At 35.1% G+C, this 72,089-nt stretch overlaps 1 pseudogene; it reads right to left on the reverse strand.

Moving 5' to 3' along the window:
- Window positions 1-11,266: 11,266 nt before the first annotated feature.
- LOC121491757 lies at window positions 11,267-59,442 on the reverse strand (annotated as a pseudogene).
- Window positions 59,443-72,089: the final 12,647 nt, after the last annotated feature.

Below are 72,089 nucleotides of genomic sequence, written 5' to 3' on the forward strand. Positions count from 1 at the left end.
TTTTCCAATGAGACACACACCACCACCACTACCACCACAATCACACAGCTACTGAGACTCTAGAAGAAGAAAACAAGAAAGCAAATGCCGTCAGAATTCCTGTTCTATTTTTCTAACTCACAATTAACTGGACATGAGGCCTATGTAATTTATTTGCCTTGTTTTGCTGCTTGACATTATGCTAGGTTCCTTTTCTATTAATTTATTGTTGCTACTGTTCCCTTTGGGACCTGTAGGATATACTCCAAAATGAAATATTTTTTTTATCCCTATTAAAGTATTTTAATGAATTCAAATCCTAAAAGTGCTTGATGATGACCAGCAGCACTATCCTACACAATGAAAAAGAGTTCTTAGAGGACATAATGCTGTAACAAAGAAAGAGCAGAAATGATACCGTAGGTCACATGTTCTAAGATGACCGTAACATGGGGAAATATGACAAATACTAAATTAATGCTCATTACACAATTATTTTATCTCCTGCCTTTACATACAGGCACAAATAAACCTATCTTTTTAAAATAAATGTTCTTTTATTTTGTCTTAAGGGAAGATGCTGCACTTTCAGCATCTCTCTCCAGAGTCTGTTTTTAATTAACACCAAATATTACGTTTGCTAAATTTATATCATGAGCACAAACTTGTATTCCATTTACTCTAATGTAGGACTTCCCAAAAAAGTAAAGGTTTTACAAAGGGTTTATATTGCTCTCTAGTGCTACTTCAAATAAAATATAGATCTTAATAACTATCAGGATTTTGTCCAAGTGAGGACAAGATTTAGAGTTCACCACTCCCAGTGGAAAATACAGACAATCAGAAAAGAGCAACTTCTAGTTTCCCCAAGGAGGGTTTTTTTTTTTCTCTCCTAAGACACTTTTTATCTGTCAGCACTCCTTTATTCACTTTTCCAGTTGGCTCATTTGGGGAGAAACCCAGGCATCCTGAATTCGGCTCAACATTGTTCTCCTTTTCAGTCTAATTTCCTGCAGGAGCCATCATCCCCATCTGGTCTTGCCAAAATCATGTTAGGAAGTTATTTGATCTCTTAACCTAAACCTAAACTCCCCAATATCACCCAGATTAGGAAGATGGGATTCTGAATTCTCTTTCATTTTCTGTATTTTTCAGTAATTAGGAAATTTTAACAGCTTCACTGGAGACCATGAAAACTGTCCAGATATAGCAAGATTGATGTTGCACTGGAGGCAAGATGTTGCAACAGAGGGAAGAGCAGAACAGGTTGTAGACTCAAGCCAGTAGGGGACCACATGACCATTTACACTGAGATAGTCAGACAAGAATTCAATCACATCACATATTGTAGAGCTTTTGCACAGAATTTTTTTTTTATTTCTTGAAGAACTGATTAGTCAAACTTAGGATTGAGTGTAAGAAATGAGACCAAGGAGCAAAAGAAAAACAAGATACAGACTAATGGACAGAGGGAACTTGGTCACAAGAAACTTACAGCACTAATTACTGGCATAAAGGAATAGTGTAATATGTTGGAGTGATTCAGCAGAAAGTTTGACAACACCATTAGCACACTGGGCCATTTCAGTGGTGATTATCAGTACATCCACCAACACTAGTATTTATTAGATAGTTGGTATATGTCAAGCAGTAGGTTAAGAGCATTAAGGCATTAATCCTTCATCTCCCATAACCACCCCAAGATATAGTTACTTAATTCTTAGTACTGACCAAAGGTTTCTTAAATTATCTTCAAGTCAGAGCAGAGCTAGCCTAGAATCCAGAATGGTGTTGAATTGTAGGAGGTAAGTGGTCACAATTTTAAAGGTTAAAGAATTACAATGGCAACTTATTAGAGTTAGAGGCCTTGCGCACTATGTAGAGGCCTTTGCAAATCATAGCACCATACATCCTAAAGTGAGGAGAGACCCTGTGTGATCTTCTGACTTACTCTCTGATCTCCAAACATTATCTCCATTGTGCAGAGAAAGAATCTGAAGCACAGAGAGGTTAAGTGGCTCGTTGAAGATCATACAGTTACAGTGATAGAAAACTGTAAAATCACTCCTTATTAAGTCTTGGAAACCCATTGATAATCTTTTGAGTAACAGCTGTTTGAAAAGCCAAATTAATCTTTCCTAGAATGCCCACTATCCATGGGCTGTCCCTTTCCCCCACCAGAGTTCAGACACTTGGGGCTTGCTGCTTAAAATAACTACCTCCTACCTTCTAATCTACACCCACCCTCTTCAGCCTTGTGATTGCTGGGTTCCATTTGCAGTCCAGGTTACCCTGTGAGGTGCTGACTCCTGCAGCTTTCCTCTGGAAGCCTCTCTGTGAGCCGAAATCTCCATCCACACAATTTTACTGCTCATAAAGACAAGCAGCAAGGAGAGCACAAAAGAAGCCAATTTATCCATTTTTCTGTATCTGGAATACATGTGGAGTCAAAATTGGTGGTTTGCCTCAGCTCTCCCTGCTAGGATAATTTGGGGTGATATTGCAACTAAACGTTTTATTTAAACCATGTCAGTCACACTGTGCATTTTAAAGACCACATTACAGAGTGCATTACCTTTCTAACATATCTGAGTGTATGAGTAAATTTCAAAGCAGAATAGCTTCCATGAATAGGAAATTATCTCACCCTTAATTTCATATTGCTATTCAAAGGCAGAGAGAGAGCCTTGTTTGTCTTACCTTATTTCTACTTCGATATAATTTTCACTATGGCGAAGTTGTTCAAATGCTTTGATTTGTTTCAAAGATTGTTTGTCTTATCTCTCTTGTACTTATGTATAAGAATACTAATACACTTCTCTCAATCCCTAAAATATATAACCATGGGCTCTTTCTAATTCTCTCCTTTTCTCTCAAAATTAAATATGTTATCAAGTTCTAGATGTCTCCCTCTTTAGAAAGGTCTAGATTTTCTCCTGCATGTAGGAGAGTATGTGTGTGTATAGGAGTATGTGTGTGTATAGGAGTATGTGTGTGTGTTTTCCATTTCAGCAAAACTACAAGCCCAAGTTCAAGTCTTTCTCCTTATCTGAATTATTATAACTGGTTTATTGGCTCTTCTTGCTATAACTCTGTCTTCCTCTGTTCCAATTGCCCAAAGCAAAAATACCAGAATTATCAAGCACTGAATACATATATAGTAATGGTTGATATTTTTATCCTTGTAATTCACTATTTGTAAGAATGTATTTTCTGTAATTCATTGCATCAAATTGAAATCCATTAACCTCATAATTAATAATGGAGGCTTCTCAAACTGTCAAAGACCACATGGTGTTGCCTAAATGGCCAAAGATTTTTTAATGGCTGAGGAGTCTATTTTTTTTCTTGTACCTTCCCTTCTTTTTTTTCTTCTTTCTTTCTCTTTCTTTCTTTCCTTCTTTCTTTCTTTCTTTTCTTTATTTCTTTTTTTCTTTCATTCTTTCTTTCTTTTCTTTTCCTTTCTTCTTTCTTTCTTTTTTTCTTTTCTTTTCTTTTCTTTTCTTTTCTTTTTTCTTTTCTTTTCTTTTCTTTTCTTTTCTTTTCTTTTCTTTTCTTTTCTTTTCTTTTCTTTTCTTTTCTTTTCTTTTCTTTTCTTTTCTTTTCTTTTCTTTTCTTTTCTTTTCTTTTCTTTTCCTCTTGTGCTCCTGGTTAACTGTACCCTTTAGCCTTCAGATACCCCAGTCTCTCCTGATTTAGAAAATCTCCTCACCATGGCCAGTATTACCACTCTATCTATAATATCCAGTTCCTGTCTTCTCCTGACACACAAGTAGTTGTACTTTTCCACCTCTTAAAGTTAAATGGGACCATGTGACCAATCCTGGACATAAATGTGCACCAAATTTTGGATGAAAGCATTTAGCAGCAGGTGCTACATCCTACAGCTTTCTTGTTCCCATTGCATGATAAACAGGGGAACCCATAAGATGAATCTTTCATCAGTGTGAAACAGTGAGTTCTTAGCAAGTACATATTAGGCAGATAGCATAAGTTAGGAATAAAGCTTTGTTGTTTTAAGTCACTAAACTTTGATCATTGTTTTAACTTGCAACATATTTATCTTCTGAATTATATGGGTTTTACTCAGTGTTTTAAAAATGTGTCACAAAACTCAAAACTAGAAAGTGTTTCTTTCTTACTTACTAATCCTTCCTTTTTCCTTTATATTTATGTTATTCTTCATAATTCTGTATCCTCATTTATTCAGTTAATCCTTCAATAAATGGTTACTGTGTGCCTACTTCACCTGCTTATTATGTTCCTCAAAAAGAAAGGCATGTTAGCAGGAAAATGTGTGGTCAATATTCAAAACATTCTATTAACTGTAGGAAATAAACTTCAGGTAAGTTCAAAAATTTGTGTTTGTTCCAACTTTATATCTACCTTATGTGCATCTTTTTTTTTTTTAATTAACTTTTATTGGTGTTTAATTTACCAACATACAGAAAAACACCCAGTGCTCATCCCGTCAAGTGTCCACCTCAGTGCCCGTCACCCATTCCCCTCCAACACCCGCCCTCCTCCCCTTCCACCACCCCCAGTTCGTTTCCCCGAGTTAGGAGTCTTTATGTTCTGTCTCCCTTCCTGATATTTCCCAACATTTCTTTTCCCTTCCTTTATATTCCCTTTCACTATTATTCATATTCCCCAAATGAATGGAACATACACTGTTTGTCCTTCTCCGATTGACTTATTTCACTCAGCATAATACCCTCCAGTTCCATCCACGTTGAAGCAAATGGTGGCTATTTGTCGTTTCTAATTGCTGAGTAATATTCCATTGTATACATAGACCACATCTTCTTTATCCATTCATCTTTCGATGGACACCGAGGCTCCTTCCACAGTTTGGCTATTGTGGCCATTGCTGATAGAAACATCGGGGTGCAGGTGTCCCGACGTTTCATTGCATCTGAATCTTTGGGGTAAATCCCCAACAGTGCAATTGCTGGGTCGTAGGGCAGGTCTATTTTTAACTCTTTGAGGAACCTCCACACAGTTTTCCAGAGTGGCTGCACCAGTTCACATTCCCACCAACAGTGTAAGAGGGTTCCCTTTTCTCCGCATCCTCTCCAACATTTGTTGTTTCCTGCCTTGTTAATTTTCCCCATTCTCACTGGTGTGAGGTGGTATCTCATTGTGGTTTTGATTTGTATTTCCCTGATGGCAAGTGATGCAGAGCATTTTCTCATGTGCATGTTGGCCATGTCCATGTCTTCCTCTGTGAGATTTCTCTTCATGTCTTTTGCCCATTTCATGATAGGATTGTTTGTTTCTTTGGTGTTGAGTTTAATAAGTTCTTTATAGATTTTGGAAACTAGCCCTTTATCTGATATGTCATTTGCAAATATCTTCTCCCATTCTGTAGGTTGTCTTTTAGTTTTGTTGACTGTATCCTTTGCTGTGCAAAAGCTTCTTATCTTGATGAAGTCCCAATAGTTCATTTTTGCTTTTGTTTCTTTTGCCTTCGTGGATGTATCTTGCAAGAAGTTACTGTGGCCAAGTTCAAAAAGGGTGTTGCCTGTGTTCTCCTCTAGGATTTTGATGGAATCTTGTCTCACATTTAGATCTCTCATCCATTTTGAGTTTATCTTTGTGTATGGTGAAAGAGAGTGGTCCAGTTTCATTCTTCTGCATGTGGATGTCCAATTTTCCCAGCACCATTTATTGAAGAGACTGTCTTTCTTCCAATGGATAGTCTTTCCTCCTTTATCGAATATTAGATGGCCGTACATTTCAGGGTCCACTTCTGGGTTCTCTATTCTGTTCCATTGATCTATGTGTCTGTTTTTGTGCCAGTACCACACTGTCTTGATGACCACAGCTTTGTAATACAACCTGAAATCTGGCATTGTGATGCCCCCAGCTAAGGTTTTCTTTTTTAAAATTCCCCTGGCTATTCGGGGTCTTTTCTGATTCCACACAAATCTTAAAATAATTTGTTCTAACTCTCTGAAGAAAGTCCATGGTATTTTGATAGGGATTGCATTAAACGTATAAATTGCCCTGGGTAACATTGACATTTTTACAATATTAATTCTGCCAATCCATGAGCATGGAATATTTTTCCATCTCTTTGTGTCTTCCTCAATTTCTTTCAGAAGTGTTCTATAGTTTTTAGGGTATAGATCTTTTACCTCTTTGGTTAGGTTTATTCCTAGGTATCTTATGCTTTTGGGTGCAATTGTAAATGGGATTGACTCCTTAATTTCTCTTTCTTCAGTCTCATTGTTAGTGTATAGAAATGCCATTGATTTCTGGGCATTGATTTTGTATCCTGTCACGCTACCAAATTGCTGTATGAGTTCTAGCAATCTGGGGGTGGAGGCTTTTGGGTTTTCTATGTAGAGTATCATGTCATCGGCGAAGAGGGAGAGTTTGACTTCTTCTTTGCCAATTTGAATGCCTTTAATGTCTTTTTGTTGTCTGATTGCTGAGGCGAGGACTTCCAGAACTATGTTGAACAGCAGTGGTGAGAGTGGACATCCCTGTCTTGTTCCTGATCTTAGGGGAAAGGCTCCCAGTGCTTCCCCATTGAGAATGATATTTGCTGTGGGCTTTTCGTAGATGGCTTTTAAGATGTCGAGGAAAGTTCCCTCTATCCCAACACTCTGAAGGGTTTTGATCAGGAATGGATGCTGTATTTTGTCAAATGCTTTCTCTGCATCTAATGAGAGTATCATATGGTTCTTGGTTTTTCTCTTGCTGATATGATGAATCACATTGATGGTTTTACGAGTGTTGAACCAGCCTTGTGTCCCAGGGATAAATCCTACTTGGTCATGGTGAATAATTTTCTTAATGTGTTGTTGGATCCTATTGGCTAGTATCTTGTTGAGAATTTTTGCATCCATGTTCATCAGGGATATTGGTCTGTAATTCTCCTTTTTGGTGGGGTCTTTGTCTGGTTTCGGAATTAAGGTGATGCTGGCCTCATAGAACGAATTTGGAAGTACTCCATCTCTTTCTATCTTTCCAAACAGCTTTAGTAGAATAGGTATGATTTCTTCTTTAAACGTTTGATAGAATTCCCCTGGGAAGCCATCTGGCCCTGGACTCTTGTGTCTTGGGAGGTTTTTGATGACTGCTTCAATTTCCTCCCTGGTTATTGGCCTGTTCAGGTTTTCTATTTCTTCCTGCTCCAGTTTTGGTAGTTTGTGGCTTTCCAGGAATGTGTCCATTTCTTCTAGATTGCCTAATTTATTGGCGTACAGCTGTTCATAATATGTTTTTAAAATCGTTTGTATTTCCTTGGTGTTGGTAGTGATGTCCCCTTTCTCATTCATGATTTTATTAATTTGAGTCTTCTCTCTCTTCTTTTTAATAAGGTTGGCTAATGGTTTATCTATCTTATTAATTCTTTCAAAGAACCAACTCCTGGTTCTGTTGATCTGTTCCACAGTTCTTTTGGTCTCGATATCATTGAGTTCTGCTCGAATTTTAATTAACTCTCTTCTTCTGCTGGGGGTGGGGTCTATTTGTTGCTTTTTCTCTAGTTCCTTTATGTGTAAGGTGAGCTTTTGAATTTGAGATCTTTCCAGTTTTTGAATGTATGCTTGTATTGCGATGTATTTCCCCCTCAGGACTGCTTTTGCTGCATCCCAAAGATTTTGAACGGTTGTATCTTCATTTTCATTAGTTTCCATGAATCTTTTTAATTCTTCCTTAATTTCCTGGTTGACCTTTTCATCTTTTAGCAGGATGGTCCTTAACCTCCACGTGTTTGTGGTCCTTCCATATTTCTTGTTGTGATTAAGTTCTAATTTCAAGGCATTATGGTCTGAGAATATACAGGGGACTATCCCGATCTTTTGGTATCGGTTCAGACCCGATTTGTGACCCAGTATGTGGTCTATTCTGGAGAAAGTTCCATGTGCACTTGAGAAGAATGTGTATTCAGTTGAGTTTGGATGTAAAGTTCTGTAGATATCTGTGAAATCCATCTGGTCCAGTGTATCATTTAAAGTTCTCGTTTCTTTGGAGATGTTGTGCTTAGAAGACCTATCCAGGGTAGAAAGAGCTAGATTGAAGTCACCAAGTATAAGTGTATTATTATCAAGGTATTTCTTGAGTTTGGTTATTAATTGGTTTAAATATTTGGCAGCTCCCACATTCGGGGCATATATATTGAGGAGTGTTAAGTCCTCTTGTTGGATAGATCCTTTGAGTATGAGATAGTGTCCCTCTTCATCTCTCACTATAGTCTTCGGGGTAAATTTTAATTTATCTGATATAAGGATGGCAACCCCTGCTTTCTTTTGAGGACCATTTGAATGGTAAATGGTTCTCCAACCTTTTATTTTCAGGCTGTAGGTGTCCTTCTGTCTAAAATGAGTCTCTTGTAGACAGCAAATAGATGGGTCCTGCTTTTTTATCCAGTCTGAAACCCTGCGCCTTTTGATGGGGTCATTAAGCCCGTTCACATTCAGAGTTACTATTGATAGATATGAGTTTAGTGTCATCATATCTATTCAGTCCTTGTTTTTGTGGATTGTTCCACTGAACTTCTTCTTAAAGGGGAATTTTAAGAGTCCCCCTTAAAATTTCTTGCAGAGCTGGTTTGGAGGTTACATATTCTTTCAGTTCCTGCCTGTCTTGGAAGCTCTTTATCTCTCCTTCCATTTTGAATGAAAGCCTTGCGGGGTAAAGTATTCTTGGTTGCATGTTCTTTTCATTTAGGACCCTGAATATATCCTGCCAGCCCTTTCTGGCCTGCCAGGTCTCTGTGGAGAGGTCTGCTGTTACCCTAATATTCCTCCCCATAAAAGTCAGGGACTTTTTTTCTCTTGCTGCTTTAAGGATCTTCTCCTTATCTTTGGAATTTGCAAGCTTCACTATTAAATGTCGAGGTGTTGAACGGTTTTTGTTGATTTTAGGGGGGGATCTCTCTATTTCCTGGATCTGAATGCCTGTTTCCCTTCCCAGATTCGGAAAGTTTTCAGCTAGGATTTGTTCAAATACATATTCTGGCCCTCTGTCCCTTTCCGCGCCCTCGGGAACCCCAATTAAACGTAGGTTTTTCTTCCTCAGGCTATCATTTATTTCCCTTAATCTATCCTCATGGTCTTTTAATTGCCTGTCTCTTTTTTCCTCAGTTTCCCTCTTTGCCATCAACTTGTCTTCTATGTCACTCACTCGTTCTTCCACCTCGTCAAGCCTCGTCGTTAGGACTTCTAGCTTGGATTGCATCTCATTTAATTGATTTTTAATTTCTGCCTGATTAGATCTAAATTCTGCAGTCATGAAGTCTCTTGAGTCCTTTATGGTTTTTTCTAGAGCTACCAGTAGCTGTAAAATAGTGCTTCTGAATTGGCTTTCTGACATTGAATTGTAATCCATATTTTGTAACTCTGTGGGAGAGTGGGCTGTTTCTGATTCTTTTTTTTGAGGGGTTTTCCTTCTAGTCATTTTGCTCAGTGCAGAGTGGCCAAAAACAAGTTGTATTGGGAAAAGGAGAAAAAGAGAGAGAAGGAAAGAAAAGAGAAAAAGAAAAAAGAGAAAGAAGAAAAAAATAGGGGAAAAAGAGAAGAAAAAGAAAGAAAAAGAAAGAAAGGAGAAAAAAGAAAAAAGGGGGGGTGGGGGAAGCAATCAGAAATCAAGAAGAAAGAGAGAAAAAAAAAGCACAAAACAAAACAAAAAAAAAAACAAAAACAAAAACAAAAAAACAAAAAACAAAAAAAACCACGGGGGAGTATCTTCCGATTCTGTGTAGTTTAAGTCCCTTGACTTCCCTTGGAACTGGTCCGTCTCGCTGGTCTTCTGGGGGAGGGGCCTGCTGTGCTGATTCTCAGGTGTGAGCACTTGGGGGAGCTGCTCTGCCCCTGCCTGGTGCAGGGCTCGGTGGGGGTTGTTCACCCCGTGAGGCCCCGGGAGGAAGCCACAGTGGCGGGGGCAGCTCTGGGACCCTGGAGTCAGCCCCCGCAGTAGCTCCGGGGCTCTCCGTCTGCAGGGCCTGGGGGCTCCGGGGCGGGGCCGCTGATCTGCTCAGTTCCAGGCAGGAGCGTCCTTGCTGTCCTGGGCCCTCCCGGCCTCTGCCTGTCCCGGGGGAGGCCGGATCCTGGGCTGTGTCCCGGCGCCCTGTGCTCCGGGGCCTGCGCTGTTGGATTCGCGCTCCCGGCGGTGCAGCCCCCTCCGCGGAGCCGCCGCCCGAGCCTCTCCGAGCTGTTCCCGGAGCCGCGCCGCCCCCTCCGCGGAGCTTCTTCCTCCGCCCGAGCCGCCGCCGCTGAGCTGTTCCCGGAGCCGCGCAGCCCCCTCCGCGGAGCCGCCGCCCGAGCCCCTCCGAGCTGCTCCGGGCCCCGCCGAGCGCTGCAGCCCTTAGGGAGCTCGGGGCACTCTCCGGGGCTCAGTTCCTCTGTCACTGTCCCAGGGAGCCCGAGGGCATCCCCGCCTTTCTGGGGATCCTGCTCCAATTCCCGGGGAGCCCCTTTCCGCGGGGAAGGTCGGTGCAGCTCCTGCTCCTCCGGGACGGGGCTCTCCTGTCCTGGGGACACTCGCCCCGGCCTCAGCCCGGCTCCTCGCGGGGCCCCTCCCCCTCGGAGGCCTTTTGTGTCTTTATTTCTTTTTCCCCGTCTTCCTACCTTGATAGAAGCGCGAACTCTTCTCCCTGTAGCATTCCAGCTGGTCTCTCTTTAAATCTCAGGCCGAATTCGTAGGTTTTCAGGATGATTGGAAGGTTTTCTAGGTAATTTGCTGAGGACAGGTGACCTGGAGACCCTACTCCTCCGCCATCTTGCCCCCCTTATGTGCATCTTTTATATGGAATCATACCCTGCCTCATTTCTCCTGTCTTCTCTAGTTATAATAATAATAATAATAATAAAGAAGTTTGATATTTTTATTTCCAAACACTGGACACATAGAGTTTTTACAAACTTTTACAGGAATTGAAAAAAAGAATTTATTTTAATCTACATAAAAATTTTTGTTATACAGTTTTTTTTGTTGTTGTTGTTATATCAGGGCACCTGGGTGGCTCAGTCAGTTAAGCATCCTATTTTTGATTTTGGCTCAGGTCATGATTTTAGGGTCATGAGATTGAATTCCACATCCAGTTCCATGCATGGAGTCTGCTTAAGATTCTCTCTCTCCCTCTGCTCTTCCTACCCCCTCAATAAACAAACAAACAAACAAACATCAGTGTTTAATGTTGTTAATGTTTTTTTTTTACCAAAACATTTAATTAACAAAAAATATTACAATAGCAGAGAAAATAATAATAATAACAATAAAGAGAAATTAGAAGAAGTGGGAGTCAGGGTAGAAAAAAATGCAAAAGCCTTGGTTCCTAGGAGACCAACACTCGGGCTGAGCTGGACTTAGCCCCAGCCCCTTCTGAGTTCTCCTTGGCTGCTGGCTTCTCATCTCCCCCCATGAGACGAATGTGTGCTTTTCCCGGAATTCATTTAATTCTCTTCCTTTTGCCTGAAGCTGCTGTGTAAGGGTCTCAATGATCTTCTGTATCTGCTCCTTGTTGTTCTCCAGGGCAGGCAGCACCTCTTTGACAGTCCGCTCCACCAGCACGCCCCCAACCATTCGGTAGCACCTGCGGGCCTCATCGACCTCCTTCAAGGTGTCAATAACCAGGCTGTGCTCATTCAACTCCATCTCCAGCTCAGCTGCTTTGGATGCCAGACCCCACTGCTCCTGCCGAGGATGGTTGAAGCCAGCGATAACCTGCTCTGCCGACACCGCTCCTTTCCCCACGCCGCTGCCTCTGCTCTGTTGTAATAGCAAGATAATAACAAGTCAGTAAAATGGAAGTGACAAATAATGGAGAATCCTCAGTTTTCCAACTAAGCTTAACCATGCTGATATAATGCTCACCTTGTAACAAATTAATGTTAACATGAAAACCAAGAAATATTTGGCTAAGCCTGAAAACAAATAATACATATTTGTTTAAGATTACTAAGGTCAGTAGGATGGACATCACCAGCAAAATAAACGTTTTCTAATTATAACCAGTTCTGAGTTATGCCTTATTCTGAGTTATAACAGAGTTAAAACATTTAATTCTAAAAGATTTCATGAAAAACTTAAAATTTGATATATATACTCCTAAATGTGTTATCAGTGATAGATTGATACATCTGTCCTGGATGCTAAAATTCATTCAACTTAATGATTTTGTTTAAAAATATTTAATGTCGATGGGAATGTTAGAGTTAAGATACATTTGAGTACGTTGGTCTAATTTTGTGGTCATTTTCTACAATAAGAAATGTATTTATTTTAGTATTTCCATTGTTTTCTGTAAAGTATATGCCAATATACCTAGATAACTAATATATAGAAGCAAACATAAGCATATATGGTCTGGTATTAGAAGGAAAGTTCTGCTTAAAATTATAAAAGCTGAATACAGTTTTTTAAAAGATTTCTTTTTGACTAGCTAAATGTAAATTTGTACTTAATTGGTGCCTTGAATAAAACTAGTATGCAGTGACACTAGCACTATGAATTTGTCAGCATTTTCTCATTAACCCTATTTTTTAAATGACACTTTAATGCTTTTACTTTTAAAAAAATAATATTTAAATCACTTTGGATACATTTAAACCGACCTAAAAATATCCTTAGTGATTTCATAGTATCAAACAAGCCAGGAAGACAATATTCTCTCTTGAGAAGAACACAGGTCAAAGAGTTTAAAGATAATTTTCAGTAACTTGAAATATCAGAGTATTAGCTAATTGTGTCAGTAACACAAATACACATAGGTCCTTGTAGGTGCATACACAAACACAGACAGCCTACCACTCCATCTGAACTTATACACACATATGAAGATGTGCAGTGAAGGTCACATAGAGGACAGAAGGCAGCAGAGGATATCTCCTACATCCAGAGTTGAAGGACTTTTGGCAAATTCTAAGGATAGATAACTGATAAACCAGTTACACTTCCTTCTAAAGACTGTTTACTTTTAAGTAATCTCTATATCCGATGTGGGGCTCAAACTTAAAACCCCAAGATGAAGAGTTGCATACTCCACTGACTAGGCCAGCCAGGCATCCCTGCTCACAATTCTCTGTAAACTGTCATTTGTTAATTTACAAAATAAGAAATTGAACCAGAAGATTTTGTTGCTTCCTTTCAAACCAGGTACTCTCTGACAACCCAATATTTTCAACTTTTGCCTTTTTAAATTTCTGGACACCTCCAATAATAGGTAAAATGAAATATGCCAATATGTCAATTCTTAAAATTAATGGTTGTCTTCCACTTGCAAATAGAATGGACTAGTTTATTGTATATGATTGCTCCTGTAAAGAAAAACTAGATAAAATAACAAAAAGGTACATAAAATAGTAAAAATTTGTGTTTAGATAAATTAGAGCAGTTTTAAGCAAAAAACATTAAAGGTTAAAGATTTTGAAGAAGAAGCTAAATATTTCTCCTTCTTCAAATTTATGATCTGAAACCATAAATTTTTCGTGTAGACTTTCAATAAGAATCTTGACTTCACTTGGGCCAGAGGACCACTGCTAGAGGACACAGAAACTTTTGTTGGTCTTATAAACTAGAGTAGGGGATAGTATTTTCTTTTTCTGCTGAGAGCCAGAGAGTAAATATTTTTGACTTTGCCATTATACAGTCTTTATGATAAATATTTAATTCAGTCATTGTAGCAAATGTAGCCCTAGATAGTAAATAAATGAATGGGTCTAGCTGTGTTCCAATAAAACATTATGGACATTGACATTTTAATCTTGTACAATTTTACATTTCATAAAATGTTCTTTTGATAGCTTCTAGGCTAGAGAAAAAGTCAGTAGGCTGGATTAGGCCCATGGGCTAATTTGCTGACTTCTGGGCTCCAGAAATAACTTTAGACCCTTGAATGGCTTCAAATGTACTGTCAATTTCCCCTTCAAGACACTAGCCAAATCTGAATTTCAGGGGAGTGGGAGGCACAGTTTTAGTTGTAACATTCTGGAAAGCAGAGAAGAGTTTTCACTAGCATCCTGGTGGTGATGAGATAGAGTCTAGATATCTCAGCGAAGTAGAGATATCTACTAAATTCTAAATTGGAAACTTTGGAATGTATGTCTAAGAACTGGAGTGAGAGCCTTCCTACACCTGAAACACTGTCTCCAGTTGCTCCAGTTGACTCCATACAAATTAGAATTAAACTGATGTGCTTGACATTCTGACGACCGAGAAAAGGAAGTCTGCATAATATAGGGCCTCTACGTTATTATACAACATGACTAGAAAAGAAAAAAAAATACAAAACTAGAAATCAAGAAGAAAATACTGAGAATTATCACATGATACCTAAAGATCCACCTGTAAATAAGTAGTTAATGGACTTAACCAATACGAACATTGAAATAATTATCATTAAAATATTAAAGTAAAGAGATGAGAAATTGGAGAATTGCACAAGGAAAAATTAAATGAATCTTCTCAGTTAGATTTTTGTATAGATTATGCAGATCTTATAAAATACTGCATACACGCACACACAATCTGGACTACTGTTGTAAGTTGGGCTTGATTTCTTTCTTCAATATTTAAAATAATTTTGTGGTCAATCTTCTTTCTGAAGACTATTTTAATAATAGAATATGGGGCAGCCTGTGTGACTCAGTGGTTTAGCGCCGCCTTCAGCCCAGGGCCTGATCCTGGAAACCCGGGATCGAGTCCCACATCGGGCTCCCTGCATGGAGCCTGCTTCTCCCTCTGCCTGTGTCTCTGCCTCTCTCTCTCTCTCTTTGTCTTTCTCTGTGTCTCTCATGAATAAATAAATAACATCTTTAAAAAAGAATAATATAATAGAATGTATTCGGTGCTCTTTTAAATAGATGTAAGACTATTAATATTTCTTGTTGTATCAATCTTGAAGTATACTTCTCAAGGACTTTTTTCTCAAAAATTGTCAAATATATTGATGTAAAGTATTAAAATATATTATAATTTCCATTTTCGTGTGTGTAGAGTCTGAGGTAATATTGCTTTATTTCTATATTATTTACTTGTAAATTTTTTATTTTTTCCTTGATGTCTTGCTAGCATTTTAAAAGGTCATTCATATTTTCAAAGAACCAACTCTTCTGCTAATCTGTTCCTATGAATTTTTTCTCTGTAAGTGCTCTTATCTTTGTTATTTTCTTCTATTTCTTTTCTTTGGTTTGCTATATATTTCTGAGTTTCTTTTTTTTTCTGACCATCTTGATAGAAGCTTAGATCATAGATTTTCAGTCTTAGTTCTTTTCTAAAATATGTATTTAAGGCTATAAATTCCCCATTATGCATTGTTTTTGCTATTTCACGTAAATGTTTATATGCTCTGTCTTCATTATCTGTTTAAAATATTTTTTAATTTCTATTGTGATTTTTAATTTGACCCATGGGTTATTTGAGAGTATGTTGCTTAATTCCTAACAGTTGGAGACTTTCTAATTATCTTTTTTGTTAGTTCCTTTGGTCAGGGAATTCCTAAATATTATTTCATCTATTAAATTTGCTTAGATATACTTTATGATCCAAGATATATGGAAAATATATTTCTAATGTACTTATAAAATAAATGTATTTTGTCTTTGCTAAATAGATTCTACATACATTTTTATTTGTGCTTTTTATATTTTTTCTCTCCTTACTGCATTTATTTGCTTGTACAAGATTTATGAGATATACAATTCAATATCTCCCAATTGATTATAGATAATGACTATTATTTTCATTTCACTTATTTATTTCAAAGATAATATTCTATATTAAATTGCCAGAGGCATACATGTTTATAATCATCATATCTACCTGGTAGATTGACCTTTTGATGATTATGAAATGTCCATCTTTATCTCTAGTGATTCTGACATAAATATCTACATTGTTTGATATTAGTATAGCTAACCAATTGTCTTTTGATTTTTTCATAGTATATTTTGTTATTTTATTTTCAAATATGCAACATATTCATATGAAAGTCCATGTCCAAGAAGTAGCACATATTTTACCCAGTTTACAATCATAATCTATTAATGAATACTTAATATTTTAGAGAATATATGATAACCTATATATCTGAATTTATATCTAGTGTATTACACTGTATTACAAACTGTATTACAGTTTTTTCTTTTCTAATCTTTCTTTCAGATTAATTAATGTTATTCCATTTTTCTTCTTACTAGCTTTAGATGAATTCAACATTCATTGAGTAGTTAAATCCTTTAAAATTTTACTTAAATATATATCTTGACTTAATATAATCATACACAATTTATTAATTTCAAAATGTCTTTCAAAATAATGAAACTTAGAACACCTTATTCCAGTTACTTCTTACACAATTTGCATTAAGATTGTTATATTACATATTTTTATCATTTTAAACATTTTTATCAAAATAAACATTTTAATTGTTGTGTTTATATTATCTTTATTTACTTTTACTCATATATCTATTCTAACCAGTGGTTTTCATTTTTTCCTATGTCTATAATTATTTTCCTTTCGTTTGAAGAAATTCCTTCTGTGTATATCTGCTAGTGAAGATCTTTTGCTGATGCAAGTCTCAGAATTGCATTTCTTTGTTTTGGTCTAAGTTTTTATTTCACCAAATTTCATAAGGATATTTTTCTCAGCATAAAGTTCTAAGTTGGCAATTATTTTGTGTTATTTCTTCAGGGGTTTACTCAATTGTTTTCTGACCTTTATAATTTTTGGTTGTCAATCTTTTGATTATTTTTGGAGAGTAGTAGTGTGTCTTTTTCTTAGGAGGGTATTGAGTATATATTTGATTTTTGTTTTGTTTTGCTTTCAGAAGTTTTGCTACCCCATGCTTACCTGCAGTGCCTTTCATTTGCTTATGGATGAGGTCTCTTTTTAAATCTGTGAGCTGATATATTTATTTAGTCAAAATTATTTTCTCAAATGTTGATGCAACACATCTTTCTTCTCTTCTTTTTCAAACAGCAATTGCATCTGTATGAGGCTGTTTTACTTGAGTCCACGTATTTCTAGTAGACTTTTATATATTTTCAACTTCTTTTTCCTTATTTTGATTCAATCTATTCAATTAATATGTCAATTATCAATCATTTCAATTTGTCATTGACCTGTCTCTCTGGTTACTCTGTCTTTTGCTTTGTGTCAACTACATTTTCTTAATTTCATAAATTGTATTTTTTGGTTCTATAGTCTTTGTTTTATACAGATTCAAGCTTTCTGGTATAATTATTATTTTCTAAACCTTTTCATTCTACATTTGTTGCATATTAATTCTTATCTAACTCCACTATTGGTGTAAGTACGTTTTTATTGATTTATTTATCTTGGTTTGGGGTGCTATGATATTATCTCTTGGTACTTAAGTAACTTTTACGGCATAATAGATACTGTATATAAACACTGCAAAGCTTTAGATGTGGTATTTGTTTTCAGTATTTAGAAAAGATTGATATTCCTTTAAAAAAACATATTTTAAAAAAAAGAAACACCCTGAGAAATGAGGCCTGTTGTAAACTTTTAAATCTGTATTTAACTTTACAAAACCATGAAAAGGTAAGTTGAAAATCTCAGTATTGATAACCATCAGGACTTTTCCAGGACCTTTATAAGTATTTGTGTTGCAGAAATGTAGGAAAAAGAAGGACCGGAATCTGGAAATTAATCCTATTATTGGCCTATGAGTCACGTTAGATTGTTACATGGTTCGATCTGGGTTTGAATATGTAAAGATAGATGTGGTAACTAATTTATTTGATAAGTTATCCCATTTGTCTTTTAATATACCATAGTATGATATGAGGATCCATGTTTCAGTACTGAATATTCATTTTATTTGCAGCAATAATCAAAATGAAAATTTTGATTTAAAAGACACAAAGTCTAAACATCAGATAAATAGAATTCCACCCATTAAATGTAAGCTGATGATTAGAGAAATTCCTAAATGCAAGGGAAAAAAATATAACTCACATCTGAATGAAAAACCTGGAAATAACTGAATTGTTTGGGAAAGAAATTGCTAGTAACCTACCATATCTTGTATAGCCTTGTTTCTAGTATTATACAATGAGCAATGAGCAGAATGAATATGTTCTACCTTTGGGCTGAGGGAATGGAGATCCCATACAAAATTCTCTGCCATATCAAATGCATAGGCCACAGATGTGTAATTGTTTAGCAGTATGGTGATGGCACCCCAGAAGTTTGGATATTTGACTGTGTAAGTATAGAGAACAGTTATGCTAGAAAATCAATTAGATATGCAGCAGATTCCTGATATAGGAATGAAGACTTGATTGGTACTAGTTCACTGAAATTTCAGATTGGTAGGTTACTACTGGACAAATTAACCCATCCTAAATAACATAAAAAATTAAAAATGCCTTTGGGACTAAAGCACTCATGTGATAGTGGAAGTAATAGTATGTAGGCACCTTTTTGGAAATCAGATACCGGACTAACATTACAAGACTAATTTCACATTTCACCTACACTTATTGACTGTTTCTGTTCTTCTTCATTCTACATTAATACAGATAAAGTCAGAAGTCTTGCACTAGGTAGTTTTCATTTTTTTTCTTTTCTTTTTTTTAGGAGATAGGTTATATTTATTGAAGAGAGCTTCCAGAAGATTCTTTGGTAAATACCTTACCAGTGATTGAAAGATCATATTGAATTGTTAGTTTTTGATTCTAGGCAAAAATTTTAGTCATCTCTCTTTTGTGGGACTTGCTCTTGTGATAAGTAATTATATACATGATATTGATTTCCAACCCACAAATTAGTACAATAGTTATCCTTCCTAACTATAGGTTAGAATCACATGCGGAGTTTCACAAACACTACTGTCCATTCCCCAAGTTTCTAATGTAATTTTTCTGGGTTAGAGTCAAGATAAGATTTTAAAAGTTCCCTAGGTGATTCTAATATTGGCCAAAATGGCTACCATGGATGATAAAAACAGAATGCATTGTGACGGTATTATTACCAGAACCTTTCACTGTCTTTGGCTTTTTCCAGAAAACTTTCTATAATATGTAGGGTCCTTCACAAGCATTACATCACCATTCCATATATAGTCTGATTAGGAAAGATACAGCCCATGCTGAAACGTAAGAATATAATCCAATACAGTTGAAACAAAGGACATTGAAACTGATGCCAAGAGCAGTTTAAGACACTATCCTGAATTAGGCGGCTATATTACTCTCTGACTTTAACTTCAGTTTGATGAATCAAACATTTGTTGAGGGCTACATATACCCCATCCTATGCTTAGTGTTGCAACTTCAAAAATAAGATTTAAGATTAAGTTTTAACTCTTAAGGTAAACAGAGCCTGTTGCAAAAACAAAGGAAAGCAAAAAATCTTATCAATATAATGTAGTGCTTTGGCCTTCTGCTCAAAGCAGAAGATTTAGTAAGATCACAAGATACAAAATCAATATACAGAAATTTGTTGCATTTCCATATACTAATAAAGAAATATCAGAAAGAGAAATTAAGAAAGCAATCCTACTTACAATTACACCTAAATGATAAAATACCTAGGAATAAACTTAACCAAGGAGGTGAAGGATTTGTACTCTTAAAACTATAAGACATTGATGAAAGACATTGAAGCAAATAGAACAAGCAGAAAGATATTCCATGCTCATCGATTGGAAGAACAAATCTTAATAAAATGTACACATTACCCAAAGCAATCTACAGATTTAATGCAATCTCTATCAAAATACCAACAGCATTTTTCACAAAACTAGAACAAAAAAAAAACCCTAAAATTTGTGTGGAACCATGAAGACCCCAAATAACTAAGGCAATCTTGAAAAGGAAAAACAAAACTGGAGGTATCACAATCTCAGATTTCAAGATATACTACAGATGTGCTGTAATCAAAACAATATGGTACTGGCACAAAAATAGGCACAGAAATCAATGGAATGGAATACAGAGCCCAGAAATAAACCCACAATTATGTGGTCAAATAATCTTTGACAAAGGAGGCAAGAATACATAATGGGCACATTACAATCCCTTCAACAAATGGTATTGGAAAAACTAGAAAACTTCATGCAAAAGGATGAAACTGGGCCACTTGTTTACACTACACACAAAAATCAACTCAAAATGGTTAAAAGACCTAAATGTGACACCTGAAACCATAGCAATCCTAGAAGAATCCACAGGCAATAATTTCTTTGACCTTAGCCATAGCAACATTTTTCTGGATATGTCTCTTGAGGTGACGAAAACAAAAGCAAAAATAAATTATTGGCTACTTAAAAAAAAAAAAAAACTTCTGAACAGCAAAGGAAACAATCAACAAAAGTAAAAGACAACCTACTGAATAGGAGAAGGTATTTACAAATGATATATTCCACAATGGGTCTGTATCCAAAATATATAAAGTATTTTTGAAAAATTTATTTGGGGGGGAGGGGCAGAAGGAGAGGCAGAGACACAATGTCAAGAGATTCTGCACTGAGCATGAAGCCTGCCATGGGGCTTGATCTCACAACCCTCAGATCATGACCTGAGTGAAAACCAAGAGTTGAACGCTCAACCTACTGAGTTACCCAGGGCCTCCCAAAATATATGTTATTTTTATAACAACACCAAGAAAAAAAATCAGTTCAAAAATAGGCAAAAGACATGAACAGACATTTGTATTTCTCCAAAGAAATACAGATGGCCAACAGACACATAAAAAGATGCTCAGCATCAAGGGAAATGCAAATCAACACTATGAGATATCACTTCACACCTGTCAGAATGACTAAAATAAAAAAAAAAAAACCTCAAGAATCGAGAGTTGGTGAGGATGTAGAGAAAAGGAATCCTTGTGCATTGATGGTGGGATTGCAAATTGGTGCAGCCACCGTGAAATACAGTATGGAGTTTCCTCAAGAAACAAAACAAAACAAAAAAAATAGAATTTTAATATGATCCAATAGTTTCACTATGAGTATTTACACAAAGAATGTGAAAACACTGATTTGAAAATACATCTGTACCTCAGTGTTTATTGGGCTTTATTTACAATAGCTGAATTAGGGAAGCACCCTAAGCATCCGTCAGTAGATGAATGGATAAAGAAGATGCAGGGATATATATACACACACATACCACATATGATTGAAATCATACGGCATTTTCTTTCTCTGAATGACTTATTCCACTTAGCAAAATACTCTAGTTCTGTCCATGCTATGGCAAATGGCAAAACTTAATTCATTTTATGGCTAAGTAATATTCCATATATATATAATGTTCCATCATACATATAATTTTATCACTTTGAATTAATATTTTTGTATTGTTTGGGTAAATAGCAATATGATTGCTGGGTTGTAGGGTAGGTAGTTCTATTTTTAACTTGTTGAGGAATCTCCATATTGACAAACTGACTTAAAAATAGAGAACAAGCTGATGGTTACTAGAAGCGAGGTGAATAAGGGGATGGGTAAAATAGATGAAAGGAGATTAGAGTACACTTACCATGAGTACTAGTGATATATAGAATTGTTGAATCACTGTATTGTATACCTAAAACTAATATAACACTGTATGTTAATTATGCTGGAATTATTTTTTTTAAGTGTGATCACTTATATGGCCCCATAATTGCCTACAAGACTGAGATCCCATCACAAAAGTATGTTTATTATGTCGATGTATTTGTGTAAGTATGTGCGTTTGTGTGCATCTGTGTGTGTGCATACGGTAGGTAGTGAAAAAAGAAAATAATGTTATTATAGAAAATGACTTTTTAAAATTAGACAAATTTGACATGTAACATTGTGTAATTTGAAAGCATATTACTTTGATACATTTATATATTATAATATCCCAATGTAGTGATGTTTATCACATTCCATAATTATATACAATATTATAATCTCTATTTATTATACCATGCATTAGATCTGTATGGTTTATTTATTCCTCCTTATAAGTTTGTGCCTTTAAATATCACCACTCTTATCCAGGCCCCATCCCTTGATAACCACCATTTTACTCTGTTTTTCTTACAGATTTAACTTTTTTAGAGTCCACATATAAGTGGCACCATACAGTACCTGTTTTAGTCTGACTTATCTTGCTTAGTGTAACTTGCTGAAGGTTTATACATGTTGTTATAAATGAGACCATATCTTCCTGCCTCATTGCTAAAAAGTATTTCATTTTCTATATGTAGCACATTTTTTTATTAATTCATTTTTAAAGTATTTTTTAAGATTTACTTATTTATTTATTCAAAATAGACACACACAAAGAGAGAGAGAGAGAGAGAGAGAGAGAGAGAGAGGCAGAGACACAGGCAAAGGGAGAAGCAGGCCCCATGCTGGGAGCCCGATGTGGGACTCAATCCTGGTCTCCAGGATCACGCCCTGGGCCAAAGGCAGGTGCTAAACCACTGAGCCACCCAGGGATCCCTATTCATTCATTTTTTGAGGGACATTTAGGTGTTTTTATATCATGGTTATTGTGAATAATGCTGCAACAAACATGGGAATACATATATCTCATTAAAATTCTGCTTTCATTTATTTTGAGTTTATACCCAGAAGTGGTTTGTATGGTAGGTCTTATTTTTAATTTTTTGAAGAATATCCATATTATTTACCACAAGGGTTAGCCAATTTGCATTCTCACCAGCAATGCATACCCTTTTCACCACATCCTCACCAGCACCTGTTATCTCTTGTCTTCTTGATGTTAGCCATTTTGACAGATGTGAAGTATTATCTCATCATGGTTTTAATTTGTATTTCCCTGATGATTAGGAAAAGTGAACATCTTTTCATGTGTTTCTTTGCCATTTTGATGTCCTCTTAGGAGAAATGTCCATTTAATTCTCATTTTTTAATCAGATGTTCTGTTTTCTGTTATTGAGCTGACCTAGGTTTTTTAAAATATATTTTGGATAATAAACTCTTATCTGATAGATGGTTGGCAAGAATTTTCTTCCATTCTGTAGGTTGTCTTTTCATTTTGTTAATAGTGTCTTTTGCTATGCAGAAGCTTTACATTTGATGCAGTTCCATTTGTTGATTTTGCTGTTATTGCTGTTTATCCTTTGGCATCATGCCCAAAAACTTATTTCTATGACCAGTATTGATGAGCTTCTTTTCTATGTTTTCTTTTAGGAACTTTATAGTACCAAGTCTTAGGTATAGGTCCTTGATCTATTTAAAATTTTTTTAATTTTTATGGGTTGTATACAATAGGGGTACAATTTCAGTGTTTCCATGTGCTTCTCCAGTTATCCCAGCACCATATATTGAGGAGACTATCCTTTACCCCTGGGTATTCTTGGCTCCCTTATCAGATAGTTGATCATATATGCTGTGGTTTAATTCTGGGCTATTTAATTCCATTGATTGATATGCCTACTTTTAGCCAGTACCACATTGTTTCAATTACTAAAATTTTGTAATATAGTTTGAAATCCAGAAGTGTGATAATCTCTGGCTTTGTTCTTTTTCTCAGGATTATTGTGATTATTTGGGCTTCTTGTGGTTCTATAGAAATGTTAAATTATTTCTTATATTTCTACAAAAATACCTTTAGTATTTTGATGGGGATTGCATTTAATTGGTTGGTGGCTTTGAATATTGTGGACATTTTAGCCCCCAGAAGAGTTGTCAAGTGGTGCTTGAGTGGCTCAGTTGGCTAAGTGTCCTACTATTGACCTCAGGTCAGGTCTTGATCTTGTGACTCCAAGCTCTGCATTGGGGTCAGGGACATGCCTCATATGGAGCCTATTAAAAAAAAAAAAGTTGTCAATTCTTACTTTCCTTTTAGCATTTTATTTCTCCTCTCTTGCATCTCTTATCAGCATATTATCAATTTCATTTTTTGTAAATATAACAAATACAGAAAAAGTTGAAAAAGTATAATTGTTCATGTAAAACGTGTGTATGAGTTTTAATATAGAATATTTTTAGAGAATATATTTAGAGGATAAGAAGAAATATTTCAGTTTTGAAAAAATAACAAACTGGAGTTAAGCAAGGCAAACATGTTTATTAAAGTATCAGCTTTATACAAATAAGATTCACCAAGTAATACCACTTATCTATTCTGGATAATATTTTTTTCAAGTCAAAATTTTCAAAATGGTGATGATCTCATTCTTAACATGAATAGAACACTCATAATGCAAACCTGAATGTTCAGCTTGTCTTCCTTTCCTATTCCAAAGCTTCTTTTTTTTTTTATCACACTCAAATTAATGAACAATAGCGTAGACTAAACCAAGAAGTGAGCTCTAAAGAACTTAAATTTATGAGTTTGCATAATGACTATAATTGCTGAATGAATGTATTCACTTCTTTGTTCATTTTTTTCCCTAAATGAAAGTGAAAAATTAGCATGTAAAGAATCTTTCTGAGAAGTAGACAGAGAAAGGATTTCTTTTTTTCTGTTTTAGATATGCCCATCAAGTGACTTCTTCCATAGAGGCTCCAGCTGAACTGCCTGTTTTCCAGTAGGTCAAAATTCTCTCTAAAGGCCACGTTTGACAGTGTGACTGCTAATGCCAAGCCAAGACATAAAAATTGGCAGGGCTTTCTCAACTTCTTGTAGACTGATGACCTTTTTCAAACCCCATACAAAATAGGATGTATTGATAAAAGCATTTGGAGATTGCTCAGATAACATATGTTTTGAGGCATTGACTTGCTTTATACGATAAGCAAAGAAACATTTTATAGATTTTGCACATATGCTGTGTTCAATGTGAGAGTGAAGTTTATAATAAAATCTGAAAAACTAAATTAAAATAATTTCAGTGTGGCATTGCTATTCATTTACTTTTTAAACAAACAGGTTAAAACCATTTTTATTTGACTTTAGTTTACCTTAAAGGCTTCCACTAGAAGGCTTAAAACAAAGGATTCTTGTCTACAAATATATGAGGTATACAAAGCACTTTAAAAAAAATGAAATGTCATTTTGTCTATAAAATTTTATTTCCATTTAGCAAGGTCAATATGTGTGGATACACCTTAGAATCAGTGAGGTATGCTAAGGCAAACTTTAGGAAATATAGTCACTTAAATCTTATCTAATACAAATCCAACATTTTGTATAAATTCAACGAAACATAAAAAGCAAAGCACTTCTCCAGCATCAATCATGTGGTTACATGTGGTATGTGTGTGTGTGTACATATGTGCATATATAATTTATCTTTTTTATTGTTTCATGTGACCTAAATGGACACAAGCAGTAAAAAGTGGTATTTGAATCATGGTGACTGAAAGAAAGCTGTCTAAGCCTTTTTTGAGGAAAGGATCTTAGTTTCTCTCTTTATAATGTGTCCTTCATCTCTGGCTAATTTTTGAGTTTTCCTTCATCTTTGCTTTTCAGTAACTAAAGTATTTTTCTAGGCATGCTCTCTTTGTATTCATCCTGCTTGAGTTTCATAAAAGTTTGTAAATCTCTAAATTGCAAATATTTTTCATCAAATTTGAGAAAAATTTTATCCATAAGTCCCTCAGATATTCTTCTGCTCCAATGTATATTCCTCTTTTTCTAAGATGCCAATAACGAATGCTTTACTGCCTAATAATGTTCTACCTCTCATTGTGGCTCTGTTCATTTATTTTTGTCTATTTTCTTTGTTATTCATTTAATTTTTATTGATCTGTTTTCCAGGCCACTGACACTTTACTCTGATGTCTCCAATCTCATGTTAAGCTCATCAAGTAAATTTTTCAATTCACGTATTTTATAATTCAGTTCTTAAATTTCAATTTGCTTCTTTTAAAAATAGTTTTCATTTCTCTGCTGAGATTCCCCATATGTTCACTCAATATGACTATCCTTTTTCTTAAGTCCATGAACATATTTATAATACATGTTTTACATTCCTGTCTGTTGATTTCAACATCTGGGTAACTTTGACATCTGCTTCTATTGGCTCTTCCCCCCCCCCCCCTTTTTTTATTGTAGATTGCATTTTCTTGCTTTATATATGTGTTTGAGTTTATGCTCCAGCTTGTTGATGATACACTATATAGTTAGTTATAAACCATAGCTTAATGTTAATCAATGTTGATTTTTCCTGATAAGCAGTTAAATTTGGGGGAGCCTTTTTGATCATTCAGATTTGATTTTATTCTTTATTATGGTGGATCTATTTTAGTTTTGCTTTTAACCTTAGAATTTAGATTTATATTTATACTAGAGGTTAGCAAACTAAAGCCAGGAGATAAAATCCAGTGGCTTGTATTTGTCTACACTAATTTTTTTTTTTTTTTAGTTTTATTTATGAGAGACACAGTGAGAGGCAGAAACCTAGGCAGAGGGAGAAGCGGGCTCACTCTGGGGAGCCCAATGTGGTACTCAAACCCAGGACCCAGGGATCACGCCCTGAGCTGAAGGCAGATACTCAACCAGACACCCAGGTACCCCCGCACTAAAAAATTTTTACATTGATGAAGATTTGTTAAAAAAAACAAGATGAAATATGTGACAAAAATATTTACCAAAAAAAAAATTTACCATATTTACCTTTATAGTCATTGTTTGCCAAACCTTGTTCTGGGGCATAGTCCCTGTTCTTTCTCCAAAATCCTGGTCTTCCATTCCTCATCTTATCTGAATGCCTGAGAGGCTCAGCAAGATTTCTCCAGGTACTACACTGGAACTCTAAGGTTTCACAAAACACATGACCTCTGGTATCTGTCTTCTCTCAGCCCCATAGTGACTACTCTCTGCTGGGCTTTTATGGAGTCTTATCCAGTATATCTGCAGACAAGTTCTCTGCAAAAAAAATCTGCTGTTGAACCCCATGTACAAATTCTAAGTTCACCCCTCCACCACTCCTCACCCTCCTGTGTAGACTTCTCTTCTTGACCCTTACACTTTGGAGCTATGCCAACTACAATGTCTGTCTTTTCAAGCTTATCAACACAGCCACTCTGATGGTGCTCCACCAGCTTGCACTGCACTAAGGAAAGGGCTTCTTGTCAGATATACTAGCTGAACACAAGACATAGCTTGATATAACCTGTTTGCCAACAACTGGAAGCACTTTACAGAACTCATCCAATTTACAGCTGTGCATAGTAGGGAAGCAAGTCTGGTACCAGTTGCTCTATTATTATGGCCAACAAAAGACATTCTCCCCATGTTTTATGTAACCTCTCTCTTATCTCACTCTCTCTGGTTCACTGCTTTTTTAAAAAGGGAACACTTTTCTTTTTTTTTTTTTACATGAAACATCAAACTCAGTTTCATGTAAGTCAGAGACTTTTTTAAAAATTTCTCTTTTCTCTACATGAAACACGTTCCCTCTCATCTTCATGGGACTCCCACTTCTTACATCCCAGCTCAAATATCAGTATGTTAAAGGCCTTCCCCAACCACTGTACCAGAATTGCTTGATTACCTCCCTCATCTCCACCTGGTTCTAGTCTGTTATATCAACTTCGTATTATCTTCATGGTACATGTCAGTAGCTGATATTATTCTTCTACCTACTAATCTTGTTTATTGTCTGCTCCTTCCAGCATGGGAAACTAGCCTTCCTTTAATCAAGGTCTTTGTCAACCTTGTTACTAATAAATTCTCAGTGTCTAAAACACTACCTGAAAGGTAATAATTGAAAGAAGAACAATAATAAGATCTACCATTTATATGATGCTTATTACCTGCCAAGCGAGACACTGTAGGCACTTTTGCATGTAGCAACTTACTCAGTTCTCACAAAGACTTTGAATAGGGACAACTATTTCCTCTATTTTAAATATAAAGGAATTGAGACAAAATGTTAAGGAAATTTGCTCAGAGTCATAAGCTGGAAATGAGAAAGTTAAAATTCAATTCTAGAAACATGATAGACACCTAGAAGTATTTGCTTAATAAATGAATCTCCAAATGATTTTACTAGGTAATTATATGTATGCGATTATCTCTTTTGCATAAAAATTAAAAATAGATATGTATATTTTCTTTCTCTTTTTTACTTCTTTTGCAAGTAATTACAAAAAATGGTAACACTGGTAAACTTTGGGAAGACAAACTGGGGATAAGAGGTGATGGAGATAAACTTCAGTATTATGTACTTTACAAATTTTCTTTGTGCAAGTACTAGATTATGGGTTATTTTTCACACCTCAAATTTCTCTGCATCAGTAAGGACCTCATGAAACTAATTTCTTATATTTCTATTACCCCCAACCAAAAGATGTATTAATTTCCCTCCTAACTAAAAAGGAATATAACAGACAATTAAAATGGTCAGTGAAAAGGAGAAGTGCCAAGACAGACGGATGCAACAGTAAGTGATTGGGAAAAATAATCGCTGCTCAAAAGCCAGACCATTTTCATCCCGTTGTATTTATTCTATATAAAGCATTTTGCAAATGGCTGGTGACATATATCTGATGCTGGTTTCTAAATATAGCTATATTGCCAAGGTATCTTAGAAATATTCATTAGAGGGCAGCCCGGGTGGCTAAGAGGTTTGGCGCCTGCCTTCAGCCTGGAGTGTGATCCTGGAGTCCCAGGATCGAGTCCCACGTCGGGCTCCCTGCATGGAGCCTGCTTCTCCCTCTGCCTGTGTCTCTGCCTGTCTCTCCTTCTCTCTGTGTCTCTCATGAATAAATAAATAAAATCTTTTAAAAAGTAATAATGATTATATATGAAGAAAATATTCCTGAGTTATTCTCTAATGAATCTCTCTCTCTCCCTCTCTCTCTTTTCTTTACGATTTTATTTATTTAATCATGACAGAGAGAGAGAGAGAGAGGCCGAGACACAGGCAGAGGGAGAAGCAGGCTCCATGCAGGGAGCCTGACATGGGACTCGATCCCGGGTCTCCAGGATCAGGCCCTGAGCTGAAGGTGGCGCTAAACTGCTGAGCCACCCGGGCTGCCCTATTATTATTATTATTATTATTATTAATTTTTTATGATAGTCACAGAGAAAGAGATAGAGAGAGAGGCAGAGACACAGGCAGAGGGAGAAGCAGGCTCCATGCACCGGGAGCCCGACGTGGGATTCGATCCCGGGTCTCCAGGATCGCGCCCTGGGCCAAAGGCAGGCGCCAAACCGCTGCACCACCCAGGGATCCCTGCCCTATTATTATTTTTTAATCAGAGGAGTTTTTGCTTCTAGATTAGGTCAACTGACTGCAGAGTAATGTCCCCGTCCAACCAACAAGAAAAGCCAAAAACAAAACACACACACACACACACACACACACACACACAAGCCCTCAGAAATCATTCCTTTGAAAGCTTCAAAGAGATCCTAAGGAACAGGAGGGTCAAGACTTCAGAGAGAGGATAAAACAGGAGAAATAAAGCGACTTCTGCAGCCAAGTTATCCCCAGGGTATTTCAAGGAAGAAGGCTACACCTCCTGATGTGTATGGCTACACCATACTTATGGATCAGAGGAGTAGGAGCTAGGACATGAAGTTGGAGACCTTAAAGGCCTACTGTTCCCCTCAGGATATTTGCTAAATTCTAAAGCGGGTTAACGAAGGAAAAAAAAAATAGACAAAAATATCCAAATGAAAACATTTTGAAAAATAAACTTCACCTTTACAGAGTCTTAAATAACAACTCTTGCACAATCTCTATAAACTCTAATTTCATTTTATGTATTCCGAAGTTTAATAAAGCTTAAAACCTAATTAGTAGGCAACTGGAGCCAGATATTCATATAAATAGAGAGCATGATATCATTGTCCCTCTTCTGTTCATAAGTACAAAAGAAAAAATGTGTTGTTTGTGTCAATATAGGACCCGTCAGGAATACTCTGATTAACTTCTAGTAAGCCCAACCAGTGTTTTGACACCATTGCCTTAATTAATAGAAGACTACTGGTTAATTCTCATAAAATTATTTCCCATAATTCTCACTCTTCCAAGAGACCAATTCATACATTTCACTTAATACATCAAATTTCCAAAAAATGTGTTTTTAACTGCTCATAAATTTTAGAGAGTAGTGTATGAGATGAAATAGTTTTAACTATTGGAGGATTTTAGAAGACTTCTCTGAAGATTTAGTTTATTGGTTTTATTTTTTCTTTAGAGTTGGATTATAAAGACTTCAATTTTATTGAAAACTAAGGCTCTGGTTATTTTTTGTTCCTCTTATTACTTAGCTTTTCAAAGTTTAATTTGCTTACTGTTTTCCTCTAATTTTTCTGATGTTATATTTTCCACAATTTTGTGTTTCCAGTGGGAGAGATTTAAATGTCAGAAATGTGGGAAGGTAAATGTTGGTTTTTGTATACATTTTCAATAAGTTACCACAACCTTAATGGCTTGAACACAAATTTATTACCTTAATTTTTGTAAGTTGTGCATCTAACACAGGTCTCATTGGGCTAAAATATAAGACAATATTCCTTTCTAAAGAGTCTCAGGTTCATTTATTTGCCTTTTCCAGCTTCATCCATATTCCTTGCCCCATAGCCTGTCAGCAAAACCAGCAATGTGGTATTTCTCCGGCCATTCTTCCATGGCCCGTTTTTTCTTACTTAACTCTCTGGCACTTATAAGGATCTTTGTAATTACACTGAACCTACCCATGTGATACAGGATTATCTGTCTAAGTTCAGTTAATTAGCAACCATATTTCATCTTCAAATTTAATTTCCCCTTGCCATACAAACTGTCATAATCATAAGTTCTGAGGGTTAGGTTGTAAACACATTGGGGGGGTTGCCTACCACAGTTATTAATACTTGGACATATAAAATTAAAGCACACATCCTATTTGGAACATCCATATAAGGGTGGTAAAATTTGTAAAAACCAGAAAAAATATAAAATTTGATCTTCCTAAGTTTGTGAAAAACTGGAGTGGCTAAAAAGAAAAAAACAACAACAACAACAACAAAAACATCCCTAGTAATACTTTTAACTTAGTTATTTTATTTGCTTTATTTGGATTGTCCTGCTTCCTGAGTAAAGATCTATTGAAGCTGAAAAAAGGGTAATATCAAAGCTTGGAAAGGTAACTTGGGCAAAGTTTCCCTGCAGCTTTGATCATAGTCTTGAGGATTTAGTAAGTGTTTCTCTGTAATCAGGGGAAGGGAGAATATTCTGACTAAAGCCAACCATGGATGCAAAGCCAAACTGTCTAGAAAAATATATTTCATATGTTGGGAATCACAAATAGTTCATTATAACTAGATGTCAAGTTAAATATTAATGATCAACAGGACGTTTAGCTGGAAAGGTAGACAGGAGTTAGCTGCCTTTACAACTGAGCTAAGTTGAATGAATTACGTTTAGTGTGTGGGATACCTTGATGGATATTAGTTGAAAGTGACTCTAAAATGGAGGTGTGGACATGATGATTGTTGGTTATAGGACTTGTGGTTGTATGGTTGAAAATGACACATCCAGATACAGTAACAATAAATAGAAACAATATGGAAAAGACTTGAGAAACTTAAGAATATACTCAAATGACTTCCTCATAGATCATATATAAAGGATAAATGTGACAAGGATGTTCCCCCCAGTTTTTGGGACATCATGCTGCATTTCATCAGGATAGGAAGTAAGGGTAGGGATAGATTTGAAGGGAATATTATAATTAATTTTGGACACATTGAATGTGCAATGTGCAAAGAGAGATGACCAAGGGAAGGATTCATCTATTGAGAATCTACAACTATGTAGGTGGTATTGGAATCTATAGGGATTGACTATAGAAAAAGAGTTCAGAGATGCTTTAAGATGAATGTATTACTTGTCATCATAAATGAGCTTCAAGGGGTCTGAATATCCTAAACTTATATAAAGAATTCTCTAAGCATGTGCATTATCGAGGGGCAAACCCATAACTTTCATGAAATTGCTAAAGGATCCAAGGTCCTGAAACAGCTAAGAAGCTATATTACAGATTTATAAGGTGCTAGTAAGAACAGCACCAGGGGATACTTTATTTTAAAGGTAGTAGGAAAACAGATTATTTTTCCAGAATGTATAGCAAAGAAGGAAAGAAGAAAATTAAAATAACAATTGGGGAGATTCAATGTCTCAGAAGACTTAGTAGAATTTCGAGTTTTTTAGACTGAAGTGAACCGAGTAAGGGAAAGAGAGACTTGGGATTCTGGAGCTAGAGACAGATTCAGAAAAAGAATAAGATAGCATCAGGCCAGGAGAGGAATAAAGGACTAGCAAGCATATGGGAGAAGCATTAGCTTTGCATGAGAAGAGTTGTTCTTTTTAAGGAACTCAAAAAAGCAAGCAAGGATGAGGGCACATGCACATTTTCACAGTGAATATGTGCATTTTTACATATGTATGTAGGTGAAATCTTTTCAGAAGGGCATGAAGGTGATTTAGTCTACATACAAACTTTCTAGAGTTGGAGGCAAGGACATTTTGAGAATAAAGAAGTCCAAAATTCGAAATTTCCATTAACTTATTAGGAAGTGAAGTTGCCCAGGGTATTGAAACTGCCAAGTGAAATTGCATCTTTGTTCCGAAGGGAGAAAAAACGAAGTTAGGTATCATTTTCGTCAAGCATCATCCTACATGTAAAAACATACAATATTTGTTTTCTATGTGTTTTCCCAAGTGTATCATTTTAGTTTTTCATTCATATCAATAAAAACACATGTAAGGTTTCTCTTTCCAAACTTGATGTTCGCTGGGAAACAAACTGCAGATACAGGCATTGGGAGTTAAATTGCTTTCACATAAAAAGTTCATGTTTCTGTTTTAATGAGAAATTTATGCAGCACCTTCTGCATTAGTATCATCTGCTCAGCAGTCAAGCTGCCAGTTAAATATAATAGAGACTTCCCCAGAAATTTGCTTCTACATAGAATCACATTTTCCAAAGTGGTTCTTGACATTGTGTATAAAATTTCCATCCTCCAGTTGTCTTATGTACAATTTAAAATAGCTGCATGGGAAGTATATGTGAAAGTAGCTTTTGTTCATCTAATCATGAATCCAAGTGTCAACCTGTTAGCTCATTTCAGGCTTTAGAAATATAATATATGTTTGTCATTTGGGTTGTTGAATTAGTTGCCATATAATCAGAATCCCATAAGTAAACCGTGCTGGGAAGCTACCAGGCTGGCATGCAGCTCTATCTAAAGAAGATACTATAATGGAGATAATATAGGTAAGATTCAATATAATGTGCTTCTGCAGCTACATATCAGTTATAGTGTTTAAATATAGACTTAAATGTAACATCTCTGCTCTATCATGTCTTAACCAATATTATCTAAGGCAGGGCTTGGAAATTATAGCTTGTGAGCCTAACCAGATTTGTTGTCTATTCTTCTAAATAAAGTTTTAGTGGAACACAGTCACTCATTTGTTTATATATCTTTATGGTTGTTTAGTGCTAGTTGAGTAATTTGAGACAGAGACTTCATGATTCACAAAGCCCTGATATATATGATAAAGAAAAAATTTTCCGATCTCCAATCTAACTAATGGAACATTCACATAATCACACTGACAATTTTATGAGAGATACATAGTAATATATATTAAGATAAGAGTGAACATTTGTAGGATATTTTCTAAAAATGTAAAATAGGCATTAGCATTATTAATTATGACAACAAACCTATCAAGTCCATATTACTGTTACAACCTTTTCAAAAGTAAGCAAGAGTTCCGTTCTTGACAAGCAAAATCACCACTATTAGTATCAGATTAATATTAAGAAATTATTTTTTTGCATTATCTTATTAGTTTATCTAACATTATTTTATTAATATTGGGAAAAAGTTAAGCTACACTGTTAGAGATTGAATCCAGGGTCCTGAGACCATTATTTACATCATTCTTTTTTTTTTTTTTTTTTTGCATGATTCTGAGCAAGTATCTTAATGTCCTTCTGCTTTTGTTTTCATCTATAAACTCAGGGTAACCTCATAAGATTGTCTGATATTAAATAAATTAAAATTAGAAGCTCTTGGAAATACAATTTAGACATAAAAAATGTATCACAAATAATAATTATGTTATTTTTATTATTGTCAATCATCATATCTTCTAATAAGCCAGTTTCTTTAAATTTTTTCCATTACTCTACATCAGCTTCTAAATTCTACATATCAAGTTGTCTGATACTCTGGGTTATTTTTTGACACCAGATGTATTTTCTGCATCAGTGGGAATGTGGCTGAGTTATGTAAATGTTTTGTACAAGTGGCAAATGTTCATTCTAAAGATCTATGGTTTTTTAAACACCAATGGGATTTTCATCCTGATTCTAAAACTGTTACCTAATTAAATTAAAATGTTTATGTACACTAAGATGCTAAATTATATTATTTTAAATAGACACTTAAAGAATAAATTTTACTTTTCAGTGATTTGACTGTGTTTAATCAGCTAGTTATTGTATTATTTATAAGTAGCATAAATGCAAGCCAAACCTTAGTGTAAAGCTCCATTTTGAGGCAAAAATGGGTATTTACCTGTTTCATGGGTTTTGTGTTTAGAAATTGCTAAATGCTTTTAAAGTGGGAAGATGCCTTTTCTTTCCCAGCATGAAAATATTAGATAGCATGCAAATTTATCTTAAGAGATCAAAGCTTCATCTGCTTGCCATTCAGACAAGAACCTCTTTTCTTAAAACACGTCAAAGTAAATTCAGTGGCTTCTTTTGGCTCTGACCTTACCTTAAATTGTATACCAATGTGTTCTTGAAAATATTGGCAACTTAATATTAACTCATAGCAAGTTTTCAAAATTACAGCTTTAATGACCCTCAGGATCTTGGACAGTTTCCATTGTCAAGACAAGAGGTGTTTTCTGTAAAAGAAGACTGGTTTAATTTAAGAAAGCATTCTGCATTTATAACTAGAGACAAATTCTATCAGGAAACAAAAAGAGAATAATCTTTTTTGGAAATTCTATGGGAGGTACCATAAAAATTAGATAATCCATTACTACTCCTAAGTAATTAAAATGATGTGTGATATAATTAAATGTATAATGAAAAGTTAATTGGAAATTAGAATATATTAAGCATAAAACAATCCATCTAACTTAGGTAAAATGGATATTTCCTACATATAATATTTCCTGTATATAGGAAAACTCTAATAAATTGTAACTAAATACTATGAATTTTTACTCATAATGTCATTTATCTGTTATTACTCATAATATCATTCAGAATATACAGTTACTTTCTTTTCAGAAAAATTATTGGCCATCCAACTAATCATTGTCAGATTCTGTGTGCTTTTTTGTTATGAAAAGGTGGTGAAAAACAATGTGTCTAATTTTAGAAAGCCAAATTTCCAGTTAGGATATCAGAGCATCTTGCTACATAAAGGCAACTAAGAAAAAAAATCAAGAACACAAAAAATTCTCAAATCAGGAACATGGCAGACTCTTTTCTAAAAATATTGTTCCATAGAAAATGATCTATTCATTCAAGGCTATTGAATACTTCTTAGTTTTAGGCTTTTGCTGGGCACTTCGACAAATCTATCGTAATCCGAGTGGGACCTCCTGACCTATGTAGGCTGCTGAGGACAAGTCAACATGACAGTCAAACCTTGCAAGTAACAATGGATTGAGGATAAGGCAATTATGTTGATGTCTTAGTCTTCTATTCTTCCTTATTCTAATTATATTAAGACTTAACTTTTGTGAACATGAATTTTCATGAACTCTTTTCAGCTCTACTGAAGAGGTGAATAATGATGCTGTAGAATGAGTCTTTATGTCTTTCTTATTATAACTAATAAAGAATAAAGACTATGTTTTGTTTTATTGACTAAGGAGTTATTTTCACTTCACCCATGAAAAGTTTCTCTGTCCTTTAGAATGTGCTATGTAAATAGTGTATCTATATGAAAACTTTCACAACTGCAGTTGTCGATGATTTAGTTTTAAATATATTAATTTATATGGACAAAAGAACTAAAATGACTGCTAAAAATCCTTACTTTCATTTATAAATTTTACCAATTCCTTTACAGTGCTATCTTAAATATTTAAAGGACAAACAAGAGTTTATACATCTCTCCTTTTTTTGTCATTCTAAAAGGCAGTCAAAAAAAGAAATACTACTGAAAGTTGCATATACAGATAGTAAGGTATCTTACAATTTTAAATTTTAAAATAGCATTATATTTTCTGATTAGTAAGTTATTGACAAGTTTTCACTACTGTTTTGCAGTTAATTGAGAATTATAGTGCTCACTGCAAAGTCAATCTTTTTTTTCTCATTATTATGAGGGAAAACAAAACAATCAGAAAGAAATAATGGCTTTTTTAAAATAATGACTTTAAATGCAGGGTTGAGAAGATAAAGGATTTGTGGACTGTGGATAGATTAGATACTCTTTTTAATGAGAAGTATATAAGTCTTATAGAATCTAAGAAAGAGATATTAATATCATGGGAAATCTGATGAGCAAGGCAAATATTTGTAGAACATTCCAAAATTTAAGGTTAGTATTATAAAGGTCTTGGCTTTTTGCATTTCAGACTCTAAAAATTGGATTGAAAATAAAAGCAATCTTTTATAAGAGTAATGATGACTTTTCCAGTGTTTGTTTTGATAATTTCTTCCAATCATTTTTCCCATAGTCCATTGGTTAAAATAAACAGTATTTTACTAAAACAGGAATTTTCCTACCATTCCTTGACTTTAAACAGGTCCTAAGGAAGAAACAAAATCTGTCATGGCACAGAGCATGCCAGAAAATTTCCCTGTAGATTGAGCTAGGCTCCCACCTATTACAAATCCATCTTGTTCTGCTTTCTAAGAAATTGCCACACTTTTCAGGTCATATTGTTAGCTATTCACTTTTTTTTTCTTTTTTGCATTTTGGGCTTTCTAAGTAGCAAACTAGCTAAGAAAACTGACCTATGTATGGAAGTATGATTCAATAGTAGAAATCTATTAATAATGAGCATTAATAATAATATAGCAACACCAAGGAACACATTCTTTATTTCCACTTTCATGGATGCATCAGAAATTGGATAAAATTATTCATTCTTATTTTTTAAAGGCTGTTAATAAAAAAGGAATACATGGCAATTATCTCAACAAATGTATATGATGTATACATATGATATATGTAATATGTATATATATATAGTATCATACATATAATGGTATATATAAACACACCTAAAAACGTATATGTTAGTATCGTCAATTGAATGATAAAAGCATGTATCTGTAGTAATGGCTGAATGTAAAATAATAAATCTTTATAATCAGAAATAATGATATAACATGGATGAAATATTGGAAATATACCATCTCTGTCCAAAGGAATTGATAGGGCAGCCCAGGTGGCTCAGCGGTTTAGCGCTGCCTTCAGCCCAGGGTGTGATCTTAGAAACCCTGGATCGCGTCCCACGTCAGGCTCCCTGCATGGAGCTTGCTTCTCCCCCTGCCTGTGTCTCTGCCTCTCTCTCTTTCTCTGTGTCTCTCATGAATAAATAAATAAATAAATAAAAATTTTAAAAAGTAATTGATATGCTAAAAACAGTACCAGGATTTGTTTTAGTTATTTCCAACCATTAGCATGGACAGAAAGGAGCAGAATAACTCTAGAACTCAATCTTTAATTGCATGAGAAATGTAAGAAACCATAGAACTAACTTCTAAAATTAAAGCCAAGTTTCTTTGTGGGCCGTCTGTACAACTCCTGGCATATAATACGTGTAGAAAAAGTTAATCAACTCAGAATGCAAGTGTTGCAATTAACAAGCATTTTCGACATTTAACCAACAAATGAGAAGCTCTACACAAAGTGATTTTTGTACCCATAAAGCAAATGATTTAAAAAAAAAAAACAGCTAAAATTAGTTTGCTGTTATAAAAGTATTTAAAAATAATTGTTACTTCTAGATGATTTATGAGAAGTGGATACACCAGAACTGAGTGTTTTTAAAATATATTTATTATTCATTTAATATACTTTCTAGTATACTTGCTAATAGCTTTTGCATTTAATTTAGCAGGTGTAAATCGTTATTCAATACATACAGTAAGGGATCCCTGGGTGGCGCAGTGGTTTGGCGCCTGCCTTTGGCCCAGGGCGCGATCCTGGAGATCCAGGATCGAATCCCACGTCGGGCTCCCGGTGCATGGGGCCTGCTTCTCCCTCTGCCTGTGTCTCTGCCCCTCTCTCTCTCTCTCTCTCTCTCTCTCTCTCTCTGTGACTATCATAAATAAATAAAAATTTAAAAAAAATACATACAGTAACTATTTTTGATTAGTTATACATAGTTTCACCAATAAAATTATTAACTGATATATGTATTTTAAAACTGTAGTGATAAAAATGTAAATCTCTTTTTCCTTATCCCTTACAGGGAATAGAGTACATTTTCATAAAATGAATACCTATTTATATCTCTTTTTAACTCCACCTCTACATTGGGGTAAGTTTGACTCTATTATACACGATAGGCACAATAGCTTTAACACCAGTTGTTTTAAAGGCATGTTGAATAGCAGTCATTGATAATCCTGAGACTTCAGAAAGATCGACGATACAAGGTGTTTCCTAGATTCTGACCTAGATATACATTGATCAGACACATAACAGTAGTATTTCACATTGACTAGATCTTTAAATAAACTAACGTTCTCCCTCAAGTCCTGGGTTATTTACAAATTTTGCATTAGCTTAAGTAGTCACTGGATGTCAGCATTGTTTCAGGAAAATCTGCTCTCCAATATTATTTTTGACTAGCAAGTTTATAATTCTTAAGTCTTATCAAGATTAGCATCATACATTATTTTGATCTTAGAGATGAAGGGGGAAGGAAGTATGTGACAAAAGATTAAAACCTGTTAAAAAGCAGCACCTGGGTGGCTCAGTCAGTTAAGTGTTTGCCTTCAGCTCAGGTCATGATCTGGGGTCCTGGAATTGAGCCCTGCAGGGAGCCTGCTTTTCTTCTTCTGCTCCTCCCTGTGCTTGTTTCTCTCTCTCTCTCTCTCTCTCTCTCTCTCTCTCTCTCAAATAAATAAATAAAATCTTAAAAAAAAAACCCACACCTGTTAGAGAATACATGGTAGATTTTCTTTAAATAGTCAAATTTCCATTAGGTATAGATCACTCCACTTGAAACAAAATGAAGACCTGGAAATCAAAGGACTAATTCTTTCTGCCACCAAAATGCCCATAGGTTGACCAGGACTGGCATCCTCATAGGAAAAGTGAAAGCATAAGGTCTTATTTTCATTTTCTTTCTTTTCTTTCTTTCATTAGTTTCTTTCATTGGCTTCTTTTCTTTTTTTCTTTCTTTAAGTTGGGAGATAGCCATACTTTTAGCATTTGCAGCTTGCATTTTCAATAAGGCGTACTTTTAAAACCATTAAACTAAATCCATAGCTTTGCATATATAAACCACATGGTGATCACCATGAAGTGATTCAACAGTGACACCCATAGTTATTTTTTATTAGATATGATTAATGAGTGCACAGGAAGCACAATGCATCCATGCTTCATCCTTACATTCTTCCAGGGATAAGAAATTTGTCTTCATTTTGCTGTAATATGTACAGAAATCTCCCAAACAAAAGGAAATAAACACTGATGCACCACATGTCCTCTCATATATAAGTCCCTTTATTTGCCGCATTCGTCAGAAGAATGCTGAGAAAAGAATGCCCAGGAACACTTAGAACATATTCCAGAAAAATCTGCAGAGGCAAGCTCACTTCACAGCCACTGACAGAGAAGTGAACCAGGCTCATCACCCTGACATCATTCAGTAATTGTGAGGTTTGAAAATGCCCTGATTAAATACTAACCAAAAACAAAGAACCAGTGAATAATCACCTTGAAGGATAAAGATTTTAGAGTCAGTATAAAATTTTACTCATAGAGGCGGAGCAGAAGCAATCTAAACATTTCCATGTCTAAATTGGTTAAGGGTTTATCAATCTCTTAATGAAAGGAAGCCAAAGTCCAATTTCAAAAAACATTATATTCTCTTAAAATTAATTACACATATATTTACATAGAATAAAACCTATGCATGAAAAATTCAGTTTTTCACAGGTTTGTTTATTATCACCTTAGATACTTGCTTTTTGGATTCAAGATCTTGATGCCAAAGTGAGCATAACCAGGGAAATAAAGGATCCCTTAAAGTAACAGTTCCTGAATCTTTTCATCTTAGAACATTTATGTCCCTAAAGAGCTTGTGTTTGCATGGGTTTTATATATTGATATTTGCCAACTTAGAAATTAAATTGAGAAATTAAAAATCAACAATATATTAGCTCATGTAACAATAAAATAAGCTCATTACATCTTAATATAAATAATATATTTTTATAAAAACAACTGTATTTTCTGCAATCTAAAATCAATGAGAAGTGTGTTATTTTTCACAAATTTGCAAATCCGTTTATTATCTTGCATAATAGGGAACAGCAGGATTCTCATATCAGCTTCTATGTTCAATTAATTATGACATTATTTTGGTTGATATCTATGAAGATATGAAGATCCTGCTTCACACAGACATGTAATTGGAAATGGGAAGACTGTTTTAACAAACACTTCATATAACTAAGATGTTCTTTGATACTACACCAAAACTTGACAAGCAGTAGTTCCTTAAAAGTCAGTTGCAGGGCATTTGGGTCCTGTAGTCAGTTGAGTGTCAGACATTTGTTTTTAGCTCAGGTCAGATCTCAGAGTCCTGGGATCAAGCCCCGTGTTGGGCTCTGGCCTCATGCGAGGAGCCTACTTGAAGATTCCTGACTTCCTCTGCCCCTCACCCCCGCCCTTGGGAGCACTTGCATGCTTTTTCCCTCCCTCCCTCTCTCTCTTTCTCTCAAATAAATAAATCTTCTTTAAAAACCCCAAAAGACAGTTGCAATATGGAATTCAAAATCATATAAATAAAATTTTTCTACTCTGTTATATTAAAATTCATTTGTCTGGTTGTACATTGTATGGATGCTTTACCCATGCTTAATTTTATATCATCATACATTGGTCATCTAGAAAATATTTGTTCAATGAGTTATTTGGATTTTCTAAATGTTAACACATTTCATATAATATTTAAAACCTTTATTGTTGATATAAGCATAGATATCATCAGAAAAGCATTTTTTCACTGAGAACCCATGAAGGTACAGTGGCAAATATAAGTTTTCCATAAATTTAAATTTTCTTTAAAATCTCAACTTTTACTATTGGCCACAAATACAATGCTCACTGCATTAATATCTGAAATATCTGTCAAATACCCATATTTTGAATGCAGATCATTCTTTTAATTAAAATGAAGTTTTATTTACTTACAATTATCAGAAGTGCTTAGTTGGGGCATTTTTGTTGGCTAGCTAAGGGTCCTCATCCCAAACCATATGATTCAAATTAGGCTGAATAAGGTAATGTCAGCAAAAATGGCAAAGCAATTAGCTCCAAGGCTTTGTCCCTCAACAGAAACATCAAACCGTAGAGCCTCTATGGTCTACAAATCCTGAGAAAATCACTACTTGATATTTCACAGAAAGAAATTACAGACCTCTAAGTTAAAACCATCTGACTCATAAAATACCTCAGCAATATAATACAAGTTAGCTCAAAATGTCCAAGGAAAGTAGATTCAATATTAGTTTAATATATTTCTTAATTTTTCTACATTTATTCATTTTTCTAAAATTTAGCAGAAAAAAAAAAGAATTATTTTAAAAAGACATTTTAGGGGTGCCTGGATGTTCAGTTGGATAAATGACTCATGATTTCAGTTCAGGTCATGATTTCATGGGTCATGTGACCAAGCCCTACCTCAGGCTCCACACAGTCTGCTTAGAATTTTCTACCTTTCCCTCTGTCTCTGCTTTTACCCCTGTTCTCACTGTCTCTCTCTCTAAAATGAATAAATAAGTAAAATCCTTAAAGAAGTAAAAAAATATAAGAGATTTTAATCACCCACCATGTGGTATTTTAGGAAAGCCTGGTGTTATCTAGATTATATTTTATTTTCATTTAATATTACAAATTTAATATTATGAGAAAAAAAGATGTATGCAAAATATTTATATTTCTATTCTATCTCCATTGAAAATAAATGTCAAACTGCTGAAGAAACCTTGTGCTAAATCCTAGGGATGAATACAAATAACTTTGAAACATCATGCTGAATTTATTTTGAAAATAACTGGTTAGATTTTATTAATTGGAAATAATAACTGTTTCCTTAAATACAAGTTATTTAATTGAATTCAACTATTTTTATTCTTAATATATTATTGGTGACATTTTTATTCATAACTGTACTTTTGAAAGTATAAAAGTGCTATATCACTGAAGTTGAAGAAACTAATAGAGCTTTTTGCTTTTAATACGAGACTATATTTCTAGCTAGGTATACAGTGCCTACATAGTATTGTGTCGCCTAAAAAGGAATATAATTTTCAAGTCAATTTACTTCATGCCTGGAAATAATTAACAATGAATAGACCCTACGATATTAAGTAACTCAGATATTAAGTAATCATGGTGAGTGATCTACCAAAGCAACCGTCATGCAGCCCATCCTATTGACAGCATGTGAAATTGTTATCAACACAGTAACAAAGTCCAGATATACCTTGATCTGCAGACAGCCATTGAGCCTTTGAGCTGTCTACTGAGGGCACATACAAAAATTAAACAGATTGTTCCTGGTCATCTTAAAAATTAGGTTTATTGTACTTTGTAAGCCAAAAAAAAAAAAAAAAACACAAAATATATTAGATGGTGATGTATAAAGTAGTAAAATATAGATGTTAGGTAAATCTGTAGTTTGTCTTTGACAGGTAAAATATACTTCAGCGCTATATTATCCCATTTTGTGTATGTTTTTAAATTAAATCAAGTTCTATCTGAGATACATTCAAAAGCACTAACTTTGTGAATTCTGAGATTTTTTTCCCCTACTGAGTTAAACTATCTATTTTCCTGATGGTTTCACTGGTCAGGACTTCTTTTCTAATGGATTTTAAAACTAGGTGCTGCCAGTTATGAGACTAATAATTTAATACATCTATAGATACTATTAAATGCAGCTGTGACTTGGTTTATCAGTACACCTTCATTTATGTAGGAAAGAACATGATATAATAGAATTAACAGCTAATCTAGTCTATGTGGACAATTTTGTCTATAATCTAAAGAAGGGGTAGGTCAAAATATCAAAAGTAGGTAGGAACACAAATCATTCTAAAGGATGATTAAACCTCTTCACCTATACCATATCATTAAATAATTCATTTTGTATACTGGAAATATTAACATCATAAATGCTCACAAGGCCCAGAGCCTAATATGTGGCTTGATCTCACAACCCATGAGATCAAAATCTGATTAGTTATTTTATTTTATAGGTGCTTCACACTGTAGCTTATACATCCATAATTGCAGAAAGCTTTCATTATGAAATCCTAGATCAAAGTTGTTTCATTACACACAATATTTGAATTCAAGTTGATATATTACACAATGTTCCTTATCATAATTTTTTCAATATTTAGTCCAAAATGACCATTATACATTCTAATAAATAGGCCTAAAGAAATAAAATTTATTTCAGTGAGATAATGAGCTATCATGGATTTAAGAACCATTCCATTCTACATTTTTGACAATTATGAAGATGAAATTTAAAATTCCATTAGTAGTTTCCTGAAATGTGATTTCTAAATAGAAATAAAACTCTTGAGAGCAAATTGGAATTCATTATCTTTTTAAAATATGCATCAAAAGACACTATCAACAGAGTAGAAAGGTAACCTACAGTAGAAAATATTTGCAGATCAATATCTGGAAAAAGATTAATATCCAGGATATATAGCATTCCTAAAACTCACAATAAAAAAATGAAACAACTTGTTTTAAAAATGGACAAAGAAAAAATAATGGACAAAGGAAGTAAATAGACATTTCCCCATAGAAAATATATAAATGGCATATTAATAAGCACATGAAAAGATGCTCAACTAAAATGGGATATTGCTTCATATCCACTGTGATATTCACTATTGAAAAAAAAAAGAAGGAAAATAACAAATTTGGCAAGGACATAGGCAAAAAGGAATGGAACCCTGCACCATTCCTGTGGTGATAATGTAAAATGGCACAGCCATTGTGGAAAACGGTGTGGCAGGTTCTCAAAAAAAATTAAAAATAGAATTATATTATGATCCAAAGCAATTCCACTTTTAGATATATACCAAAGGAATAGAAAACAGGGTTTTGAAGAGATATTTGTATTCCTACGTTCATAGCAGCATTATTCAAAATAACTAAGAAATGGAAACAACGAACACAGTCTCATTGTCTTAAACTCAAAATCCCAAAGTGACCCATCTTGGGACAGCATCCCCTTAGCCCCTACAATAAAATGTAATATTATTCAGCCTTAAAAGGAAATAAATTCTGACATATGCTACAACATCAATGGACTTTGAGGAAATAATTCAGTCACAAAAAGACAAATATGAGATAGTCAAAACCATAGAGGCAGAAAGTACAATGGTGATTGCCAAAAGCTGAGGGGATAGAATGAAGAGTTGTTTAATGGGTATAGAATCTGGATTCACAAGATGAAAAGAGTTCAAGAAATGGGTGGTGATGGTTGATGGTTGCACAATATGTATGTATTTACTAGCACCCAAATGAACACTTAAAATTGTTAAAATGGTAAATTTTATATGTATTTTGCCACATAAAATAAACTGTAAGGGAAAGTCAATACTATTAATTATTTATCTAAGGCAATGATCATCAAAGTTGAGTGTATGTCAGAATCACAAGGGCTTGCTTGTAAAAACAAAAACAAAAACAAAAGCAGAACCAGATTGTTGGATCCAATCCAGAGAGTTTCTGATTCAGAAGGTCAGGATGGGTCCAAGAATTCACAGTTCTAACAATTTCCCAGCAGGTATTGATGTTGCTGGTCAAGAGACCACACACTGGGAACCACTGATCTACAGGAAAAAGTTCTTAAGTAATTCTAGTTTGAAAATATAGCTTAATAATGTCAGGAAGTAGACTTTTTTTTTTTTTTTTCCTGCATGGGTAGGACTTTCTGAGAGCATAAATTTGGGTCCTGGGTCAGGGAGGAGATTTTTGATGTTAAAGGGTAAGTAAATAATGAGACCATTGGGAGAGATCTACCAGTCTGAGGAATGTATTTACACTTCAAAGAGGACCAGAACTGGAGCCATGAAGGCACTCTAGGGTTAGAAATTCAGAGTGGCTTGGTTTATCTTCTGCTTGCATTTATATTCCAAAGGATAAGAAACCTGGATCTTTTTCCTTCTGTTCTAAGGAGAATTTGTTTGCCTCAGGCAATTAGATTTCCTTCACTTAAGAGGAAAGGAAGACTACTGTATCAGTTTTGCTATGTAATCAGCAAGTTTCCTTATTTATACTGTAAACAGCAGTACATATATAATAGCACCCTAATTCTCATTGTATTATCCCAGAAGAGAGAAATTGGAGCATGGGGTTACTGGAGTATTTATTGCTGTGAGTAACAGTAAATGTCCGCCTGCCTCAGAAACCTCATGTGTGCTTGCAGGAATGAATACACTTATAAAACTTTACCAAATACATTATTATATATGCCATTTATGAAATAAGCCTTTTTGTACTTTATGTTACCAAGAGTAATGAATGGTATGCTTTAAGGTAGATTTCTTCTCATATTAAAACACTTAAAACAAGGTTTGGAAGCAAGAAGAAACCTCACACATTACCTATTCCTCCCATTAAATTTTGCATAGGAAGAACTAATAAATAGAAAAGTTGTTTGGTTTAAAAAAAATAACAATAACATAGATTTTTTTCCCCCTTCATCTGAGCTAGTTTATGCTCCTAACCGTATTATACAGGGCATCTATATGAATTCTAGTTGGAGAGTATGGACTGTAGTCCAGTTATCTTAGTTCAAAGTAATTGAAATCCAAAATTAATCCTATCTAATTTCTTATTCTGCTAAACTCAGCAAAAGTGATTCTTGATATCTAGTAGAACTAGATTCTTTTAACAACTGCAATATAGAATGTCTTCCAATGAAATCACTTAAGACCTTAACAGTTATCTGGTCTCTCATAAGTCCTTCTTTTAAAGAATCCAGAATTAAGTAGAATATAAAGTATTATCACAGCATTGGCTTACACCTGATCCTGTTTCCAAATATAATGGCAAAAATTATTGGTGCCTGAGAGGAGGAGAATAAAATGGGAAGACTTTCTTGATTTCAGCTGTGAAATTAATTTTATTTGTAGGAATATCTTATTTCTATTATACACTATTATATAAACTATTTATAAGTGGAGGGTAGAAAGCACTTAAAAAATCCTTTAAATCCTTTAAGACTATAATATTCCTGGCATTATTAACATAATAAAAGATCTGGAAATTGCAATGGCAAAAATCTCAGTGGCCAGATATTATTGAAAGCACATTTCTGACATATTAAGAACTTTTAGTTTTCATTTCTCTTTCATTCCTATATCTGAGGCACAGCTCATCTGGGTTCCATGTTGACATGTAATTTCTACTATTTCTCATCCAAGTAACTCCTGTCACTGCCATTTTGAGTTGATTTCATATGGCATTGGATTGCTTGGACCTATAAATGAATCCTTAGTTTTGGGATGGTTTACTCTTATTTTTCCTCCTTTCATTCCAACTGGAGAATCACATTAAACGAAATTTTGATCTACAAATGGTGTTGATTCTTGATTATCCTTAGAGACCATGTTAAGAGGTATACCTCTCTGGTATTTATCTACATCTAGATTTTAACTCTTTCTTGCTTTTGTTATTTTAATGCTGACAAGAATATTTTTTTCTTCCACATATTTCTATGTCTCTAATTTATAGAGATAGGTGGATGGAGATATTTTTTCTGATAATCTCCTACTCATTTCAGGGGAACTGATTATTTTAAAAGCTACTTAAGGGTGCCTGAGTGGCTCAGATGGTTAAGCATCGGCTTTTCACTCAGGCCATGATCCCAGGCTCCTGGGATGAAGCCCGACATTGGGCTCCTTGCTCAGCAGGGTATGCTTCTCCCTCTTCCTATGCTTTTATGCTCTCAATCTCTCAAATGAATAGATTTAAAAAATATTTAAAATAAATAAATTAATTTTAAAAATCTGTTTAGATAGGTTCTTTCATTTTTTCTATCCTAAATACAATTTATACTTCTTGTTAAATATGAATATCTTCCTTTCTTTTATATTCTCTCTTCATTTGTTTTATCATCCAGAAATTTATTGGTATAAAAATTTTTTTTTAAATATTTTATTTTTTTAAAATTTTTTTCTTTAATTTTTTTTATTTATTTATGATAGTCATAGAGAGAGAGAGAGAGAGAGAGAGAGAGAGAGGCAGAGACACAGGTGGAGGGAGAAGCAGGCTCCATGCACGGGGAGCCCGACGTGGGATTCGATCCCGGGTCTCCAGGATCGCGCCCTGGGCCAAAGGCAAGCGCCAAACCGCTGCGCCACCCAGGGATCCCTAAAAAAATTACTCTATATAGGGACTCCTGAGTGGCTCAGCAGTTGAGCTTCTGCCTTTGGCTCAGGGTGTGATCCTGGAGTCCTGGGATCAAGTCCCACGTTGGGGTCCCTGCATGGAGCCTGCTTCTCCCTCTGCCTATGTTTCTGCCTCTCTCTCTGTGTCTTTAATGAATAAATAAATAAAACTTTTTTAAAAAATAAAAAAAAATACTCTATATATTATCTTATGGAGTTTTCCTTTATTAGAAAAAGGTAAAACTAATGATATTATGACCCACTACAATCATTCATAGATCAAATATATCTCATCCATTTTTATCTTTTTGAATAGGACTACCTCACCCAAAAGATATTCTCTCATTTGGTCAACGTCTAACATCTAACCCCTTCCATAATATTAGACCTTTCTCTACCATCTAACCTCATGGGAAAGTCAATATCTTCATTTGCATACATAATAACTGTCATTTTGAAACCCAACTATACTTTTTCTCTGAGTATTTTGCACTGATTTTCCTTTTCTGCCTGTCCAGATCTCATCAAATTTTCTGTAACAACCTAATATTGCTGTCATAATATCTAAGGTCATTTTCCCAACTGCTGTTACAACTGTAGATTTAAAAAGACAATTCTAGTCAACAAGCCAAAAGCTGGTTCTTTGAGAAGGCCAATAAGATTAATAAATCTATAGATAAGAAAAAAAGAGAAAAGACATAAATTATTAATATCATACATGACAAGAGGTACCTGACCATCACTACTGTTCCCATAGACATTAAAAGGATAATAAGGTGAAGGACTTGAGATGGCAGAGAAATAGGGGACAGTAATTTTGTCTGGTCCTTGGAAATCAAATAGTTATCAAATTATTCAGAACACTTGTGAGATAAATCAAATATCTGCAAAAAGATTTGCTGCAATTCTACAAAAAGAAAAGCAACCACTTTTTGGAAGGTAAGAGGTGCAGAGACATGAATCTGGAACTACTTATCTGAAGATAGGGCAGAGGGGCAGGAGTTTGCTTCAAGAAGCTGCCCCAAAGTATTATAAGCAGTGGAGCACAAAATCGGAACTTTTAGACATCTGCTACAGTGGGAGATGTCCCTGGCGTAAAAGTTTCAGGTCAGGGGCAGGACAGGACAGAACTGAAACCCAGGTGGAAGAGAGTGGTCCTAGGATCACAAGGGCCACAAGAAGAATGGGGTGCCTGAGTGTGGCAAGTTTCCAGGCATTAGAGCAGTGAAGCTAGCTGAAAACAGTGAATCTAGGCACCAACTTTCTTCTCAGTGATGCCATAAACCACGAACCACTGCACAGTTGCATGACCTCTCTCTGGGCAGGGGTCCAGCAAAAGGCAAAAGCACAGCGATACCCTCCACTTCCCCGGGAAGGAATGGTGTAGGTCTGTGCTTCAGGAGTCCATAAAGTTTGGAGACGCAAAACAGGGCCATGCCTGAGATTTAAAAAAAAAAAAAAAAGAAAGAAAGAAAAAAGAAAAAAAGAAAGAAAAACAACAACAACAAAAAACCTCGGTCATAGTCTGGGCCAACACAGAGTGTGAAGGGGAACTAGGGAGACAAGAGTGATTGCTTTTCTGTGAAGGCTCACTGAAGGGGGTGGAGTATGTGTGAACTTCTAGTTCTGGGGCTAGAGATTGGGGCATCACCATTTTCACCCCCACACACATGCCCCACCATCAGTGCTGAAAGCCTTCAGGGAGCAAATAGAACCACATAGTGCAATCCACAGCTGCTTACACTGAGCAGGCCCCCTGGCAAGGAGGGAATCAATTCCACCCAGTTAAGGACACTTGGGAATCAGCACAAAAGGTCCCTCCCTCAGAAGACCAGCAGGAACAACTTGCTAGCACCAAGTTTACTGATTTTAGAGAACTACAAAAATTCAGCTTTTAGGGAAAACAGTATGTAGCATTCAGAGTTTTTTATTCTTTACTCTTTCAGTTTTATTTTTTCAGCTATTTTCTTATTTTTAATTCTGTTTATTCTTTTAAACTGTTTATTATTTATATGTATTACATAAAATAATATATATTTTTATTTTTGGTTTATTTTAATTGTGTGTATATATATATATTTTTTTCTTCCTTTCCTATTTTGAGATCTAACTTCTTTTAATGAAATACACCCAGGATCTAGTTTATTGTTTTGTTCTGTATTACTCCTTGTTTGATTTTTTTCTTATTTTGTTTTGTTTCCATTTTCTTCGGTTATTTTTATTTTTCTGGTATTTTTTTTAATTTTTTTTCCTCTTTATTCTATAATTTTCTAGACATAATGATAAGACGGAGAATCTCACCCCAAAATAGAGAATAGGAGAGGAAGTACTCACTGCCAGGATTTAATCAATATGGATATAAGTAAGAGGTTGGAACTAAAATTCAAAACAATGATTATAAAGTTACTAGCTGGGTTTGAAAAAACCATGAGAGATACTAGAGAATCCCTTACTATAGAAATAAAAGAACTAAAATCTAATCAGGCCAACATTAAAAATGCTATCACTGAGATGCATCCAGTAAGAAATGGAGGCTCTAACTGCTAAGATAAATGAGGCAGAAGACAGTTAATGAAATAGAAGACAAAAAGATGGAAAACAGGAAGTTGAGAAAAAGAAAACTACTGTATCACAAAGAGAGAATTTGAGAAATAAATGATACCATAAAGTGAAATAATATTCTAACAATAGGGGTCCCAGAAGATGAAAAGAGAGAGAGAGAGATTGGAGCAAAAAGTATATCTGAGCATATTACAGCTTAGAACCTCTCTAATCTGAGGAAGGAAACAGACACTCAAGTCCAGGAGGCAGAGAAGCCCCCTTTAAAATTAATAAAAATAAGTCAACACTTCAACATATAATAGTGAAACTTACAAATTTCAGAGGTAAAGAGAAAATCCTGAAAGCAGCTCAGGCCAAGAGGTCTTTAACCTAGAAGGGTAGAGATATAAGGCTGGCAGCAGACCTGTCCACAGAAACCTGAAAAGAAGACCAGAAAAGACTGTGCTAAATAGGAAACATATGCAGCCAAGAATACTTTATCCAGCAAGGCTGTCATTCAGAATAGAAGGAAAGATAAAAAGTCTCCAAGACAAACAAAAACTAAGAAATTGGTGAACACTAAACCAACCCTGCAAGAGATATTAAAGGGGATCCTTTGAATGGAGAGAGAGTCCAAAAGTAACCAAGACCAAAAAGGAACAGAGATGGTCTACAGGAATGGTGACTTTACAGGTAATACAATGGCACTAAATTAATATGTTTAAATAATTATTCTGAATGTAAAGGGACTTGCTGCTCCAATCAAAAGACGCAAGGTAAAAAAAAAAAAAAAAAGATGCATGGTATCAGATTGAATGAAAAACAAAAACAAAAACAAGGGCTATTGATATGCTGTCTACAAGACTCATTTTAGATCCAAGGACATCTCCAGTTTGAAAGTGAGAGGGTAGAGAACCATTTATCATGCTAATGGCATCAAAGGAAACCTGGGGTAGCAATCGTTACATCAGACAAACTAGATTTTAAACCAAAGACTGTAAGAAGAACACTATCTCATAATAAAGGGCTCTATCCAACAAGAATATCTAAAAATTGTAAATGATTATGTCTGTAACTTGGGAGCAGACAACTATATATAGCAATTATTAATAAAATTAAAGAAACACATTGATAATAGTACAGTAATAATAGGGGACTTTAATACTCCACTTACAGCAAAGAACAGATCATCTAATCAGAAGATCAACAAGGAAACAAGGGCTTTGAATGGCACACTGGGCCAGATGGACTTCACATATATATTCAGAGCACTTCGTCCTAAAGTAACAGAGTACACATTCTTCTTGAGTGCACCTGGAGCATTCTCCAGAATAGATCACATAATGTGTCATAAATTAGGCCTCAACTGGTACAAAAAGATTGAGATCATACATGCATATTTTCAGGCCACAATACTATGAAACTTGAAGTCAAACACATTAAAATTTGGAAAGACCGCAATTACATGGAGGTCAAAGTACATCCTACTAAATAATGAATGGGTTAACTGGAAAATTAAAGAAGAAATTTAAAAATACATGGAGCAAAATGAAAATGGAAACACAACAATCCAGAATGTTTGGGACATAGCAAAGGCAGTCATAAGAGGGAAGGATATAACAGCACAAGCCTTCTTCAAGAAGCAAGAAGAGTCTCATACACAACCTGACCTTACACCTGAAGGAGCTGGAAAAAGATATCAAATAATCCCTAAATCCTGCAGAAGAAGAGAAATAATAAAGATTAGAGCAGAAGTCAATGATGTAGAAATAATAAAAAAAAAATAGCAAAACAATAGAACAGATCAATGAAACCAGAAGCTGGTTCTTTGAAAGACTTAATAAGATCGATAAACCCCTAGCCAGACTTAGCAAAAAGAAAAGAGATAGGATCCAAATAAATAAAATCATGAAAAAGAGGAGAGATCACAATCATCACCAAAGAAATGCGATTATAAGAGAATATTCTGAGCAATTAATTTCCAACAAATTAGGCAATCTGGAAGAAATGGATACATTCCTAGAAGTCCATAAACTACCAAAACTGAAAAGAAAGAAATAGAAAACCTGAACAGACCTATAACCAGAAAAGAAGTTGAATCAGTAATCAAAAATCTCCCAACAAACAAGCATCCATAGCCAGATGGTCTCCCAGGAGAATTCTACCAAACATTTAAAGAAGACTTAATACCTATTCTTCTGAAGCTATTTTTAAAAATAAAAATCAAGGGGTGCATAGGTGGCTCATTTGGTTAAGTATCTGCCTTCAGCTCAGGTCATGAACTCAAGTTCCTGGAATTGAACCCCATGTCAGACTACCTGCTTAGTGGGGAGTCAGCTTCTCCTTCTCTCTCTGGCCCTTTCCCACTCATGTTCACCCTCTCTCCTCTCAAATAAATAAAATCTCTAAAACAATTTTTTTTAATTAGAAATGGAAGGAAAACTTCTAAACTCATTCTATGAGGCCAGCATTACATTGATCCCCAAAACCAGACACAGATCTCGCCAAAAAGAATTATAGACCAATATCCCTGATGAACATGGATGCAGAAATTATCATCAAAATACTAGCCAATAGGATCTAACAGTACATTAAGAGGATTATTTACCACAACCAACTGGTATTTATTCCTGGGCTGTGAGGGTGGTTCAATATCTGCAAATCAATCAATGTGATGCATCACATTAATAAAAGAAAGAACAAGAACCATATGATCCTCTCAATTGATGCCGAAAAGGCACTTATAAAATTCAGCATTCTTTCTTCATAAAACCTCCATGATGTAGGAACAGAGGGAACATACTTCAATATCATAAAAGCCATATATGAAAGCCCACAGCGAATATCATCTTCAAAAGGGAAAAACTAAGAGCTTTTCCCCTAAGGCCAGGAATACAAGAGAGATGTCCCCTCTCACCACTGTTGTTTAACATTAATACTGGAAGTCCTAGCCTCACCAATCAGACAACAAAAAGAAATAAGAGACATCCAAATTGACAAAGCAGTCAGATTCTCACTCCTTACAGATAGCATAATAGTCTATGTAGAAAACCTGAAAGACTCCACTAAAACATTACTAGAACTGATACAGGTATTTAGCAAAATCACAGGATATAAAATCAGTGCACAGAAATCAGGTGAGTTTCTATACACTAACAGTGAAGCAGAAGAAAGATAAATCAAGGAATTGATCCCATTTATAACTGCACCCAAAAAACATAAGGTACCTAGGAATATGCCTAACCAAAGAGGTAAAGGATCTACACTCTAGAAACCATATAACACTTATGAAAGAAATTGAAGAAGACACAAAGAAAGAGAAAAACGTCCTTTGCTCATAGATTGGAAGATTTAATGAATATTGTTAAAATGTCTATGCTACCCAAAGCAATCTACACATTCAGCGTAATCCCTATAAAGATACCATTTTTCAGAACTGGAACAAACAACCCTAAAATAAGTATCGAAGTAGAAAAGATCATGAATAGCTAAAGGAATGCTGAAAAAGAAAACCAAAGCCAGAGGCATCACAATTCTGGACTTCAAGCAGTATTACAAAGCCGTAATCATCAAGACAGTATGGTACTGACACAAAAACAAGCACGTAGAGATGTCTGAGTGGCTCAGTGATTGAACATCTGCCCTTGGCTCAGGGCATGATCCTGGAGTCCCCAGATCAAGTCCCACATCGAGCTCCCCGCATGGAGCCTGTTTCTCCTGCTTCTGCTTAAGTCTTTGCTGATCTCCATGTCTCTTGTGAATAAGTAAATAAAATCTTAAAAAGAAACAAACAAGCACATAGATCTATGGAACAGAATAGCAAATCCGAAATGGACCCTCATCTCTATGATCAACGAATCTTCAACAAAGGAGGAAAGAATATTAAATGGACAAAAGACAGTCTCTTCAACCAATGGTGTTGGGGAAATTGGACAGCCACATGCAGAAGAATGAAAAAGGACTACTTTCTTAAACCATACACAAAAATAAATTCAAAGTGGATGACAGACCTAAATGTCAGACAGGAACCCTTCAAAATCCTAGAGGAGAACCCAGGCAGCAATCTCGCGGCCACAGGAACTTCTTGCTAGACACATATTCAAAGGCAAGGTAATCCAAAGCAAAAGCAAACTATTGGGACTGCATCAAGATAAAAAGCTTTTACAGAGCAAAGGAAATAGTCGATACAACTAAAAGACAACCTACCCACTGAATGGGAGAAGATATTTGCTGAAGTCTTATCAGATAAAAGGCTAGTATCCAAAATCTATAAAGAACTTATCAAACTCAACATCCAAAAATAAAATCCAGTCAAGAAATGAGCAGAAGACATGAACAGATATCTTTCCAAAGGAGACATATAAACAGCCAAGAGACACATGAAAAAATTCTCATCATCATTTGGCATCAGGGAAACAAACCAAAACCACAATGAGATACCACCTCACACCAGTCAGAATTGCTAAAATTAACAACTCCGGAATCAATAGATGTTGGCAAGGATGAGGAGAAAGGGGACCCTCTTACATTGTTAATGCAAATGCAAACTGGTGCAGCCACTCTGGAAAACAGTATGGAGGTGCATCAAAAAGTTAAAAATAGAGCTACTCTTTGACCCAGCAATTGTACTACTAGATATTTATCCCAAGATACAAAATAGTAATTTGAAGGGGCACCTGCACCCCAATGTTTATAGCAGAATTATCCACAATAGCTAAACTTTGGAAAGAGCTCAGATGTCCCATGACAAATGAATGGATTAAGAAGATGTGCTGTCAATCAAAGAGAATGAAATCTTGCCATTTGCAACAACAAAGATGGAACTAGAAGGTATTATTCTAAGTGAAATAAGTCAGAGAAAGACAAATATCTTATTTCACTCATCTGTGGAATTTAAGAAACAAAACTGATTAGCATAGGGGAAAGGAAGGAAAAATAAAATAAGATGGAAATAGGGAGACAAACCATAGGAGACTCTTAATCATAGGAAACAAACTGAGGGTTGCTGGAAAAGTGAGTGGAGAGATGGAGTAACTGGGAGATGGGCATTAAGGAAGGCACTGGATGCAATGAGCACTGGGTATTATATGCAACTGAGAATCTCTAAGTTCTATCTTGAAATTAATAATACACTATATTTTAATTAAATGGAATTTAAATTTTTTAAAAAGATAAGATAATATTATGAACAAGTTTTTGGCCACAAATTTGACAATCTAGATGAAACAGATCAATTACCTGAAGTGCACAAGCTATCAAAAGTTACACAATAAGGAATATATCATTTGAATATGCCTATCCACTAAAGGAATTGAATTTATAATTAATAATTTTCCAAACAGAAAGCTCTAAGCACAGATGAAGTAACTACGGAATTCCACCAATCATTTAGGAAAAAATTATGGTGATTCTCTACAATTCCTCCCAGAAAATAGCACTGGAAGGATATTCATTTTAACCCATTCTAATTTATCGTATGAGGCCAGCATTACTCTAATACCAAAATCAAGCTATGACATTACAAGATAGGAAAACAACAGACCGATACCCTTCATGACCATGTATGCAAAGATATCAACAAAATATTGGCAAATCTAACAATGTATGTAAAGAATTATAAACCATGACCAAGTGGGATTTATTCCAAGTATACAAGACTAATCAATATATGAAATGTAATTAATATAATCCATCATGTCAAGAGGCTAAAGAAGAAATATCTTATGATTATATAAAAGTTGACCTTACTATGCCAGGTAAAGGTCAACCACGGATGTGTAAAACAAACCTCCTGGTACAATATGTCAGTGAATATTATTAAAGTAAAATAATCTGTTTGGTCCCTAATTGCTAATGCCTAAGGACTTAATTAGCATGATTTATGCACACCAAAAATCCTTCTTTCCTCTTTTTGGCTCCCCAAATCCAATTCTAGGGGCCCCATATGTAATTTATTTCTCTTTTCAAACTAAATCAATTGAAAGACTTACATGGGACTCAGGCCGATAATGATAAGACATCAAATATATTATTTATGGAAAATATTGTAGGATGGGACTTAGGCACGCAGCCAGATGGATTTGCTGATATTTCCTTGAATTGAGCACACTCACCACTTTAACCTTGCCCACTAAGCTCGGGTATCACACCAGAATGCAACTTTTCTGGACACAGGCCAGTTTCAAGGGAGGAAAGAAACAAGTTCTATTTAAACTGTGGAAGGAGCCTCGGTGTCCATCGAAAGATGAATGGATAAAGAAGATGTGGTTTATGTATACAATGGAATATTACTCAACAATTAGAAACGACAGATACCCACCATTTGCTTCAACGTGGGTGGAACTGGAGGGTATTATGCTGAGTGAAATAAGTCAATCGGAGAAAGACAAACAGTGTATGTTCTCATTCACTTGGGGAATATAAATAATAGTGAAAGGGAATATAAAGGAAGGGAAAAGAAATGTTGGGAAATATCAGGAAGGGAGACAGAACATAAAGACTCTTACCTCTGGGAAACGAACTAGGGGTGGTGGAAGGGGAGGAGGGCGGGTGTTGGAGGGGAATGGGTGACGGGCACTGAGGGGGACACTTGACGGGATGAGCACTGGGTGTTTTTCTGTATGTTGGTAAATTGAACACCAATAAAAATTAATTAAAAAAAAATAAAAGTTTCTTCCTCTCACACCATCAACTAAACAGTCTTAAGCACACTCTCTGAGTGTGTGTGTCTTTCTGTCTCCCTCTCTTGCTTATTTTTGTTTTATTTTGAGAAAGAATAGCATAATCAGAGAAGTACATAAAATTTTATAGTCTGTCACTCAAGGTCTGAACAAGAAATAAAATTTGTCTCAAATGGTTCAAATGAAAATCAGTCCATACTTTATTTAGTGACTAATTAAAGAGAGATGAAGAATTAAAGTGACAGACAAATGACTTTAAGAAGCCTAGCTACATAAATGTGTTGAAAACTATTGCCAACCCTTGGGCTCAAGAAGGAGGAAGAAATAGAAGATGACTCTCATTGGCGGCTGAAGTCTTGAGACAGGGCTTCCTTGGAAACTCTACTCACAGGGGAATGAAACCCTGGCCAGAGATGCACTTTCTCCCTTCAAGCCCATGTATTTCTTCTCTGCCAAGGATTTTCTCCAATATCACACATAGGAGCTTGCTGAGGCAGGCAGGCAGGCAGAACTTGGAAAGTAGTCGGAAGAGGGGAAAGGGAATACGGAGTTAAGCAATCGGAGCAACCCTAAACAAAATTGGGAAGTCATCTCTCCTATCCTCTGAGATTTTTTTTAAAAGATTTTATTTGTTCATGAGAGACAGAGAGAGAGAGGCAGAGACACAGGCAGAGGGAGAAGCAGGCTCCATGCAGGGAGCCTGATGTGGGACTCCATCCTGGGACTCCAGGATCATGCTCTGGGCCGAAGGCAGGGCTATAAACCTCTGAGCCACCCAAGGATCCCCTTGAAACATATTTCAAATGGTTTCCCAGGACTGATCTCTAGTTGCCCATGGTGGTACTTTGTTAGAGTTGCTAGCTTGAGCAAATAAAAATACAAGTTGCCCAGTTAAATTTGAATTTTAAACAACCAATAATTTTTAGTGTAAATATGTCCTGTGCCAATTTTGGCAACTACTTATATATCAAAAAATATTGACTATCTGAAATTTATCTGGGCATTCTTTATTTTATCTGGCAACCCTTTACTACACTCATTAACACACCCTTTTGGGGGGATTTTCTTCTCTGTCTTACTTTTCTCATAGTCTAACTGATGATCTTGGGCTCACCTCCCAAATAAATGGACACTCAAATTATCACTTCAAGATCTGGTTTTGAGGAAATTTTCCCAAACACAGACTAACTATACAACAAATGAAGCAAAAGGAAATTGGAGAGGACAAAATATTACACTAAGGATTGGGGGAAAGAAAATATCAGTTAAAACTGGATAAATTTGGTGGCTATTTTCCATATAAAATGGGAAAACAAGTTATTCATGGTCCATCTCTTCATTTACCAGTGCTGCCTTACTATGGACTGCAGGCTCAAGGGCACTCTGACTGTGAAGACTACTCAGTTTGACTAAATCTTTCTTGCAGTATCTAACCTAATTTTGACAGTTAGGAAGGGTGAGAGCAAGCAACTTGGGAAAAGAAATCCCCAACAAAAGAAATCTCCTGTGTAGGGAAAATAACCCCACAAGAGAGATAAAAATGCCAACTGATGGCAGGGCATGTAACCTCATGAGATCTCCTCTGAGAGATTTGGGACTATGTGCTAATTTCAAGGTATGAAGGTTCATGGTGGGAAGCTTTCTTTGGTTTCTAAATATTGGAGTTCAATTTCAATTTACACTTTTTTTTTTAGATGCTCTAACAAATATTCAATAGTTGTCTTTGTCAGAATAAAAGGATGCAGTAATAAAAAGATTTTTAAAAAGCAGCGATATAAATATTAACTACATTTCTGTCTGAGAGATATGATATTTATTCTAATACCAGAGTGCATCAGTGGCATAGATATTATGGGTGAGTAGGAAACCCAGCCACTACTGCTCAGGTGGCTAGGATACACCAAAATCGGCACTAAACTAGGATTTAATTGAACATGCTAAGTGAGAAACTCTAGAGTTACTGAAGTGCAAAACTGATAAAATTTAAATAGCTTAGACTCCCTGGATGACAAGAGGATGCTGGATCCTTTCATTAAAGAAATGATGCATGTAGGTATATTGATACCTTCAAACTCTCAATATAATAAGCCTGTCTGGCCAGTAAAATCAACAGCTGGTAGACCTTCATGATTTAATATTTTAAAAAATGTCTAAGGAAACACAAATTCTTTTCTTCTATTTTTCTCCAGTTTTATTGAGCTATAATTAACATATATGTGTAACATATAATTAACATATATGTGTAAGTTTGAGGAGCATGGCATAATGGTTTGACTTCCATATAGCGTGAAATGATTATCACATGAAGTTCAATTAGTATTCATCATCTCATAAAATACAGTAAAAAGAAAAAGGGAAAGAAGAAAAAATTTCCCTGTGATGAGAACTTTAGGATTTACTCTCTTAACAAATTTCATGTGTATTATATGGCATTGTTAACTATAGTCATCATGAAGAGCACATTCTTAATTAGGAGACTCTGGTGTGGGACTTGATGTTTCTGGTTTGGCTAAGAAGTATGGTCACATAGAAAACAAAATTTGAATTTTTGTATTTTTTTAAGATTAAAGTTGTGAATATAAAGACCCATGTTGTTTAGAGTTTCTGGTAAACTCTAGAAGGAGAGTAAAAACAATGACATTTGGAATAGGGACCCAACAATTGACAAATCTGCTTGCTACTTACCTCATAATAGACCAGCCTCACTGCTTCCAGTTCTGTGAGGTTGGGCATATTACTCTCCTCTTTGTGTCTTAGTTTCCTCATGTATAAAAAGAAGATAATATCCTCCCCAAGGTTATTATGAACAACAAATAATACATGTAAAGAGTTTTGTTTTGTTCTTCTCATTAAACTTTTGTTTTAATGGGTCTCAAAATTCTGTGACAGATTTTTGGTCAAGTTGCTTCCATTAAAAAGTACTGATTTTAAAAACTAATAACTTAAAACTGCCACACACGCACAGAAAAAATAAAAACATAAATTTAAAAAATGGTCCACAAAACATTCTCCTTTCCTTCTGAAGGTTTTACAATGCATTGTTATCATTAACCAGTCTTTACTACTAAACTTGAATGGCCTATTGACACAAACAGTTCTGAGACCTTCTTCCACCACTGATTAAGACTGGGGTGGCAGGTATTGGGGATAATATTCATTTAGCCTTCTGAGCTTTCTGGGCAGACTTGATGACTTTGCCAGCTCCAGCTGCCTTCTTGTCCACTGCTTTGATGACGCCCACAGCAACCCTCTGTCTCATGTCACGAACAGCAAAATGGCTCAGAGGAGGATAGTCAGAGAAGCTCTCAACACACGTAGGTTTGCCAGGAACCATGTCAACAATGGCAGCATTCCCAGATTTCAAGAACTTGGGACCACCTTCCAGCTTTTTTCCAGAATGACAATCTATCTCCTTCAGCTCAGCAAACTTGCAAGCAAGGTGAGCTATGTGACAATCCAGCACAGGTGCATATCCAGCACTGATTTGGCCTGGATGGTTCAGGATAATCACCTGAGCTGTGAAGCCAGCTGCTCCCATTGGTGAGTCATTTTTGCTGTCACCAGCCACATTGCCACGACGAACATCTTTGACAGATACGTTCTTGACATTGAAGCCCACATTGTCCCCAGGAAGATCCTCACTCAAAGCTTCATGGTGCATTTCAACGGACTTTACTTCAGCTGTAACATTGACTGGAGCAAAGGTGACCACCATGCCAGGCTTAAGAACACCAGTGTCCATTAGACCCCCTGGGACAGTACAAAAAATGTTCTCCTATTTGCATTAGAACAATGTATCACATATATAAATAGCACACAAAACAAAAATGAACAGCTCAGTGAATTGTCACAAAGTCAAATACCCACATAGCTACCAACTTAGGTCAAATATAAAACATCGTTAGCAATTGGAACATCTCCTCACAATCCTTTGCAATATTGTCCTGTTTCTCCTACCAAAATCAAACACTGATCCTGCATTTTAATAGTATGCTATGTAAGATTTGTCTACGTTGATCTTTTCTTTTCCCAAATTTTTCCAGCTATACGTGTGTTGTTACTTATACAAAAGTTTAAAATCATTGGTTATCTTTAAAGAAGCATGCTCTTCTTTCATTTGATACAATTTAGTCACAAAATCATATATTAATATGCTTTAACATATGCAGGATAACACCTATTGAAAAATGCCCCAATATTCTATCTTATTAAGTAAAAATATCCATTAAATAAATTTTGACTTCAAATCACTTAAAATTTTTGTTATGCATATTCAAGGATCTCTTGTAGACAAACATAATATAGGGCAGCCCAGGTGGTTTAGTGCTGCCTTCAGCCCAGGGCCTGATCCTGGAGACCCGGGATCGAGTCCCACGTCAGGCTCCCTGCATGGAGCCTGCTTCTCCCTCTGCCTGTGTCTCTGCCTTTCTCTCTCTCTGTGTCTCTCATGAGTAAATAAATAAAATCTTTAAATGATACATTAATATATACACTAATATATCATGTCTGTGCATATACTAAAAAGAAAAGCGTAAGTGTGACAAAGTGAGGCATTTCTAATTTCTTAGTAGACATGATTGGGTACTTCTTAATTGTCCAAAGAGTTTTTATGCAGGATCAAAGTCTCTGTTGTCCATACATTTCTATGTTGCATTTCTTCAAGGAGTGCATACTGCCACTATGTTGTAAGTTTAAATGATGAGATTTATTGAACTCACCAGAATGTGCCAAAGAGGATATTCAGAGAATAATTGGTATTGATATTTTTCCACAAATGGTCTTCACTTTTCAAAGTTTCAGTCTTCCAGCTACTTTATATGCACCTAGATCAAGTTTGTACATGTCATGCAATAGGAAATGTAATATCTGCCTCCTGATCAGTGTCATTAATAAGATGCCTTCAGTTATAAGGAACATCTTGATTTCTCATAAATTTTTAAAAAGTGGGAAAAAACCACATCTAAGAGCCAATGAAATGCAATTTAACTAATTATGTGTTTGGAAGTAGATGGATAGTCAAGTCATGATTTGAGTTTTTTTGATGTCTCTAATCTTAAAATATGCTCTCAAATTGTTTACAGTGACTCCAATTCTATGAAATTTGTAAGCTCAAGGCTTTGCTTTCTATAAATATTCTTAAATTGAGTATAAAACCTGAAAAAAATATAATTTACGTTTTTTTATCTTAAATTTGTCTAAATAGAAGATTAATTATGCACTAAAAGGTGATATAAAAAATAAGTTTCTGGGACACCTGGGTGGCTCAGCGGTTGGGCATCTGCTTTTGGCCCAGGGTGTGATCCTGGAGTCCTGGGATCGAGTCCCACATTGGGCTCCTGGCATGGAGTCTGCTCCTCCCTCTGCCTGTGTCTCTGTCTCTGTCTCTGTGTGTGTGTCTCTCATGAATAAATAAAATATTTAAAAAAATAAGGTTCCCAAAAGAAGAAGACTTGATTTCTAGTGCTATAGTCTTCACGTTTAAAAAAAGTTTGTTACCCTCATCAAGATCCATCTGTAAAATGAGGATAGTAATAATACCTGCTTTGTTGAGATAATTACATGGATTCATGTAAAGGTCTTAACTATAGTGAGTATCTATGAAACATTCATATAATGCTGGGTATTATTAAATAAATGAATTGAGTGAATGTGTTTTCTGAGCTTTAAAGTCATTTTATACAAAACAAGATGAAGATCACTTCTAGATTATCTTCACTATTTCAAAACTGTAAAAATGACCTTAATATTTAGGTAGTTTTGGTTTCATGGTAGTAATTGATGCTATGGAACCCCAAGATTAGACATCAGAACCTACAGGTGAGAAAAGAATGTTGTAATGCTTCAAGTAGTTTTTTCTTATAGCAATAGCTTGGAAGATTCACTATTTGAGGAGTGTAGGGTAGCATGCTGAACATTTTATGAAGCCTGACAAATGAGAGTATGATTAAATATTTAGAGATTGTCCTGATACTGAGTGGGTCTTTCCGAAATTTGCTAAAAGAGAATTATATTTATTTAACTCTCATTTATATGTGAAGGACTAAAAAAGTTCTTTTGTAAAATTCTTCATACTTGTGACTTAGGTTAGTCAAATCTAGACACAAACATTGAGACCATTTAAAAACTAATAATAGGGCCAGCATTAGACATTTATGGAGAGATATATTGTGTTGAATTTGTATAAGTGGCAGCCAGTTGATTGGCCTTATTAGCCCTATGTTGCCTAACATTGTTCCTATGAGTAAGGGTTTATCAAATTATACACTTTCTTCAAATTAAATTTGTACTAGAAATGAAAAAACAGTACTGGATTTCAGAGATATGTAAAAACATCAGATATGTATGCCTGAATCTCAAAATTGCACTCCTTTTTAGTTTCTTAAAGAAATATTCCGAAGAATATAAGTTGGTAGGACTTTACTAAATAAAATCATAATGTATTCAGGTATGTAAATAAGGAGTCACTTACCTGTCCCCTACCAATTAATTAATTGGGAAGGCAGGATTTTTCTAAGTACTAAGCATACCTCCTCTTCATGATCTTTTTATGATAATATCTAATGCAAAAATACAGTGTCACACTATTCATCAATTACAACCCAGTCTCAGAATAGGGTGAGGATTTATGGTGTCAGAGACACTTGGAAAGCAAATATAATTCTTCTTTTTTTTATAATTTTTTAAAGATTTTATTTATTTATTTATTTATTTATTTATTTATTTATTTATTTGACAGGGAGAGAGCTCACAAGCAGAGGGAATGGCAAGTAGAGGGAGAGGGAGAAGCAGGTTCCTCCCTGAGCAGAGAGCCTGATGTGGGTCTCGATCCCAGGATCCTGGGATCAGGACCTGAACCAAAGGTAGACACTTAAGGGACTGAGCCACCCAAGTGCCCTGCAAATGTAATTCGTCTGATAAGAACTCATCATAGGTTTTTTGTGTGAACTTTTTTTCAAAAGTTGAAATGAATCAAAACAGACTCTATTGTTAACAATATAGTATTATCTTTGATCTAGTGTCATATGTGAATAGCTTGTTTTAAGATACTTGTTTTTCCAAATTACTGAAGCTTATTGCTAAGGAACTAATACCTTGAAATTTTACATATTTTGGGTACATATTTTTGGATGAGAATTTTACTGTGTTGTATTATATACTTGTCTGCTTTTAAAGATATAAAATGGAATATCATTCAACTCTTTCTTAATGATTCCAGTTACTACAATAACTTTTTCTTTTTATTCTCTGCTATGTTAGTAGCATTTTCTTTGATTCTTGTTTGTTTCCCTCTGCTCCTCTTTTGCCTGTGCCCAGTTTTGTTCGTGTATTGCTTTTATATAAGTATGACTTAGGAAAATGAGTTGCTACACTAACTGTAGTTGTATTTAAATTAATGCAGACAATAATACACAAACATCGAGGTCAATATTAGGTGGTTAATAAAGATGAGCAAGATACACTTCCTAAGTTAGTAATCTTTGGATAATGCTATGAATTTTTCTCTACACCTTAATTTCAATATTCTTCTATTCTACTACTGATATTACATTGAATAGTTTTTACTACTAAGGAATTTTTTATTTAATGGGGTAAGGAAGGAGAATAAATCAATAATTGTAATTAAAATGATAAATATTATCACAGTGATGTGGCCATGGAAGAGGCTTGAATACAGAAACTTTAAAGTTTGCATTAAATATATACTTGCTGTGATTACTATTTAGCAATGTGTTTTTTCATTTCATTTTCTCATTGCCTGTTGGCTATGTTCCAGAGTATTCAAGGTACCAGAAAACTTATTTCTGGATAAATAGCATGTTAGGCCTTAGACTATTCAAATCAATATGTTTTCTTTTTCTGTTATCAAAATTTGTTTTATTTTGCGTGGTTCACCAATGATGTTCCAGAATTATACCCTTCTTCATCCTCAAATATAACCTTAAATAATTTTTTAAAGTAACTTTACAAAATGCATGCAGGAGACAAACTGTCAAAATTAACTCAAGAAACATTGAATTTTTTAAAAGCAAATAAAATTTTTCATAAGTAGAGCGAGCGTAGCTTCACACTTTGGAGTTCTATTTAATTGCATAAATTGTTTACTTGTTTATGCCCAGTAATGCACCATAATGATAATGATGATTATGATGATGATCATCATCATCTACTCTAAAATATAATTCATAAAATCTTGCTTCATAATTAATAAGAAAGAGGTCAGGTGGATGCAATTTCACTGACTTAAAAAGTTCCTCTATTAAGTCATATATATGACAAGAAAATTCTAGGCCTGAATACCATCTACTATAAACACATTTACTGTAAAATTATTACTCTGTGCATAAGCAATAATGATTCTAATTTTAAAACTTCAAATAACCTTGTCCATGCCCATATTTTACAGTAGCTTTTGCCCCTTACAGGTATCTCAATAGATCCTTTTCCTTTTTATAATATCTTGAAGTATATTGAACCAAATGTTTCAAACAATTCATCCTACAAAATAAGCCTCTCAGCAGAAAACTTGTGTGGAGTTCTAGCCCAGTGCCTAACAAGTATAATAACTCAAGTAATGGATATAGATATCGATAGACAAAGCTGTAAATTGTTTTAAAAATGGAGAGTTAGACTAAATTAAATTTTTGTCAGTTTATGACTTTTGTTTTTAAAACCACAGTTTTGCACATTACTTTAAGAAACTTTAGTTTGATTTTATGTCTTCTAGCAGTAATATCCCTTAAGGCGATATTAAAATCCTTAAATAAATAAATAAATGAATAAATAAATAAATAAATAAATAAATAAATAAATAAAATTTAAAAAAATAAAATCCTTAAGATAAACTAAAATAATAAGCATCCTGGTATAGAGCAGATATCCTCAACAGGTCTATATTATGCCTAAGAGTACAAAAATATGGTTCAGGGAGGGCAGATAGCAGGAGGCAACTACTTAAGATTAAGTAATGGGTGAGTGCTACTCTGAGAAATACATTTAAGCTGGCATTTGAAGAATAGGAATCAGCCGTGTTAGGAGATGGGGAATGGAGTGTGATGGTGAATGTGCAGAGTTCATGTAGCAGAAAGAATTGGAGGCATTTCGGGAATCCTGGGGCATTCCATATAGTTAAAGCATGAAAATAAAGTGTCGGGGAAGTGAGGGGCAATGCTGGAGAGAGGCCATGGACACCAGATAAGACCTCTGCATTGACTCAGAGTAACATTGGCAAACAAAAGAACGGCAAGTATCTTGTTGCCATTTTATAACATAAAGTGATCTTAATATAAAGAGATCTCTGAGTTTTGAACCATAAAAAATATACTAGGAAATATATCGACTCTTCCAAAAAAAAAAAAAAAAAGATCTTGCTTGTCTTTTGATCCTTGATATACACTACTTCCACTTGCTGATATGTGATGTCCACTGGGTACTTAACTAACAGTACCGATATTTTAACATCACTACTCTTTATTTACATCATTAAGTTTCTGGTTTTCTTTATATGTTTTTCCAAATTGAATCATTCTTAAGGCATCAGACACTACTTCTGTTAAACCGTCCTCTATAGGGCAACCAACATGTACTGAAAGCATGTAAGAATGAAGTGCTTGTCGAGCATATAACAGCCCATGGCTATCATAATAGGTTAAAAATATTATTTTGCTGTTATATTCTAATTTTTCTTTCCTTTTGTCCCCAAATCTAAACCACATTATAGAAAGCATTAGTGTAAAATATGTCTGAAATGTTGGACACAGTGTTCCAATGATACTACACTCCGTTTGAAAGTCTTTCTAGGTTGGTATCTAGGTCCTTAAAGAACTCCATGGGTGAGACTATTTAATTCTATAATCTATTCAGTTTTACATTAGTCCCTTTGACTTTGATTCTGAAAATGGACCATATTCTTTCACAGCAAATTGTTTGTCTGGAGGTTCCAAACTCTTGAATTCAGAGTATCATATTAAAACTAAGGATATTTTCTGTAGTTCACCAATCTAATTAACATGATCAGTCAGCTGAGCAAACCATCACACTAGCAAGTCAATTGTTAGGGTCATTTGAGATATTTTTAGATTAATGTCTTTAATAACACAGAAACAGTGATGTTGATCTTTAGGGAAAGGTAATAAAGAATTGTAACCAAAAGAAGGATAGTCCTGTCAGTTGCCCCGCTGCAGTCCGTATATGATAAATTTAATCTTGAGTGTGAGCAAATAAATTAATGGAACTTTGGCTTTTCGATACCAGACTAAGCATGGTTTTTCCCAAAATCTTCTCTGAGAATTATATTACCAGCATTATGAAACTATTTTTATAAATATTCTCCTAATGTCTATGTCTTTTACATGTAAGGCTTATAAATGGAATGACACAGAGTACTAAAGACTGATCTAGAAGTTTAATTTTTCATCGATCTGAGCTATCACTTTATCACTTCCTATTAACTCTGTGATTAATATTACTATCATGTAACATGCTTACTGTTTCTACACTGAAGTGGAATAGGTGAGTGAGAGTTATTAGGGTATATTCAGTGGGTTAGGATGAAAGTTTGAGGCACGTTAAGCAGCATAAGCCTGAATGTGTATAACTTGCAAAAACTGGGGATATAGAGACTTTTGATTGGCTATTGTTAGAATTTGACTTTTTTCTCCCTCAGCCCTTCGATCAAACTTGTTACATATTTAGAAAAGTCCCTTTTTTTCTGTAGGCTTAGTAAAAGTGAGTTCCTATGCTGACCACTATATACATATTTTATAAAACCAGAATTTTGGCTCTCTAGAGCAACCTTGAATTGGGCCACATACCTAAACTTGTCTTCCTTGGTTTTTGTGGGGCACCAATATTCCTCTAATTGTTTCTATTTGTGCTTAGTACAGTGTTTTTGTTTCTTGTAAACAAATCATGATTCTTCAATACATTATCAAAGTCTATAGGTTTTAATGGTCATTAGAGTCCTTTTTTTTAAGATTTTATTTATTCATTCATGAGAGACACAGAGAGAGAGGCAGAGACATAGGCAGAGGAAGAAGCAGGCTCCATGCAGGGAGCCTGATGTGGGACTCGATCCCAGGACCCCAGATCACACCCTGAGCCAAAGACAGATGCTCAACCACTGAGCCACTCAGCTGCCCCAATCATGAGGTGTCTTGAGTCAAGTGCCAAATAAGTCAACAGGATGGTCTAGCAATTTTGCTTTTCATCTTTGTATCTTTTATAATGTGAATGATATATCAATATAGTGAGTCATGCATATAGTTAATAAACATAGATACAAATAGAGAATTATTTTTTGCATAAATGAGTGAAATAGAATATGTTAAGTTCAGGGTATGAAAAAGAAGAAATGACACCATGGGAAGGCGGGAATGTTGTTTAAATTAAGCATCAGTCTCTCCCCTGAAATTCTATAACTATTGACTGTCCCTCATTTAGGATTTTGTAGGAGTTTCCTAATATTTGCCTTTACATTTTATGTTTGTGTTCTTGTATCCCTAATGACGTTCCAAACCCTTTGAGAACAGGATATGTATTCTGATCTTCTCTGCTTAAGACCTAAACATTTAAATATTTTCACCATTTATTAACTGCATGTAAGTCAGAATACTCTGTTATATTTCATTACAAATCATCTAAAAGTTGTGTCTCACAACAAGAGGTTTATTTCTACCTCACACTGTATGTCTGTTGTAGATGAGCTGTGAATTTGATGTAGATTATGAAAAAGAGGAGAGGTGCATATGGGAAAGCTTCTGCAGGCTCCTAAACATTTTGTTCATAAATAGCTTTTGTTATTTACCCTTCCTTACATTTCATTAGATTAATCAAGACATACGGACAAATGTGATGTCAGTGTGTCTAGGAAATACAATCCACTCATAGCAAAGAACATAGAAGGGATTAAGATAAAAATGTTCACAAAAAGATAGTACAACACACACAAATGATATGAACTAAAACCAATGACTTAATTCTTCCATTTTACAAAGTGGCTATAAGATGTAAATGCTTATAAACGTAAACTTGTTATTCCATATAATTCACCTTCTCAGGTGCTCAAAACCATCTTGAGTAGGGGTAATAATGATGAAGTTATACCTATTTCATGCACGCATACCCATATTCATACTCATCTACAGACACCTACATACATATATATAAGTATGTAATATATGTGTCTATGCATGTGTTTGTGTGCATGTATGTGTATGTAGTACATATAACATCATCCCTTGGGGTGGGTGAGTCCTATCTGATATCAAAGATACTTAAACATTTTCTGGACCTATGAAATCACTAATAGCTACAACTTACAGTTATATATGTTTCTAACAAATGCAGAGGCTCAAAAGCTCATATTTTGCTATTTAGTTAAGGAGTGCAACCTCAAGAAAGCAGAAGTGAAAGGAAAAGGGAATGAGAGGAAAACACAAATATGTTAGTTTATGACTAGCTGGCTACTGCTTAAAATCATGCTCAAATCATGACTTGATATCACTGTACTGTCTTTTTGAGAAATTAAGAATATTGCTCCTTCTCAGGAATCCTGCCCCAAAAGATGAAAGGAGAATACATTATCTATCAGATCCATTTTTTATGAGTCAGAGTTTTTTCCCTATAGATACTAATTTGCCTGTGTGTCCATGTTGTGCATGTATGAGTGTCATTCATATTTTCTGGAACTGTATGGTTCAGGATCAATAGCAAAACCTCAGTAAGGGAGGTGAGATCACAGGAAGAGAGCTCAAGATGAGGTGCTGTTGAAGTTTGCTGTGTGAAGGTGGTTGCTGTGGCAGCAGTGGGGCTGAGTCCACTGAGAGCTGGTTGCCATGGTGACAACTGTGCAAAACAATGGCTAAAGGCCTCAACAACAGATGAGGTTAAAGAGATCTGAGATGGTATAAATAAGACAACATTATAATTTATTCTCCATGAGGAATCATTTGAGAGTAAAGGGGCACTATTAACAATTACACCTGGAAACCAGGCATAAACCAGGGCAGTGTAAGGCAGATTAGCAGGTTTGGTCACCCACAGCATAAGAGGTTTGTGATAAAAGTTTCTTTAACAAATATTGAAGAGTAACTGTAAGAATAATAACAAAACAAACAAAAACACACAAAAAGCACTCAGCACATGAAAATTGAGAATTTTATATGGACAAAATAGGAAAGTTTCCCAGAAGATGAGCCTTCTAATTATATGACAGTAGACAAGTAGAGTCACTCTCATCTAAAGATGTCGTTGTGGGTAGCTTGGTGGCTCAGCAGTTTAGTGCTGCTTTCAGCTCAGGGCATGATCCTGGAGATCCAGGATCGAGTCCCACAGCAGGCTCCCTGCATGGAGCCTGCTTCTCCCTCTGCCTGTGTCTCTGCCTCTCTCTTTCTGTGTCTTCATGAATAAGTAAATAAAATCTTAAAATAAATAAAGATGTTGTGATGACTGAAAATAATTTGAGACATCAAATTAAACTTCATATTTAGAATTGAGAAGTAATAAATAAGAAACACACATAGCTCATTCTAGTTGGAATTTTGACTTTTAATTCTCTGTATTTTACAACATGAGTGGGCTCCATTGTCTACATTATTACTGAATCATAACTCCAAACTTTGCTAAGCACTTTCCCTAATCCCATGCTTGTTTTTTTCTCACATGAAATAATTTAATTTATCTCAATAAACTATTTTTTCTTTGAAGTCTGAAGTTGCTAAAATATTTAATTAGCTACTTAAAAATTATGCTAGATTGTTGTTTAGAATAATAGTGTAGAACTATTTGTATGGTTTTCATTAGTAAATATAAAATGTTGATGTACCATTCTAATGTCTAGCATATAGTAGTATACAAGAAAATTTATTTTGGAAGTAATCAAAAAGCCTAATTTTTCATACCAACACTGTCATTAGCACTATGACAATATAAGGGTCACATAAGATGTCTGGACAACAGTGTTTGTAATATAAGAAAATAATAGACTAGATCTAGTCAGTAATATGCAGAGTCATATGGGTTTTACATAAATGCCTTAGTAGCATGTTCAGGAGATCTCTTAATGAAAAACCATCTAATCTATAACTCTTTACCTATTTCAGGGCTTTTATTAAAAATTCCCTACGTAATCTGTTTTACAGATTAGGTGTCTGAAAACACTTAAATTTGGAAACTATCTCACTACTTAGAACAACAGTGGACCAAATCTATGAAAAGGCAGGATGTTGTGAAACTTAACTTTGCAACTAAAACTGAAAATTGAAGCACCCTCCATAATACTCTTTTGAGTTTGCCCTAAAAATTAATAGAAGTAAAATGAAGGACCAGGAAGTCAAAAAAGAAGAAAGAGAGGGCGGGAAGAAAAGCTCAACATATTTGAAAAGATAGTCGAAAATAGAACACCTAATCTTGATAATTGCTCAAGTCAGCTATCAAGCCTACAGAGGAATTCAGATAGAAACAGCATTCAAATTAATGTGTAAATATAAATTTAAGCTCAGAAAATTTCTTCTTTCAAATGGATAAAAAATGCATTTATCAAATAATATAGAGCTTAAATACTCTCAAGGCTAGCATTTAAACATTTATATATATGTATAAACGTAAATACGTATACCTATATGTGTATACACATACATATACCATGTATATCTACCAAAGAAAAATAATTAGTGTGAAATCAGTGGCATCTAAAAGAAAACAAATTTAGGTTTCATAAATAAATACTAATACTTTAAATTAATAAGCAAGCCCCAGTTTCCTCCATTTTAATGGCAGCCACCGAAATCTAATTCTACGTATTTAAAAAAGCAAAAACAATGAGTTCAATGAGGACAGAAAATAAACCCAATCATAGCCAATAGTTATATATTGACTAAAGCAAAGAGAGAGAAAATGCTATGAACATTATTATCTGTGTAAAGAAGCAAGTAAATATCCCAAAATAATCAGAACCATCTCTGGATTCTAGGCCAGAACCAGAATCAAAGGGAGAATACATGGAAATGATAAGAAAACAGTATTTCTTGGGGCAGCCCGGGTGGCTCAGCGGTTTAGTGCTGCCTTCAGCCCAAGACCTGATCCTGGAGACCCAGGATTGGGTCCCAAGTCAGGCTCCCTGCATGGAGCCTGCTCCTCCCTTCCCCCTGCCTGGGTCTCTGCCTCTCTCAACCTCTCTTTGTCTTTGTCTCTGTCTCTGTCTCTCTCTCTCTTTGTGTCTCTTATGAGTAAATAAAATCTTAAAAAAAAAAAAAAAGAAAACAGTATTTCTTAAGATTGAGAAAATGATACCTGAAAAGACATAATCCAGCCCTGAGTGAGAAGTAATAATGGAGACCTGGTATATCAGAGTTTTGTTTCCTGGGGTATCTAAAGAGAGAAATTTGAAAGCCAAAGGACCAAAAAGTAGTAGTCTT

This window comes from Vulpes lagopus, chromosome 5 (genome assembly GCF_018345385.1).
Source record: "Vulpes lagopus strain Blue_001 chromosome 5, ASM1834538v1, whole genome shotgun sequence".
Lineage (NCBI taxonomy): Eukaryota > Metazoa > Chordata > Mammalia > Carnivora > Canidae > Vulpes > Vulpes lagopus.